At 35.5% G+C, this 71682-nt stretch overlaps 6 protein-coding genes and 1 pseudogene across 12 annotated transcripts in view; 3 read left to right on the top strand and 4 right to left on the bottom strand.

Moving 5' to 3' along the window:
* The first annotated feature begins 6208 nt into the window (after positions 1 to 6208).
* Positions 6209 to 7402, top strand: LOC147409583 (F-box protein AUF2 pseudogene; annotated as a pseudogene).
* A 5350-nt stretch (positions 7403 to 12752) lies between these two features.
* Positions 12753 to 25600, top strand: EMB2765 (P-loop containing nucleoside triphosphate hydrolases superfamily protein). The gene is made up of 14 exons (XM_086430365.1): positions 12753 to 13394; positions 13490 to 13582; positions 14235 to 14297; positions 14652 to 14738; positions 14841 to 14993; positions 15122 to 15282; positions 16200 to 16434; positions 16578 to 16688; positions 19004 to 20062; positions 20345 to 20599; positions 21269 to 21454; positions 22609 to 23763; positions 24206 to 24556; positions 24644 to 25600. Exons 1-14 carry the CDS (start codon positions 12993 to 12995, stop codon positions 25091 to 25093), a joined length of 4761 nt encoding a protein of 1586 aa, XP_086286491.1. The 5' UTR covers positions 12753 to 12992; the 3' UTR covers positions 25094 to 25600.
* Positions 25601 to 28740: 3140 nt separating this feature from the next.
* On the bottom strand, positions 28741 to 30417 carry LOC147409581 (uncharacterized). Its single transcript, XM_086430363.1, has one exon. The coding sequence runs from the start codon at positions 30149 to 30151 to the stop codon at positions 29009 to 29011; it is 1143 nt and encodes a 380-aa protein (XP_086286489.1). The 5' UTR covers positions 30152 to 30417; the 3' UTR covers positions 28741 to 29008.
* Positions 30418 to 38313: 7896 nt separating this feature from the next.
* Positions 38314 to 43044, bottom strand: LOC147409580 (putative splicing factor 3A subunit 1). 5 transcript variants are annotated; one of them, XM_086430337.1, is made up of 4 exons: positions 42846 to 43043; positions 40469 to 42660; positions 40080 to 40371; positions 38314 to 38697 (listed from the first exon to the last, which is right to left on the bottom strand). In XM_086430337.1, the coding sequence occupies exons 2-3, from the start codon at positions 42644 to 42646 to the stop codon at positions 40102 to 40104; spliced, it is 2448 nt and encodes an 815-aa protein (XP_086286463.1). In that variant the 5' UTR covers positions 42647 to 42660; positions 42846 to 43043; the 3' UTR covers positions 38314 to 38697; positions 40080 to 40101. The 5 variants fall into 5 exon arrangements, with proteins under 5 accessions (XP_086286463.1, XP_086286480.1, XP_086286460.1 ...); XM_086430354.1 differs by lacking the exon at positions 38314 to 38697 and adding an exon at positions 38711 to 38990; XM_086430334.1 differs by lacking the exon at positions 38314 to 38697 and adding an exon at positions 39627 to 39889.
* Positions 43045 to 51458: 8414 nt separating this feature from the next.
* On the top strand, positions 51459 to 52241 carry LOC147409579 (uncharacterized). Its single transcript, XM_086418120.1, has one exon. The coding sequence runs from the start codon at positions 51459 to 51461 to the stop codon at positions 52239 to 52241; it is 783 nt and encodes a 260-aa protein (XP_086274246.1).
* A 4811-nt stretch (positions 52242 to 57052) lies between these two features.
* LOC147409578 (inactive TPR repeat-containing thioredoxin TTL3-like) lies at positions 57053 to 63711 on the bottom strand. The gene is made up of 7 exons (XM_086430322.1): positions 62325 to 63711; positions 60872 to 61067; positions 60589 to 60761; positions 59654 to 59987; positions 59333 to 59537; positions 58979 to 59079; positions 57053 to 57526 (listed from the first exon to the last, which is right to left on the bottom strand). The coding sequence occupies exons 1-7, from the start codon at positions 63248 to 63250 to the stop codon at positions 57374 to 57376; spliced, it is 2088 nt and encodes a 695-aa protein (XP_086286448.1). The 5' UTR covers positions 63251 to 63711; the 3' UTR covers positions 57053 to 57373.
* Positions 63712 to 68614: 4903 nt separating this feature from the next.
* The window catches only part of HCC2 (Thioredoxin superfamily protein), a 14042-nt gene continuing 10974 nt past the window's right edge, over positions 68615 to 71682 (bottom strand). The window contains exons 4-8 of one of the 3 annotated variants that reach the window (XM_086430312.1): positions 70776 to 70976; positions 70546 to 70635; positions 70310 to 70442; positions 70054 to 70195; positions 68615 to 68989 (exon numbers count right to left, since the gene is read on the bottom strand). In XM_086430312.1, coding sequence (XP_086286438.1) covers positions 70087 to 70195; positions 70310 to 70442; positions 70546 to 70635; positions 70776 to 70976 — 533 coding nt within the window. In that variant the 3' untranslated portion in view covers positions 68615 to 68989; positions 70054 to 70086. Of the gene's footprint in view, positions 68990 to 69905; positions 70196 to 70309; positions 70443 to 70545; positions 70636 to 70775; positions 70977 to 71682 lie in introns of those variants that run through there. The other 2 variants (XM_086430315.1, XM_086430308.1) reach the window with 2 other exon arrangements.

Genomic DNA, 71682 nt, shown 5'->3' with positions numbered 1-71682 from the left:
ACTTCCCTTCTTTATTTTTTAGAGCTGCTATTGCCACACCAACTTTTGCTAACGCCACCCCCAACAGTGTGCAATTCTTTGATGATTTAAAACGAATTGGCCATTTATCATTCCATTATTCCATTTATTTATTTATTTATTATGAAGCTAAAAAAGTCAAACAATTGGGTGATCATGACCACTCAACTTGCCTTATTTAATCTCCCACTCCTTCACCAATATCTTGATCAGGTTGTCAAGGGAATTCAATCTGACCCAATTTTCTTTGCAGATTGGGTCTGCCATGATATAATAATAAAATTGAAAAAAAAAATTATTATTAACATTAACTATAAATATATATATATATTGTGGGGTCGGATTTGATTGAATCCATAATTCTTGTTATGGTGTGGTTTTGGCAGCTAAATACCAATCCTACAGAATAACACATGTTTTCCCACATTAGCATCTCCACGTACAAATTTAGTCTAATTATACCTCGCCCCATCACATATTTTTTTCTTTAATTTTTCTAAATTTAATGCATAAAATTCATAAGAGAAAAGCATAGTATATATGAAGGCATGAGCGTGACGGGGACAAGGCCACCATCTCACGACCATATGAAAGCGAGAGCGATTTTGGAGACCTGCAATTTAGAGTCCCCCATCTCACGACCATATGAAAGCGAGAGCGATTTTGGAGACCTGCAATTTAGAGACCCCACTCCTCAATTGATCCATTTGGCAAATTAATCCCCACGATTTGTCACTCACACATGATTTTTTATTTTGAGTCATTATAAAATAATGCATTAAAATTGACGCGGTATGTATGTGGTAGACGTGACAAATGCACAAAACAATAGATTTTTTTCTACATAATACACAAGAAAAAGATCTACAATTCTATGCACTTGTCACATCAACCAAATACAGACCGCATTAATTTTAATGCATCATTTTATCATTAGTTTTTTATTTAGTTTTTGAGTCGTGTTAGAGTGACCTCAAGATTAGACCTCATCTCACACATCTATGTCGAGAGAAAGCATCTATGGTTCCCATACACTTGCACTTACACATTAGGTTGTGTGATGTGAGGTTCAATCTTGAGATCACTTCAGCATTATTCTTACCTTTTTTACTAAAATTAATCCTCAATCCATTAAGAGTCGTGTTAGAGTGACCTCAAGCTTGAATCTCATATCTCACATCTTGACGTGAAAGTGAATAGGAATCATAGATGCTTTTGCACGCATATCTCAAGGAAAAGCATCTATAGTTCCTATACACTTTCACGTCAGGATGTGCGATCTCCTTACCCCTCCACACTTTTATAAATATTTAAGTTATCCCTTTATATTTTAATTGATCCAATGCCGCTTATCTTTCTTTTCTAATAGATTAATGACCCAAATACCCTTATCTTTAAACTATGAAAAATAATCTTGATTTTCTTTTAAAAATCTGTCAAGTGAAATAAAAAATCACCCAAAGATTGAGGTGTGAGTAGTTTGAAAAAGTATTATAATGTTGAGATAATAATTTGAGGTTTGGGCCAAACCTCTGTAACGTTTCAATGGTATGTTTTAATCTTTACTTGGGGTGTGATAAATAATTTAAGAAATTGAGGTGTGAGTAGATTTTGGTGTGCCAATAGTAGCTCTAAAAAATAAAGAAAAAAAAACAAGGTGATTTAGCTCCCCTCATTTTGTATCGATATTAGAGAGACCTTCGTGTTTTTCAAAATGATGACATGCATCCTAGGCCTCGATCTTCTCGTATTCGTACCATACTACCAAAAAAGAATTGAACCTATTCAAAATTTTGTAAACTTCTCTAAATTAGAGATTAACCCATTAAATTGACGAATCAATGAATTACTCCATGATTTTCAATTAATCATTAAATATGTTAAAAAATTTACCCTTCACCCTCAAAATTTTATTTTCTTCGACATTCAAATTTAAAATAAAAAAATTAATTTGAGGGACGTTGAAGATCATGTTTCCTATTAAGAAATCTGAAAACACCATTTGCATATTTTTCAAAAAGTCTCCCATTTTTAAACAAAAATTTTCTGAACTTATCCTAATTAACCAAATTGAATCACTAAAGAATAATTACCAAATCTGAATTTTTTTATAAGGACTCATGGAAAATGACATAAGGACCCTCACTTTCAACTTTTATCCAATTTTTTAGGGGTGAAAATTGATTATTTAAACCCTCACGTTTTGATCAATATTGGAGATAAGCCTATGTTTGCATCCCTCACAAGAACTTTAAAAAAAAAAATGGTGATTTAGCCCCCCACATTTTGATGGATATTAGAGATATCCCATGTGTTATTCAAATTGATGGCATGCATCCATAGGCCTTGCTCTCCCCAAACTAATGCAATGACTTAAGAACCCTCACCTTCAACCGATATTCACTCTCAAGAAAAATAGTAACAATGTTCGAATTTTTTAATTATTCAAAGGATATTCAATTCGGATAAATTCGAGAAAAAAATTTGTAAAAAAGTTGGATAAACTTTGGGGAATATAAAAATGATGTTTTTGAGTTTCTTGCCAAAATCTATCATCTTCGATTTTCTAAAAAAAATTCTTATACTTGGGACTTTAATGTTGAAGAAAATAAAATTTTGAATATTTATAAATTTAATGTATTTTTAGTTGAGTTGATTCGTTAGTAGTTGGTTTGACTTTACTTGATGATCATATAAGTCAAGTTTGAAAACTATAATTTCTTTTATTTTGGAATTGGGGCAAGTGACTGAGAATAACATTTGCAGGTGGGATGAGGATCCATTTTCTATCTAGTACAAGATGAAAATTGAATTCCAAGGAAAATATATAAAACTTGTATTTTTCAAGGAAAATTATTTTTCTTAATTTTCATGTGGGAAAGCATTTTTTTAAAGGTTCTAGTAGATAGAATCTAGTTTAATAGTAAGGTTGATTTATTTTTATTTGTTTTTTTCACTTTGACAGATTTTGGGGGAAAAAAAAAAAAACAAATTTTTTCCATAGTTTAAAGATAAGTGCATTTAGGTCATTAATCAATTAGAGAAGAAAGATAAGGGGCATTTGATCTGTAAAAATGTACAAAGGTAAGTTAAATATTTATAAAAGTGTAGAGAGGTATGGAAATAAACTTTAAAACTAAATTAAAACAATTTGGACACGTATAGAGTTACTGTATATTGTTATTAATTAGGGATCAATTAGTTGCACCCCACTAGTTGTTGGTTGCACTCTAATATTAAAAATGGGGAAGAAGAAGAAGAAAAGGAGTGCAATATTTTGCTATTATTTTTTAAGTGGAATCATCCAAATGAAGTGCAAAGGGGAATTTGTAAGTGAGAGTGCAATTTGTACTGCTTGGTGTGCAACTAGCCGGTCTCTATTAATTATTAATATTAATTAATTAAGGGTTAATTTTGAAAACAAGGCCTGTGAGAGAGAAGTTGTGGGAATTAATTTACCATGTGGTCCAATTAGAGAATGGGATCTCTAAAGTACGAGTCTCCAAGATCGCATTCAATGTCCCTATAAGAATTTTCAAAATCTTAAGGATTTATGAACTAGTGCAACGGATAACAGTAATGGATAAAAGCAATCCGTCACTATTGCCCCCTCGAAGATTGCACTCAATGCCCCTACAAGAATTTTTAAAATCTTAAGGATTTATGAGTCATTGTGACGGATAATAACGACATATTAAAAAAATCCGTCACTATTGCCTACACATATATACAACAATAACAACAAAAAGAATTGTGCTAGACCGACCTCAGTGGGGAACACATGAGGGACTTTTTGATGTAATGGTGCACGTATGTCGATAGATATGTTTTACTCGTATCTTAGAGAAATCGCATCTACGAGCATACGCATGCCACCACGTCAAGATGTCTCTCACTGAGGTCACTCCAGCATTAATCCAATAAAAATCACTCTTACTTACCGCCCCCCCTAAAATAAATAAAATTTACTCTTAACAACCCCCATGTGTGGGCAAAATCCTGGCTCCCCATTGACTACATCAAAGATTATTCGGACACTCCAAAATGTTGGAATTTTAGAAACGTATTTGAATTTATTTGTAAGAGATAAGTACAATTCCTATGATAGCATTAAATATATGTATAGCGTGCCATCTTCTAAATAATTTAACATAATAATATATATATATATATATATATATATATATTTGTCTCATAAAATTTATAGAAGTCAAGCTTTTAAACTACTCAGGAGGAGAAACAAAAACAAAATAACCAAACCGCGTCATAGATTCAAATAGGTTGTTGCCCCGAAACTCTTGTATGTGGCCCACCAAATCAAACATTAAATCCATATGTTAGTGGTGGTGGGGCCTCCCTTATAAGCATACTTAGTTTTGCCTGATATGGCAAAGCAGCTATTTAGTTATAACGTCAATTTAAGCTAAGTACAACTTGGGCAACACGTCTCCTTCATTTTCCTTCTTGGTTCGTAGAAGAGTCGTGCACTTGTGCTCGAGTTACATTAAAATTGACATTGAATTTCACATTGCTGATGTGGAGGTGCAACGTAGCCATAGATGCTTTTCACTTGTATCTCGATGAAAGCATTTATGGTTATGTACATACATCTTTGTTGATAACGTGAGAATTGATGTCAATTTTAATATTACTTCAACATTTTTCTTTTAATATCTTCATTCACATTCTTTGATGTCTTCCTCTCGTTTTTTTAGAACCTTCAACTTCAATTTGTTTACTAACTAAACTTGTAATTGATCTTTAATGAACATTCTTAAATCATCTATAATATGTCAAAATTGCTTTGTACATCTTTATTGACCTAATAAGACATAATCCTTGGTTAGTATCCGTCATGTTTCCCCTCTAGATTTTAAAGGTTACTCATGTGAAGCCCTTTTATACAAAACTAAAATCCAAACTCTACTAAACAATTTAAGTATCTTTCTAAAATGGAGAAATAATCGGCAAAATTGTAAATTGTATCGACTTTACAATATATTATAAAATAGCATAGTTTGAGAAGTGGTCCTCGAGGCCACCCAAGAGGGCGTACCCTCACTTATTTAGTGCGTGTGATGTGTGGGCATTGCACGTGCTTGGGGGAGGGACAGATATGCCTTGGTCGAGACCTTAGCTCACCCGATTCCACTAGTCGAATAACAAAAAAAAAAAGTATGAGAGACTAGGTCGAGAGATCATTTTTTTTATTCTTATTGGGTGATCTAGACATACCCCCTCCACATTTTAGTAAATATTTGAGATACCCTTTTCAAACTGACCATCTCTTTAGATTTATCTTATATGCAAGTAAATGACCCGAATGCTCTCATTTCAACCTCTAGTAAATAACTCTTGATTTTCCTTCCGAAGACCAATATCATCAAACTCTACAATTGTCTCCAACCTTAAGATTCGATCTCTTATATCCTTCAAAGAGCATATAGAATTTTGGATAATAAAAAAAACAAGGGTTTTTATTTTTATTTTTGTTAATAAACCTATTTTTAATGGGATCAATAACTTAGTGATGACAGGAAGTCGATGGAACCATCACACATAGACTTACCAACTAAGCTAGTTAGCACCTTAAAAAAGGTCCAGGGGTTTTAAGTCAATTCATACAAGTAAAGAAAAAGGATTCAATGGTTTTCTAAGAGAAGAAGAAAAATGGAGTGCAATAGTGAAAAAATAAAAAAAATGATAAGTTACATTTTATGTAAAATCATTTAATTTGATACAATTATTATATTATAAGTAAAAGTTGGTGTGCAAATAAAAGTTATATCTTAAATGAAACCCTGGCCGAAACCGGATCTCTCGTTTGTCCTGTTGCTTTCTTTGAAAAACGTCCAGTCCACGTTGGACACTTTTATCTTTCCTATAACATATTAGACGGCTAAGATTGGACAAATTTGCGATCACAGGCACAACAATCCTTGAGATGATACTTAGATTTCCAGAAAAATACTAATCAACTCAAATCTAGAGGAAAATAATCTACAGACTAACTTGAAGACTATAAACCTGTTTATTCAAATATTTTTGAACCGCCCAATAAAATTTGAGCCGGAATTTGAGAACGCGTGATTCGGTTCGCTTCGGTTTGGTTCGGCTTTTTCCTGTCAACGGTCAAAATCAGCCTTAAAAGTTTCTTTCTTTAACATATCTTCTCTCCTCCTTAATTCCGCTAAATTTAGCAGAGCTTCTATACGATTTTCCAAATTTAGTGGCGAAATATGCATCAAATTCACGAGGCAGACGCCTTCGATCGGATCCCAGACCCTCTCGTACTCATCATTTTCAACCAATTATCTGACATCAAAACCCTAGCTCGCTGCCGAGCCGTGTCAAAGCGATTCAACGCGCTCGTTCCACAAGCCGATAACCTACTCGTGAAAGTCGACTGCGTGATCTCCACCGAAACTGGAGATTGGTTTCTACTACATCTCCTCAGATCGATACTTCAATCTTTACAAGATCTCATTTCTCCGAAACGATTCTCGATCCATCCTCGAATTCGCAACTCACCAACCGAAATCCTTCGTGGATTCGAGAAGATCAGACGGCTAGAAATCGAATTACCTTCAGGAGATCTAAGATTAGAAAAAGGAACGATTCTAAGATGGAGAGCTGAGTTCGGGAAAACTTTGAAGAGTTGTGTGATCCTCGTGATCCGTACAATCGAAGATGGAGATCAAGATGTTGGAGATGGAGATGAGATCGATTTCAATGGAGGTTTGAAATTGAGAGTTGTGTGGACGATAAGCGCTTTAATTGCTGCTTCAGCGAGGCATTATTTGTTAAAAGAAGTGATTCGAGAGCACAGAGAGATAGAGAATTTGATTCTTAGAGACAGAGAAGGTGAAGGTACAGTGGTGATGGATAAGGAGGAGTTGAGTGAGTTCAGAGAAGAAGATGGAGAGGCGCATGTTAGCACGGTGGGGTGGAAGAACAGGACAACAGTGCCAGCTGTACGGATGAGGATGAGACACGAACCACGGCTCGAACTTGGTGGTGATGGGGTTCGTGTGAATGGTGCGACCTTGGTTGTGGTTAGGCCCACAGATGATGGGCTCGAGACAGCGAGGACAGAGAGAGAGGAACAAATGGAGGACAAGGGTTTTGCTGTTGGGGCGTTTGGAGAGGGGTTTGGGGGAGTTGTCGAAGCTCTGCTGAAGAGACCGAGTTATCTTCTCGAGATGAACTCGTTCTAGCAACACAGTGGAATCGTGATCGTTCGGCTTACTTTAGTGTATCTGTAATTGGGTTTGCTATCGTGCGCCGTATGTCTCTTCTCCGTATAGAGTTGCATAATTTTCTTGTATTTTATATGGTTTGTTTGTTTTGGTAGATTTTTGAGCGGCTTTTGGATGTTTTGATCTGCAGTTTCTTCTAGTTGAGTTGAGTCAAGTGAGAATTCACGGTTTTAAAACTCGGTGGTCTGAGTCATCTTGAACGAGATAAACCATTTAAGCCGATTTAAAATTATTTTTAAAAAATTATAAGTTACAAACAGATTCTATTTTTTTTTTTTTAATGATTTAAAACACTTGACAGTCAGACGACTTAGGATTTTAGAAGATAATGGGCAATTCAATTCACAATCCAGCATTTTAGCTTATAAATGTTTTTTTTTTTTTTTAGTAATCAACTTTTTTGATAATTTTCTGAATTATTAATTAAAATATATAATTTGGTTCAAATAGATAAGGTAAATTTTAAGTTGCTCAATGACAAGATTATATATCTATTAGATAAATACAATAATGAAATTATTTTATGAAAAATATGAAAGTCTGGTCAAGTTTCATTAACTCATCCGATTCATCTCGAATCTCAGATGAGTTAAGTGTGAGGGAGAAATCACCTTGATTTTCTTGCTACCACAACATGAACGATGCTGCGGCCATTTTCAAATTCATGAGTGCATTTTCAAAATCTCGAGTGAGATGCTTTATCTGATAATTTGTATTGCTGCACCAACTTTTATTTAAGGCTAATGAATTTTTGACTCGAGCATATTCAATCCGTCGATGTGGCAAGGGCACAGAATTGTTGATTTTTTTCTTGTGTATCCCGAAGACTCCCGAAGAAAATGATCAACGGTTCTGTGCCTTTATCACGTCAAACCGAGTGAAAATACTCTGATTTAGAAAATCACGATTATTTATTTAAAGATAATAACCTAAACAAGGAAGACATTAATTCTTTTACGTATTCTTTTTTTCTTTATGTTTTTTGAGGAATCTTCGTGATCAAGGAGGGCCCTTCGAATTATTGTAGACCTAAGAGTAATTTAGACAAGAATTTGCTTACTTTTTCTTAATGGGTGTTGGTAACTTGTGCCCTTACACATTAAAAAGCATTAAATACACCTAAAATACCTCCAAAACAATTTCATACCAAAAATACCCTCAAATGCTTATTTCCAATGTGTTTTAAATGCATCTTAACAAGTGCCCCTAGGGCACACATTAACCGAACCATTTCTTTAACTAACTACTTCCAAGGACTTGATTTTGTGGGATTCATGATCATGTGCTTATAAGGGATTAAGGCGAAATAGAAGATGTTGGATTGAAGCTAAGGTTTAAGTAGTAGCTGAAAAGCTTGAATGTGATTGATTTTTGATAAAGAAAAAAAAAAAAAAAAAAATCAAAGGTTCTTAGTGACATAGCAGAGCTAAGTTGAGAGTGGTTTTTTTTTTTTATCTTTGAGAAACGGGGGGCAGGGGGGGGGGGGGGTTAACTTTTAAAATCATATTTATATGAGATTGTCCCCCTCCCCCGCGTGCCCGCTAAGCATGAAATTGCGTTAAAGACATCTTAATTATAATACCAACTTTTATTTGTAAAGAATACACCAAATAATGGTATATTCCTCTCTTCTTTCTCTTAGAGGAACCCCATGATCAAAGGATCTAAAAGTAATATTGCTAAGAATTGATTGCACACATTTTTCTTAAATAACTACTTAAAAGGGATTCATTGAGTGCCTATTATATGTGGCTGACATTATCATCTTAAGCAATTAGAATATTGAATTTTCCTTATCTATCATTTAATTTTCAAACGGTCGACAATTTTGACCCATTATTGTACCTTTGAACACAAAGAACAAACTATTTATTGTTAATTTATTCGAGTACATATAGTTAGAGAACCATTTATAGACCACACAACATACTAAACCATATAGGCAAACTCTCTCTCTCTCTCTCTCTCTCTCTCTCCTTGTTGCAGAGAAATAGTGCCTACAACAAGTTTGTGGTGATTAGGGGGGAAACAAAACTTATATCCCCATTGTCGATGCACTATTTTGACTAAGTACATAGTTGATCAAATGTGTATGTGTGTTATATAATGTTTTCATTTTAGTCTCGTAGGACAACATGTGGATGCTATGCCTCCCAAATTAGTGTAAATGTGCATATTGAAAATTAGATGTGTTGTAAAGTTTATGCATTTAAATATTCAACATGACATTCATTGTCCCAATAGAAATTAATTAATGCATATTTATGTTAAATTAAAACAGGGTATGATTACTTATCTTATGCCATCGTAATTTAATCTTTGATTCAATGTGTTAGAGGTGCGTACTTTAATCCATCCTGATGAAATTTGTTCTTTTATTGCTAGACTCACCTTCCCTATTCTCTCTATATGAATCGGCTAGTGATTGATGGTTATCACTTATCTTATTTTGTTGTTCTCCACAAATTGTTATGTATTCCACATTTCAACATGGGTAACCGATTCTTTTTATAAGCGAAGGTTAAGGGCCTAGAATCATTCTTTTAATAGGTTTCATATCCATTAAGGTCTCCTACTAATCTTTAAAAAATATATAATTCTAATTATATTGCATTTTTATTATTATTGATATTCTTAAATATCATAGAATCTTTGTGCGATTTAGAAATCAAAATCGTAAAGATCAACTTAACCAAGGTCAATGAGACCACACATTACAGAGTTTCTAACAAGATGACCATGTGCTCGTAATGTGAGCATCACCACACCTTTAGGGAGTGCCCTCAAATTTCATACAACATTTTTGTTCCACTAGTCATAAGACATTTCCAATTCTTTTCGGGAAAAGTTTTTCATAATGAGATAAAAAAATTCTTGGGAGAATATGAGGTAAATTGCAACGTGATGCAATATGTTTCTTAATTCCCTTCTTGATGAGATTTGGTGACCTTATGTTGGAAATATTGGTCTAGAATATTAAAATTACTTAAAAAAAACACTCAGAGAAGTTGAATTTGAGATACATGATGACTACCCTTAAGGTGATATTTGATCTCTACCTAAGTATCACGAGCTCAAGTTTGCAAGACAATATATGGATTAGATTCGAGGATATCATCGTTAACATCGAAGACTCAGACTACAACAAATCCTTTATGATTGCTTGGGGATTCCAAGCTTAATTCTCCTATTCTAGACGAGTTTTCTATACTTGCCCAAACTTCTGTTGGGCATGTTCACCATAAAACATTGATGGTGCTCTCACTGCATTGAGAGGAGGCTATGGAGCCATCATTTGAGACTTTAAGGGTAATATGAAGGCTGCCCTAGCGGGATGTGACACTTCAAGATCAATTTTACATCATGAATTACAGTATGTCCTCAAAGGGACTAGGCTAGTTGTAACTTTCGACTTCTCGAGAATCTCTATTCAATCTGACTCTTTAGTTGTGGTGAACATTCTCAATGACATTTGGACCAGCCCTTGGCATGTTGATCTTCTTGATTAAAAGTCTCTTGCTGAGATGCCAAGAGGTCTCTTTCACCCACATTTTCAAAGAATCAAATAGAGTTGTTGATTTGCTAGCATCGTTGAACGATAATTTAGGCTGCTATGTTATGGATTGTACTTTACTTCCTAGTTATCTTTTGTTTATTCTTGTTCAGGGTAGGAGGGGTATGCATTATCTGAGGTTGTAACTGGTTTGGGTTTGTCTTAATTCAAATAATCTTTCAAAAAGAAAAAAAGAAGTTTGCAGTAAGATTGTAACATACAAATCCAATCACTTTATTACAATTCATCGTCTCGTAAGTGGTGAGTACGAAGGATTGTCAAATATAATTTGCTACTTTTAAAGTATGAGAAAAATTGTTAGCAAGAAGATATAATTGTAATCTTTATATGCTTGTAAATAAGTCAAATTTGTTGTTTTGATCCATGCCTAAGAATTCAATTCATATATTCGAATGTGTTTATTCGAACATTGACCATTGAAGCCAGATGAATGATCCAAATTGTTCAATTGAAATACCCAGAACTACTAACCTCAACCAACATTTGAGGATCTTTTTCGGATAGACGATTGAGATGGGAGGGTACTTTCAAGGATTCCCAAAGAAATAAATTATTAAAATGTTTGTACTAATCCACAAAAGACCACCACCACCGATCTCAAGGAAATTTGAGCTTCCTAGGAGTGTTACTAGGTATTTGAAAAAAAAAAAAAAAAACCATATATTATCCAAAAAAATTCGGATTCAAATGCTTTATATATTCGAATCCTTATCAGATACTAATTCAGATATTAACATTTCAAATATGATAATATCCAATTCTAAATAATATATAATATATATTATTTGATTTGATTTGATTTGATTTATTTTTTATATAAATAATATAATATATATTATTTTATTTGATTTATTTATTATATATAGTATAATATATAATAATATTTTTAATAATGAAAAATCAATTGGATTAGGAAAAATTATGTTTTTTTAATATATAAATTATTTGAATTCTAATAAGATATTATCCGATATCTGATAGGATAATCGGATTCGAATTTGGATAGAGTTTTAGATAATCTATCGGATTCAAATTTGAATTCGAATATCAGATAAAAATTTCGGATTCAGATTTGGATATTACTGTATTCGAATCAATAAACATCCGTTGACAACTCTATTCCTTCTATCGTTTTCGTTATAAGTAAATCTTTTTCTCCTTCATCTTCAACCTTCACCAAAAACATCTATTCCACCTTGTCATACCAACTTTTACTTAAAAGCACCCAAAACTTGGTTAATTCTTGAGAGCAGCTATTGGCATCCTAACTTTTACTTCTTCAAGTTATATGGGGTTTCAACTTGCTTGCCAAAATCAGTCAATGACGTCTTCATTGGTTGGTCTTCAATTGGTTACTCGTTTAACAGTCCAAAGAGGACGTTGTGGAGTATTACACCCTTTGCGATTTGTTGGGGGGTGTGGCTTGAAAGAAACAGGCGTACCTTCGAGGGGAAACAAAAAGACTGTTCAGATACGATTATGTTTGTCTTGGGTCTTATCTTTTGTTGGTCCAAAGTTTTTAAGGAGTTTAGGGGATTGTATTTTGAGGACTTTTTGTATAGATGGGATGGGATTTGTTGCTCTATGCGTGAGTAGTTCTACCTTGTAAGGCCTCACCAAGTTGATCATCTCGACTGACTTGGCTTCCTCATGAATACAATGCTACTTATCAAAAAAAAAAAAAAAAAAAAAAAAAAAATTGAGGGTGACAAGTAATTTGAGAGATTGGGGTGTAATAAGTAAAATCTGGAGTGCCAATAGCAGCTCTCTTTCATTATGGGTTAAAGTCTTAAAGATGGGGGCATTGAGGTCATTTTCTATGGTATCACTATCAGTCAATCAAATGCGAATATGCGATTCGAGTAAAATTTGAGTTCTATAATCCTTCATCTTCTATAATCCTTCATCTTCTTTCCTTCTGTAACTTTCGTACGCTCTTCTAAATCCCAGCGTTTTTGGCTAGGAACGCTGACAGTGGGAGCGGAAGCGGGAGCTCTCTTCGTTTACGTGTCTAAACCCCATTAGTTGTTTGACCGTTACTCGTGCAACTACTGTGACCTAATTAGGATAGAACATAGTTAGGGACTTTAGGGTTTATTAGAAGAGAAAGTAACCTAAAACCCTAGAACTCTGAATCAAGAATGACGAAGGTGTACGGTACAGGGGCTTACGATTTCAAGCGACATAGAGTTGCAGAGTATCCAGTTGAAACGCCAGACAAACCTCCAGAGCAGAAATCTGGAACCAATTTGTCGAATTCGATCACACTTGTGGAGATTCAAAGAGACAGAATAACGAAGATTGCCGTCGCAAATTGGGCGAAAACTGGTGATTCAAAGCTCGCACCTTTCAATCCTGAACTCGTTAAGGAGATCTATGAAACAGAGCTTTTGGTGAAAAGTGGTCACAAACCTGTTCCTTTGCAGAGGGTTATGATTTTGGAGGTTAGTCAGTACTTGGAGAATTATCTTTGGCCCAATTTCGATCCGGAAAATGCGACATTTGAGCATGTTATGTCTATGATACTTATGATCAATGAGAAGGTATGGTTTCTCCCAAAATTTAATTAGTTTTTGATGGACATTAAATTATGTATTAATGCATGTGAGTGTTTTTTTTTTTTTTTCGAAATTTTCAGTTTCGAGAGAATGTTGCAGCGTGGGTGTGTTTTTATGATAGAAAAGATGTGTTCAAGGGATTCCTAGAGAGGGTTCTTCGGCTAAAGGAGCAGGTTTGGCTTCTATTAATCTTTTTGCAAGTTTTTCCACTTAATTTGAAGTGGAATTAAGGCAAAATCAATGAAAGTACAATGTTTTTAAAATTTTTTGCACGCACACACACATATTTTGTTAAGTTCAAATTTATTAAAGAAAAAAGGGGAGATTACCCCTAAGGTACAAGTTTTGTTCATGATTTTAATACTCAGCCGCTACCAAGACGACCTCTAAGAGCTGAGTTTTTGTGATCCATATAAAATAAGGTTTTATGGTTGAGCATCTATTAATACACTTTATAACATTAAAAAAAATATTATCTTCAATATATGTACACATATATTTATTTAGTAAAATCTTTCTGAATTGGGTTGGAATCGTTTAACTCATCTAGGACGAGACGAGGAACTTGATTAAACCATGATTTCACTTTAATTTAAGTGAATAAGCATTCTATTCGCCTTTCTTAATGACTTTCTACGTATGTTCAATTGATTGTTAATTTGTTGATCATTTTGTTTTTGTTTTTTAAATAATACGTATGAAGTATTCATTTCTTCTTCTCGTGTAATGGCCTTAAAAATATTTATTTAACAGCTTATTGTTGTTTGTCATAACCATAAATATTTGTTCATATCTTATTGTAATTTTGATATATTGTGGTTGTAGGGAAGAACTTTAAATATAGCAGAGAAGACCAATTACTTGCTTTTCATGATTAATGCCTTTCAGGTATGCTTTTATCTTTTATACTACATGTGTGTCTAGATTATTTCGTTGTTTGTTTGCCAAGTCAATTATTAAAATTTTCTGAGCTGAAGAAACCACTTTAAAATCCTGATAAAGTGCCATTTCTTTTACTTGTCATTCAACTGAGGTGGCTGTAGACCTGGAAAAATATCTGCAACTATTTCAAGTGAATTATAGCTGTCAATCGTCTAATCTCCCAAGGATACCACTGCCCTAGTTCTTTGGAGTCTAAATGGATTTTGTTTGATTTTTTTTTTCTTGGTCGCTAGTATTTTGGTTCATGTACCTCTTAGTTTGGCATTTAATACTTAATCCATGCTTAATGCCTGGTGACAGAGTTTGGAAGATGAGTTTGTTAGTCAGACTGTCTTGAAGCTTGTAAATTTGCAATTGTGGCATTGCCTGTCATTTGGTCGATTTCAGGTAAGATCCATTATTTTCAGAAAGCTGAAAGTTGTTTGCATCTAAAAGAGTAAAACTATCCATGTGCGTAATGGTTGGTCTTTTATGTTTTTTTTTTTATAGATGGAACTGTGCCTTAATCCAAATCTAATCAAGAAGTGGAAAAAAATGACTAAAAAAGAAGCTAAGGAAGCTAAGCAACGAGGAGAGCATTTTGACCCCTCAAGTATGCTTGAAGTGAAATTCTTGAGAAATCTAATTGAAGAATTTCTAGAGGTATCTTTTTGATATCTAAACTAACTTATGTAATTTCTAATTGAAGAATTTCAAACTTATCCATGTTTTTTAATTATAAAAAAATAAGACAAAGAAGCTCATCCAAGTTTGTTGCTTATGGGTGCCAGATACTAGATTCTGAGGTTTTCTCCCAAAATCAGAGTGATCATGGAGATGATCAACTTAATGATTCGTTTGGTGTTAAACAAGTCAACGATGCTTGTCTCTTGTATTGTGAAAGGTTTATGGAATTTCTTATTGATCTGTTAAGCCAACTGCCAACGAGGAGGTATACTTTTTAAACTGCATCTTATTCTGTATTTTCTTCTTTGTTCTCTGAGGTCCAACCCTTAGCTATCTGGTGATTTATGTGGTGGTATTGTTGACTGCTTGAGTTTTCTGTTTCCAATTGTTAATTTCAAATTTCAAATGGGATAAGAGACCGTTTATGATCTTCTTAGAATTAGTATTTTACTTTCAGTCAATGGAAAAAGGTTGGGTTCTGTATTATTCAATCTGATCAATAATGATATTAAGGTTGGACTTATAAAACCGAAACAAAGGAATTTCACGGTCGAACTACCAGAATGGCCTAGAAATCCGAGTCCTAACTTAAGTGATTCATTTTGGATTGATAAGCCAGTACTTCATGGCTTATGGTCCTAATTCATTGAAATTCCATCCAGTAAAACAGAAGAATTATAGATCTCTGAAATTAGAATTACCTTTACTTCTATACTTGAAAGATTGGTGGTTTGGAAGTTCCTTCATCTTTCGCTGCACTTGATAATATTATTTAATGCTAAATAAACAACTATGAGTAATTAACTCTTATTTCTAGGAGTGTTCTATGCTATCACATTACTTGGATACACATGATTTTAGTTTCTGTTTATAAAACACCAGCTTCATAGGATTGCTCTTTTTGCTTTCTACGGCCTACTTGTTGGAAAATTGGTTACTTCTGTTGGTTTGCTCTCTCTTATTGATCTTTCGGGTTGAGCAGTTACTCATCTTGAAATGTTGTACATTTTTCTTATCCTTTTGAAATGTTGATTATTCTATAGATTTCTATATTTCTATCCCGTGTTGCGGTCATCTGTGTTCTTTTAAGCACAAAAGTTTGTCTGAATAAGAATTAGATGTAAACAACGTGCACCTTTGGTTTCATTGACTTTATTTGAATTGTCATCATTTATTGGGCAGGTTTCTGAGGCCTGTTGTTGCTGATGTCGCCGTTGTTTCTAAATGTCACTTAAGTGCACTTTATTCTCATGAAAGGGGACGTCTTTTTGCACAATTGGTTGACCTGCTACAGTTTTATGAAGGTTTTGAGATTGATGATCATGTTGGGACTCAGCTGAGTGATGATAATGTGCTTCTTTCACATTATTATCGCTTCCAGGCTTTCCAATTGTTGGCATTTAAGAAAATTCCCAAGGTCTGTTCACAAGTAATCATGCTTGTACATGTAATCTGAGAACACCTGTTTCTTAGAAAGTAAATGTTTATTGATTTTCACAGTTATTTATTCTTTTGATCTACATATTTACATATATATTTTTTTGTTTTTGGAAATTGTAGTTGGTAGATCTTGCATTGACTAATATCGGTTCAATTCACAAACGTGCTGATCTCTCGAAGAAACTGTCTGTTCTTTCTCCTGAAGATCTACAGGACTTGGTTTGCAATAAGGTCTGCATATTACACTGGTGCATGTCCTCTAATATATATATATATTTTAAATTTCCTCGTCTTCTTGCTTATGCTGTTTTAAGTGCATCTTTGAATCAAGATTCGTAAGTATTACCCAGCCTTGCTATTTGATAATTTCTATCTATGTATGCACCCTATGATCTACATGTTGAATTTGGCGCCTACTAGCACACATGCAGCTGCAGTATTTTTTTTATTAGTCCATGTCATATGAATTGTTACCTTCTTTACATTCTAAACCTGAGCTGTCGCTGTTCTGTTGAAATATTTTATTGTTGGAATTGTTCGATTCGGGTAGCCCTTTAGAATCAAGCACCCTTGTCAGAAAATTTCATGAGCATGGTTTCTCTGTTGGCAAGACTTGAAATGTTGATCATTTGCAAACTTGTAACAATGTTAGAAGTGGATAGTTTTGCATTAATAGTAATGGTCTATATGTGCAATATATAATCTCATTTATGTATCACATAAATATTTGCAACTGCATTGAGTACACTATAAAAGGGTCCAATGAATTTGTATATGTGTTTGAACAGCTTGCCATGGAAAATTTCAATAGTACCCTATAAAAACAAGTCTTAAGAGCAAGGCCTGTCCTATCCGACAACCCATCCCCCCTCAATTGCCATTTTTGGCCGTGAAATTGAAAATAGAGGTTTCCAACGCGCGACCTATTCCACTACCCAAATGGGTAGCTCCACACAGCTTCTCCATTTTTTAGAGGGAAAAATTTCTGACAGTTGGCTAGGGTAGTAGCTCCATGAATGTTGGCTGTAGAGGTAGCTTTTAGACCGTTGGCCTCTCCTTACCCTTTAAAAACCCTAGAAAGTACCTTTCGAACCTCCTTTTGAAAGCAAATCGAGCTTCAAGGAGATTAATGGCGTCTCAGGTCTCTCTCTCTCTTTGTTTTAATGGTTTCTGGTTTTAGGGTTTCAGGTGTATGAGGACGAAGAGAAGAGGGTTCCTCGACCCTTCATTTTTCGTGGCTGCGATTGGCACCCCAACTTTTATTGAGGACTGAATTAAAAAAATATTAAAGTATTTAGGGATAGCCCTTTTGGGTAGCACGGTTGGAGTGCATACCCCATGAGTATCCATAAGCCCATGGTTACCCGTATATGGGTATGGAGAGGGGTATCCCCATTGGAGTTGCTCTAAGTTCATTATTGGTGATTGTCTGGTGCTTAATTGTCAATTAGTCGAATGAGTCATCAACATTCTCTGATAACTAGTTTTTAGACTTGTTTAGGGGTTGGGTTGATAAGTGTTTGGAACCTTACTTTTTGTCTTATGCGGGTTGGTGGAGGCTAAGATTTTGGGCAGTGTTTCCAGGGGTCTGCTGAAGATCTTATATAATGAAGGTGCCACCTCGGTGAGGTGGTAAAGTCTGCATTTGGTAATACTACATATCTGGGATCAAAACCCGGCTGTCACACTCAAACAGAAAGATCTCGTGTAGTGGTTTTATGCATGTGTTGTGGAGAGGTATGCTCCTTTGATGGCTACAATGAGATTTTTTATTTATTGAAAGCGTAGGAAATGATTAAAAATGACAAAAAACACAATTATTGGTCATCAAATTATTGTAACAAGTGTGTGTGTGGGTGCTTTTATGAATGCGTTAATATGCTCAGAATAATCAAAATAAGATGATATACACGTATGTAACTAATAATAATTTATTTCTTCTCATGAATAAATATTTTAATTTACAAGTCCTTTCTACAAGTAATTTACATTTTTTGTTAATTTTATAGATTTATATTTATTTTTTCATGAAATAATATTTTGGTCAAGTTTTACTGTTCATTGAAACATTTCCACCGAAGTCTTGCATTTGTGTACATGATATATGATTGAAATTTACTGTTCACTGAAATATTTTTTGAAATGGGTAGTTATTTCCACTGAAATATATTTAAAAGGAAATTATTGGTTAAACTTCATGTCAAGCCTTATGGAAATGGAAATACTAGTATTTGTGGAAATATGTTGAAATTCAAAACTACGTTTGTGAAATTTTTTGGTTTCGCCTACTCATGAATGTTGTCACTTCATCTGTATTTACATGTTCATGGATTCTTAAATATCAGTATATTGTTTAAATGCATTTGAATTGTGAGTAGTGTACGTATTATAAAATTGGGTATACAATACATTTTTTATTCAAGTACTTATTGTGTGTTTATATTTTGGTAACAAGTCTAGGAGATTGTGTGTCTCTAATGTAATGTTCTTGCTTCTATCAATTGATTTCTATCTTTGCTTTGCTAACACTGTCTTTCCCCTTACAGCTTAAATTGGTATCTAACCATGATCCTTGGGCTAAAAGGGTTGATTTTCTTATTGAAGTTATGGTTTCCTTTTTTGAGAAACGTCAATCACAAAAGGAAGCTATAAATGCTCTTCCATTATACCCAAATGAGCAGATAATGTGGGATGAAAGTGTTGTACCAAGCATCAATTACTCCGGGGAAGGGTGCCTAGCCCTCCCAAAGCTTAATCTTCAATTTCTAACCCTTCATGATTACCTCTTGAGAAATTTCAATCTTTTCCGTCTTGAATCAACTTATGAAATTCGTGAGGATATTCAAGAGGCTGTTCCTCACCTTCTTGCTTACATTAATAATGAGGGAGAAACTGCTTTCCGTGGCTGGTCAAGGATGGCCGTGCCAATCAAGGTATTTAAGATTGCTGAGGTAAAGCAACCAAACATTGGAGAAGTCAAACCATCATCTGTAACAGCAGAGGTTACATTCAGTATTTCAAGCTACAAGGCACAAATAAGATCTGAATGGAATTCCCTTAAAGAGCACGACGTTCTTTTTTTACTTTCAATTCGCCCTTCTTTTGAGCCTCTCAGTGCAGAAGAAGCTGCTAAATCAAGCGTGCCAGAAAGGCTTGGCCTTCAATACGTGCGCGGATGTGAAGTTATCGAGATCCGTGATGAAGAGGGAACTCTTATGAATGACTTCACTGGGAGAATTAAAAGAGATGAGTGGAAACCTCCGAAGGGTGAACTACGAACAGTAACTGTTGCATTGGATACGGCACAATACTACATGGATGTTAGTGACATTGCAGAGAAAGGTGCGGATGATGTTTATGGGACATTCAATATATTGATGAGGAGGAAACCCAAGGAAAATAATTTCAAAGCAATTTTAGAGTCCATAAGAGACCTTATGAATGAATCTTGTATCGTTCCTGACTGGCTGCACAACATATTTTTGGGTTATGGGAATCCTTCTGCCGCGCAATGGACAAACATGCCTGATCTTCTTGATACAGTAGACTTCAAAGACACCTTTCTTGATGCAGATCATTTGAGATTGAGCTTTCCAGATTATCAGGTAGTTCTTTTCTGCCTTTGATTTTTGATATTGTAAAATGGGTTTTGTTAACATGTGCCCTAAAGGCTCACATTTAAGTGCATAAAATACACCTTTGAAATAAGTATTTGTGGGTATTTTTGTTTAAAAAAATTCTTTTGAGGGTATTTTTGGTAGGAAATTCAATTTCCAACAAATCCCTTGTAAAATTAACGGCTTTATGCATCTCTTGTTTATGGTTGTCATGCATTAACATTTGAAAAATAAGAGAAATGTAGCTTATTTGTTCCAACAATCTTTTAGGTTTGCTTTCTGAGCCCGGATGGTACAGAGACCTTGCATCCAGAACCCCCTTTTCGGATAAAGCTCCCTAAGGCTCTAAAAGATAACACTCGCGCACTTCCAGGAAATAAGAAGTCAACTTCAGCTACAATTGATGAGGTGGACACAGTTTCTGAGCGTGAAAAGCTTCTTGTTGAGGCATATGTCCCTCCAAATCCTGGTCCATATCCTCAAGATCAGCCAAAGCAGAATTCTGTTAGATTTACTTCCACACAGGTATTGCGGCTATGGGTTACTTATTAGAAGTCTTCCATTATCTTGGGAATTTTTTCCTCTTTTATTTTTCATATTGGTTGTTTGTGTATTTCCCTTGCATTATTTATAATATTGAGTAGGGTGTTTGAATTCAAAATAACTTTATCAATTGACAGAGTGGGATTTCAATTTTTTTTGTTTTGTTTTGTTTTATAAACTTTTATATTAAAACAATGAGATAAATTTTAAAGCCATTTAGATTGAGACACGACATGAACGTAGAGTGTTAAACTTCAGAAGTAGTTGCTTTCTACCTTCTCTAATTCATATCAATATGTAAATGCCAGTGTGCTGCTTTCTTCATTCTTCATTTCTAACAGAATATTTCTCTGCCTCTTCCACAATTTTTTCCCCTGACATGAATACAGTAATGCTGAAAATTCGGCAAATGATTTTAAGCCACTTGAAAACTCTCGTTACGGAAATTTTCCATCTTTCTTAATCTCATGTATGGTTTATGGGCACTTAATAAGTTAACCTCTCTTTGTGGCTGTTTTATTGAGTTTTGATGCAAATACTGAACAGATAAAAAGTAGAACCTATTTTGCATGAAAGTTGAATCACAGTCATTTGAATATTTTGATCATTTTTTATTCTTTTCCTGATTTCTTTGTCTTTTCCATCTTTTAGGTTGGAGCAATCATTTCGGGTATTCAGCCGGGGCTGACAATGGTTGTGGGTCCACCTGGTACCGGAAAGACCGATACAGCCGTGCAGATCTTGAATGTTCTTTATCATAATTGTCCTTCTCAGCGAACATTAATAATCACTCACTCAAATCAAGCCTTGAACGATCTTTTTGAGAAGATAATGCAGGTATTGAGTTATGATTTCATTAAATGGACATGTTCCTTCTGTTATTAGTATGATCCTCTTTTACTGTTCAAAAAACAGAAAGTTGTAGTTTTACTTCTTGCTTGTTCAATATGAATATTAAGAATTGGTGGTTGAGAAACAACTCATTTGTGTCTTCCATCTCTCTTTTTTTCCCCTTTGGATTTTTCTTTGGCTATAATAGCCTTAAAATTTCAAAATTGGTGCATGTATATCCTCTAAAAGTAGTTTAATATAATTATTTTTCCATTGCTTTTTTTTTTTGGTGACTTTGAAATTATTATTTTCTAAATTGAAGATTAGTTCAAGTTCAGGGACATTTTACCGTGAAAGTAAAAACAGATAGTTTTGCACTTGATTTTCTTATTTTGGTTTCAAAAAAGTATTTTACATTAATAAAGAGTCAGAAGTCCAGGAAATATACCGTAAATAACAGAAAGTAGGCGAAAGACGGCAGCAGACCCTCACAAAGTGAGTGAAATATGTATGAGTAACTTATTAGTGAATTTTTTAGATTATTAAGATGTGGAGTGTAATTTTTAAGGTTTTCGTGAAGTTTCAAATGCCCTGATGTGTCAATTTAAGTTTGTTTAATGCACAATACTAGTGAGCTAAAGTTTCTCTTGATTTCAAGATATTTTATCTAGGCAGCAATATTTCTGTTACAAAGATGAAATATTCTGGTTGTTTCATATGAGAAAAGCTTGTCTTCAAGTTCGTTACCGAGTAACCTTTTTATTTGAGAGGTGCTATTGGCACCCCGACTTTTATTTGTTTCACCCCATTTAAAAATAAAGAAAACAAGTAGAGGGTTGAGAATAAGTAAAAGTCTCTCTCTCTATTGCTAGATTTCTATTTTTTGGGTTTAGGATTTTATATGAGCCTAATCATAATTGTAAAGAACTACTGAAATTTTTGAACAATTTTTATAATGTTTTCTTATGTTGAGATAATAATTTGAGTCAAACCATTGTAATGCAAACATTTGTAATGCTTGAATGGTGTTTTAATCTTTAATTGGGGGGTGATACATTTTTTAAAGACATTGGACTATTATAAGTAAAAGTTGGGGTGCCAATAGCAGCTCTCTTTTATTTTGATTACTTTATAATGCCTGCTATTGTCATTAAAAACAGAGGGATGTCCCCGCTCGGTACCTGCTTCGTTTGGGTCAAGGAGAACAAGAATTAGCTACTGATCTTGATTTCAGCCGCCAAGGCCGTGTAAATGCAATGCTTGTGCGACGGTTGGAACTACTTCAAGAAGTAGAGAGGCTTGCAAGATCTCTCCATTTGCCCGAGGACGTAGGCTACACTTGCGAAACTGCTGGATACTTTTGGTTACTACACGTCTACTCACGTTGGGAGCAATTCATCGCTGCGTGCACTCAGAATCAAGATAAACCAACATTTGTTAAAGACCGGTTTCCCTTTAATGAGTTCTTCTCCAACACCCCTCACCCAATTTTCACAGGCGAGTCTTTTGAAAAAGACATGCGGGCTGCCAAAGGATGCTTCCGTCATCTCAAAACAATGTTTCAAGAACTTGAAGAGTGTAGGGCTTTTGAATTGCTTAAGTCAACGGCTGATAGAGCAAATTACCTAATGACCAAGCAGGCAAAGATTGTGGCCATGACTTGCACTCATGCTGCTCTCAAGAGGAAGGATTTCCTTCAACTGGGGTTTAAGTATGACAACTTGTTGATGGAAGAAAGTGCTCAAATATTGGAGATTGAGACCTTTATCCCTATGTTGCTGCAAAGGCAGGAAGATGGCTATGCAAGGCTCAAGCGTTGCATATTGATTGGTGACCATCATCAGTTGCCCCCTGTTGTGAAGAACATGGCTTTCCAGAAGTATAGCCACATGGATCAGAGCCTCTTTACAAGGTTTGTTCGTTTAGGTATCCCTTACATTGAGCTCAATGCCCAAGGTAGAGCTAGGCCAAGTATAGCCAAGCTTTACAACTGGAGGTACAGAGATCTGGGTGACCTTCCATATGTACGGGAGGGCGATATCTTCCTTAAAGCTAATTCTGGATTCTCTTATGAGTATCAGTTGGTGGATGTTCAGGACTACCATGGGAGGGGTGAAAGTGCTCCTTCTCCTTGGTTTTATCAAAATGAAGGAGAGGCCGAGTATATTGTTAGTGTTTATATATACATGCGTTTGTTGGGGTACCCTGCAAGTAAGATTTCCATCTTAACCACTTATAATGGACAGAAACTTCTGATACGTGATGTCATCAGTAGGCGCTGCGTGCCATATGACTTCATTGGTCCACCTAGCAAGGTACGTTGTTAAAGAGGAGCTTTATTCAGTTTTACCTTTAAATTTTTAGCAGTTTCACATCCTTTTTGGAGGTCCACTTGTCTAATCCTGACCCATGTACGCCCCGTATCAGGGTTAAGGAGGCATAAGAGGAAAGACAATAAAGTTGTAGGGGCATTATTGGAAAAGGGGTAGAAAAGGCAATAATAAATTTGGAGGGGCATTATTAGAAAAGTGGTACAAGAGGAAAGGCAAATACAGTTGAGGGGTATTATTTGAAAGAGTGGACAGAAAAGGACATAAAGATGAAATTGTTTATCAAGATTAATGAGGAGATTAAATCCCAACCCCTACTTATGGTGGGAACAAACATTGGGATGGGAACCGTTGTGTTTTATAATAATATATAGTTTATGTTGTGTTGTTATTAACGACCCTGACATTTACTCTTATCTTTTGACAGGTTACCACTGTAGACAAGTTTCAAGGTCAGCAAAATGACTTTATATTACTCTCCCTTGTTCGTACGCGTTTCGTGGGTCATCTTCGTGATGTGAGAAGATTGGTTGTTGCTATGTCTCGAGCCCGACTTGGGTTGTATGTATTTTGCCGTCGGTCACTGTTTGAACAGTGTTATGAATTACAACCTACATTCCAACTTCTACTTCAGAGACCTGACCACCTTGCCCTAAACCTTGATGAGGTTACTCCATTTACACACCGTCTTGTTGGAGACAACGGTAGGATCCATTTCATGAGTGGGGTTGAGGAGATGGCTACTCTCGTTAATTTTAAAATGCATCAGGTCTATCAGGTATGCAACTTCTCTCTCTCTGTCTCAAACAAAGAAACAAACAAACAAACAATTTTGCCCATGATGTCCTCTTCATCTTTGTACCAGGCACGGGTCATGAGCCATCAATATAATCAGTATTCTGCTCAAGAAGCTCCTGCCTTTGATACACACAAGGAGCTAGATAAGCACCATGCAGAGGACACTGACATAACTTTACATGCAAAGAGGGGTTTGCCGCATGAAAGCAGTTCAAATGATGAAACTCCAATGAATGGTCTTGAAAATGCTGAGAATGGGGATATGCCACTCGAAGGTGGTTCAAATGTTGACACTCACATGGAGAATATTTCAACTGTTGAAAGTGGTGATATCCCGGTTGAAAGCAGTTCAAAAGATGAATCTCTAATGACTGGTCTTGAAAATGCTGAGAATGGGGATTTGCCACTCGAAGGTGGTTCAAATGTTGACACTCACATGGAGAATATTTCAACTGTTGAAACTGGAGATACCCCGGTTGAAAGCAGTTCAAAAGATGACATGAAGACAGAGGAGTGAATTGAATTCAATCAGGTGCCTTAAACTAATTAAAACAGATCAGGTAGGTCCAGTGACGGGGAGGATCCTTGTATGCTTCTATCAACTGGTGCCTGTTGAGAGAAGGATGTATCCCAAACTTTTGAAATCCATGACTAGCAGTAGTGGCATCCTTTTGAGGTCTTCCTTTCTTGTGAGTACTAACCCCATGCATTAGCAACTTCAAAGTTTGTTTTGGGTGGGCATAGAAAAGCAAAGAAGAAATTTTATATCATTTCTCAACCGACTACGGTATCAGTGTCAGTTGTATGTAAAATTATGTAATCTTTGAATTGTTGAAAGAACATTTCCTGTGAGTCTTGACATCTGAATTGATTCACTGGATAAGATGGATCAGAAACTGTGATGAAAGAATCCCCACCTTATTATGTCTCTTATTTAGTTGGAACACTCTGCATTACAGTTGTAGCTCATAAAGAAAAGCATGATGATGCTTTATGCAAATCAAATACCCAAAGCTTTGATCCATGAGTTGCAGCCTTTTTTATTTTTATATTTAAAATCATGAATGAAACTTGGTACCAACATGAATGTTACCCTTCATTTTTTTTTTTATCCTGACCCACATGTACCAGGTAATTTCTGCGATAAATTCCTGAAGGGGGAATCAAACTCAAGACCTCCACTTCCTGAGCTGTGTTCTTGGTCACCATCTCACAAGATCTTGGTGGTTTAGCCTTCATTTTATTCAGTGATTACAAAGAAAGTTGAATGTTGGAGTGACAATATTTTGAAGTAAGGCTTTTTTTTTTCCCCGACAATGATGACAGCGAGGTTGCACTGGGAACTTTGGAAAAACCTCAAGAGGAAACAAAATCTATTTAAGAAGCATAAAAGGTAGTACCAACGAAATTGAATAGAAATGGTTATTTAGGAATCTAGCTTTCCGAATGTTTATTCGAGTTTGGGTTGAAGTGACCTGGGGATCCTTTCAAACAGTCCAAGATAATCTTTACTCCAATGGAAACTCACAATGAGAAGCAACTACAGATTGATTCCATACTAAGGGTCTAGTCTCTGTAAACTTTCTTACTTAACATTATTAGCATAATAACAATTTCTAAAAAAAAAAAAAAAAAGAAAAAGAATATTGCTGAAGTAACCTCAAGATTGGACCTCACATTGCACACCCTGACATGAAAGTGCATGGGAATCATATATGCTTTTCATCGAGATACGAGTGAAAAAGCATCTATGGTTCCTATCCACTTGCACGTCAAGATGTGCAATATGAGGTCCAATCTTGAGGTCACTCCAGCACGACTCAAAGAAAAATTGATGTAGATAGCTCAATCGATAAAATGGCTTTGAGGGATCATCTACTTAAAACTTTCCATATGTTTGCTATCCAATCAACACAATGTAGAACTTTGCTTCACTTATTCTGGGTTAATAAATGAAACCACTTAATAGTGAACCATGCCCATTTTCCATTTCTTTCCAGAAAATTGAATGGTTCGTGAGTGACCTTTTTTCCATTCCATTACTATTATTTTCTTCCTTATTCTTGACATCTTTGTATCAACTAGTAAGAAACATAATAGTTGGACCAAATGGATGTAATTTGTATATGGTTGAGATGAACTGGTCATGAGTTGCAGTTCAACTCAGTACTAATCTTATTCAGCATTTCATTTATAAGTTGTATGTTATTGCTTATGTAGGTTTAAACATGAAGGTGTTAGCTACTTGGCTTGCTAAGTTGGTTAAAGTCTGGATGCCTTCACCTACTAATTACTAATCACTAATCTCTCTTGCTTGCCAAAAATAAAAAAAAATTGTAGGTTTAATATCCTCACACTACAAGTATGAACTACAGTTAGGACATTGTAATGAAAACATGTTTAATCTCCCACACTGCCGTTCTCCCAAATATAAACCTCTTAAACAGCTAACCAACATTGGACTTACGTCAATACGAAGACAACATGCCATTTTCATTAATGTTAAATTTGAAGACACTCGTGCTACTTTGCATTCTGTAAACCATTTTTTTTTTTTATGCCAAGAGGCATATTCTTTGATTACACAGTTCATAGCCCTGGACTGTAGGACCTGTGATCATAAATCATAATAAGACAGCTCATAAACAATTCATTTCTTCATCAATCTTGGATATTAAGTAATTGCAATTTTTTTATTAAAGAAAATTTTATTAGGAAATAAAGGATGTACAAAGACGCCGAGGTGGTTGAGGATATCTATTTTCTAAAGGGTTAAAACACATATGTAACAAGAAACACGAAGAAAAAAAAAAGTAGCAGCTAACCCATGACAACAAGGTCGAATCAAACAAAGGATATACAGTTATTCAGCCAGTGATTTGGTTATCATTTACTTGAAATTTGGAAGTGAAAATACATCATGAGCTAAAGATGAGACCATCTAGAAGGCAATCATTAGTTACTGGAAGTGCCATGAATCGGTCTATGTTGGGTGTGACAGTATCATAAAAAAATAAAGAATAAATTAAAGCATTTTATGACCAAGGCATGAGAAGCATAGTAGCATACTAAGAAGAAGATTCCTGCTACTACGAGAGGCAGTGATCCACGTCAGAAGGATTGATGTCGCCAATACAAACATTAGCAGTTGAAATATGGAAGACTGCCCTTGTGATTTACTAGTCCAATAATGGCATCACAACACAGGTCATTGTGAGAAAAGGCCATTGCTTGAGAAGTAGCAAGAAGATGGCTTATATGCAACTTAAAGAGACCAATGAAAGATGATGGTTTCCTTGACAATCTTGTGGCATATCCTACATATTATTCTGATTCTTCTTTCCAAGTATCTTGGCATGAAAGCTAGCATAACCTCACACTCAATGATTAGAGAAACGTGTGCCGATAATAGCCTCTCACACTTGCCAGACTCATAAGCAGAAAAAAAGTAGGTTTTTCAACACTCACCCACAAACTCTTAACCAAGATTCTTGCATTGGAGACAATTGAGGGTGTTGAATCTTCAAAGATGAAAAGAGGCAGAGATCATTTGTTAAGTCCCCGCCACAACGTTACTAGTTGGACGTGGTAAGGGCTGCGGAGAGCACATGAGGTCAAAGTGGAGCCACCACATTACAGGTTGGAATAGAAGAGAGGAGTGTGATTTCTCACATTGGGCAGGAGAATGTTCAGAACCTAAGCTATAAGGACAAATCAGACCCGACATGGTACAACATGTTTTAAAGTTGTGTGGGATTTGGTTCAAAACGGACAATATCGTACTATTGTGGATCTGGGGCATTACATCATTCACTAAGCTCTCTGAATAATCTCTCCTTGGAGCAGATGTACCAACGTTTCTCTTGTTTACCATGCAACTTTCCATCAATAACTAAGGTACAGATTCAACTACCAAAGACCTAGAGGAAGTGAACAATGAATGAACCCAACTAAGGTGCTAAACAATGGGTCTGGTAAGGTTAAAGAAGGAAGACATACAGAATGTTAGTAATTCAATAACACAAGAAGATGACAAGAGAACAACACCTCGATGAGAACAGATCTGTAACAAGCACTATGTGCCACTAGTCAAGCTAAGCAATATCACTGGAGTTATGTAAAGCAACACAAGGTATAGCAATAACGGAAACATACTAGATAAAATACCTAAATGTTGATCTTAATAATTTCTAATATGAGGGTCAAAATTTAATCAAGGAAATTTGAAACTTGCTAACGAAGGCAAACAAAAAGATACAAGAGAAAAAAAATATAAACAATCAATAAGAAAAGATACTGAAAATGGCAGATACAACTCATTTTCTTGCACTTTGATTCGTTATCATCTTCGACATCCAAAAACAAATCCCATGATAAATCAAAACACTGAGAGCACATTAAGTCCACTTCAAGACCAATCAACCAAAAAGTATTACACAGGGCTCTGAATGTTTGCAATGACAAGACTTCCAGCTTCATTTTGATATGGAAACACGTATTTCTCAAAGAACTTCTTATCAGTCATCGAGATGATCGGCCGCAAACCATAACTTCTAAAAATGAGATTCTTTCTCTCCAGAATCTCCAGAATTTGGGTCCTGGGTTTGATCCTTCCTTCTAAGCTGTAGATAAGTAATTCTGGATGGAGAGCTAAATAAGCAACGTCACACTTCTTTGTGCCTAGCAGAAAATCCGTTATTTCCCTAATTTTCTTTTCTGAGACGGCAAACACATTGGGTATCCTCCTAAACATGAACAAAATTTCATCTTCCGACAACCCTAGACTTCGAAAGAGATGCAATTTAAGTTCCCAATTCTCTCTAGTCATAGAGCTCAAGACTCGAGTCGCATAAAGGAACATATTTGAATTCCGATCAAAACCTAATTCATCTACTCTCTCGACCAAAGCTTTGATTCTATCTGGTTTGATAATAAAGAATCTTGGAAAAGTGAGTACAAATTTGGTAATCTGGGACCTTTTAATTCCACAACTCATTAAAAATTCTATATTTGGGATCATAGTTTTCTTTAAATCATTATCAAGGAGCCACCCCGAAAGCTTGAGAACCTTGGAGACATTTATGCTTGTACCAAGAACATTCTTCAACATTACAATTGACGGGTAAAGTCGATTATCTCCGCTTCGTTTCAGAAGCCATGGATGGGATGCAATTATGTCAACCAGATCATTTTGGGAGAACCCCAAATCCTGGAATAACTTGATTTTGGGCTTTATGGTCTTGTCAAGATTGGAGAAGAGAACATTGGGAAAAAGCTGGATAATTTTCTCGAGATGGGTCTTTGAGAAACCACTTTGACTGAGGAAGTTAAGAACAGAATCAGAATTTTCAGGATCTTTTATACAGGTTTTGTGAGCAGAGGCCTTTAAAGCAGTTTCTGGAGAGAACCCATGTCGATTGATCAGGAAATCGAAGACTAAAACAGATCCTGGTCTTCTGGGTTGGGAGGAGAAGAAGATGAAGGAGAGGGAGAAGGAAAAAAGGGATTTGTTGGAGAGATGTGGAGAATTCCTGAGAGAGAGTGAGATGAGATTTTTGCAGAAAGACAGATTCATGATGGTGAGTTTTAGTTTTATAAACTATAACTAAATCAATCAAAACAAACACATAGAACAGAATGAGAGAGAGAGAGAGAGAGATGGGTTTGGGAAACTTGCCTCTAAAATGGTGGGTTCTGACTTCTGAAGCATAAACCAAATGACTCTACTCTGAAGCTCTGTCGAATGATGACTGCTGAGTGTAATATTTTCTAACAAGAATTTTGAATTTTAGGGTTTGGAAAGGGATATTAAACAGTCTTAATTTTGGAGAGCTGTTATTGGCACCCCAACTTTTACTTATTACACCCTAATTTCTTAAATTATTGACCCCCTAAAAATTAAAACACCACTTTTATAATATATACGTGTACACACATGGGTCCGTTCAACACCAAACATTTTGCCCAACCATTTTTGTCCTACATGGGTTAGAAGTTTTGGAATTGGCTGATTTTTGGTGATGATGATTTCATCGTCCATTTCAAAATTTCTAACCCCATGTTTACAAGTTGAAAAATCGTGAACCATCCATTTTTTATAAACCATTTTTGATGGGGTTAGAAGTTTTAGAATGGGCTGATTTTTGGTGATGATGATCTCCTCACCGTAGAGATCATCCTCACCAAAAATTAGTCAAATCCAAAACTTCTAACCCATGTATGACAAAAATGGTTGGGCAAAATGTTTGGTGCCGAACATTTTCCATACACACATATCTACTCATATATCTACAACCTGTTTTGTCCTATGTGGGCCAAATTTTTTGGATTGAATTGATTTTTGTTTTGGATGATCTCTATGACGAGGATATCATCCTCATCAAAAATCAGCTAATTTCAAAACTTTTAACCCCATATTTATGAGTTGAAGAATCGTTGCCTAAGTGGTAATGGCGAGCACGTGAAGTGTGGGTTAAGCGCACGTCACGGGTTCGATTCCCCTCTTGGGTTTTTCTCATGATTTAACTGGGGGACCATGGTGGTGGGTTGCTATGGTAGTCTTTTCCGAGATTAGTTGTGGTGCGCGCAAGCTGACCCGGACACTCGGTTAGTAAAAAAAAAGAAGAATCGTGGACTGTCATTTTTTTGTAAATCACTTTTGATGAGGTTAAAATTTTTGGATTGAACTGATTTTTGGTGAGTATGATCTCCTCATCATAGAGATCATCCTTACCAAAAATCAGCTCAATATGAAATTTTTTGCCACATATGACCAAATACGTTGTAGATATATGAGTACATGGATGCGTTCCATGTACAAACATTTCGACTCACATCTCTACAAATTATATTTGTTGTCGAATTAAACACAAAAGTGTCGTCTAGATCGATTGTAAACTTACAATCGTTACTTAAAGAAATAAAATTTCTTTAATTATGTTTACCACCCCGCAAGTTCTCTTCCTCTTCTTCTTATCTCTGCTAGAAACGAAGATGAAGACATACCTTCTTCCTCATCTCTCTCTCTCTCTCTCTCTAACTCGCATTCCCTCTCTCTCGACAATAGACGATGACTCACTGACGATTTGTGACGGCGACTCACTTGAGTACGCACTACAACTTGAGGAGAGCATGGAGAGCGGTGAAGCACACATCGACATGGACCCCATTCAGTGGTGGTGAATATGGAGGGAAGAAAAAAGAAAATGCAATGTGAATCTCGATGATTATCAACAATCTGGGCTTGGAGAGGGATGGCAGCTATTAGGGACAATGGATAGCATGACACACTTGATTTTTATTCATTTATCTTTCATTTCAGTCATTCATGGAGGTTTAATCTAGTGTTTAAGATAAGTTTCCCTATTAATTCAAATTTTTTTTTTTGCTAAGGAAGTAGAATTTTATTAATGGTCAAAATTACATAGGGAATTTCTCTAGTCTACAAATCTAATTTGAGGTAATTCCAGTGAGTCCCCAATGCTATTCTTTCTTACAGACAAGGGAAGGGAAGACATACTTCCAAAAATTCTTGAAGAATTTGACATCACAACTAACTTGGCAAAGTGCATCAACAACCAAATTGGCTTTTCTCCAGATATGATTTATTCTCCACTGAGTTCTCCTCAACAAATGCTTGATTGATTGCATCAATGATTCTAATCTCCATGGAAAAATTGAACCTCTCAGACCCTTGACGACTTACGAAGAGTCCATCTCGATGATAATGCTTAAATTCTTCTAATGCTGCAGCAAGGGCCTTACATTCGGTTTGGTTGCTCATGGCCTCACCAAAAAACCAGCATACAACTGCTATAAAGTTTCCACCATTAACGTTTAGCTTCAACCAACTCAATGGTGGTTTCGGCCAACGAACCAACATTGTCTTTTTTGGGGGTACAAATATAGGATCACCTCCTTTGTTGAAGGGCGCTTCTTAACAGTAACACAACGATCAAATTCCTTCAACCAATGATAAACTTCGTCGTCGCAAATCGTCAGTGAGTCGCAATCTGTTATCGAGAGAGAGAAGGAATGCGAGTTAGAGAGAGAGAGAGAGAGAGAGAGAGAGAGAGAGATGAGGAAGAAGCTCTATTACCAATATTTCCAAGTAACAATAAAAGATTTTGAATGAGTTTCTACAAATATTTCCAACTGAAAATATGTATTTTTTAAGAAAAAAATTGAGATTTAGTTTTTGGGTAAATTCTCAAATAATTACGAAAGTTTTCGCTTATTATTGAAGTGTTACAAGTGTTGTTATATTACCAAAATATTATAGTACTTTATTGTCTACAACCAAAATGTCCTCAAAAATAGGTTGACATAAAACCAATGGATTGATTCATGTCAATCTACCTAATAGTTGGTGATGATACGGACTACTCTCAAAAGTCAATTTTGTCTTCCACTACAAGTTTTTTCCTCTTCTTTATCCATTTATCACCAACTTCTTCTTCCACTTCCTTCTTTATCCTTTATCATCTTCTTTTCTGTATGGGAAGGGGAAAAAAAAGATCATTTTGATTTTCATTTCCTTCACTCTTTACATTTACCTTCTTTTACAAGCAGTTGAGGAAGGGATTAAAAAAAAGTGACGAATTTTTTTCATCCATCCAAAGAAGTGAAGTAAAACTCCATTTCATTCATCTATTAAATATTTTATATTGAAAAAACTTCCCTTCATGTCATCTGTATTTGTAATTGTAGGGGACATTAAAAGGTTAAAAGATGAAATATAATAAAGTTAGAGGGGTATTATTTAAAAAAATGGGAAAAAAAGAAAAAAGAAAAAAGAAAAAAGAAAAGACAATACAGTCGAAAGAAAAGAAGAGGAAAATCAATAAAGTGAGACCCACAAAATTGTAACTAATGGGGCGTTTGTCCCACACAAAACTGTAATGGATGAGACGTTTATTACCCACACAACTGGCCATCTCACAATCCTTAGATGGTAGCAACTATAGATTGACTTAATAAATAATGACCATTATTTAAAAAAATAAAAGTAAGAAAAGTAATTATTCCGATTTTCAAAATCATTTGTTAAATGTAAGAATCTTTAGAATATTCCAATTGAAATCAGTGAGTAGGTGTTGATAGCTCAATTGATCGTATGGCTTTGATCGATATTCCTCCTAAACTTTCCATTTGTCCCACCACATTCCTTTTGGAGCTGCAGCTACCCAAATCAATCCAAGAGATCTTCCTTGGCCCGTTCTAGGTTAGTGAATTTGCCATGTCGTTGGTTTGCAGTATTATGGATCATAATAAGGCAGCTCATAAACTATTCAATTATATTTAATCAATCTTATATAAGTAATTCAACTTGTGAGGATATTTCAGGGTTTCTTTTTTCCTGATAAACTGAATTTTATTAAGAAATATTAAAGTTTGTACATAGAAGCCTAGGAAGTTGAGATCCTAAAGGATAGAACACATATATAACAAAGGGTGGTATACAGTTATTCAACCAGTAATTTGGTTATTATTCACATTCGAAATTTGAAAGTGAATTTGCATAAGCTAAAGATATGATCATCATATCTAAGATGCAATGGCAGTCACAGAAACTAGAGTGGCATGTTAGGCAGAAGATGGCTTATATGTAATGCTCGAGATGTTACCTAGACAACACCCTAGGGGCTGTGGCATATGCTTCTATATTTTCTTTTAGAAGGAAAGCTGAGATAACCTTGAACTCAATGCTAAGAGACACAAGTACATATAATAGCTCACATATCAAATCCATAGGACAGCTTATCACGACTTGGTTATGGATGTCAATGTCAAGCGTTGCAGCTCTTTCAAAGAGCTTATCATACTAGCCAATCTCACAAGCAGAACAAAAGCAGGTTTTTAACATTAGTTGCATTGGAGACATTTAATTGAGAGTCAAGTCTTCACAGATGAGAGGACATTCACTAAGCTCTCTGATTAATCTCTCCTTGTAGTAGTTGTACCAATGTTTCTCTTGTTACCTATGAACTTTTCATCAATAACTGACGTACAGGTTCGACAGCCAAAAATATATATCAAATAATAAACATGGAAAAGTCAACAATGAACAGACCCAACTGAGGTGCTCCAGAATGGGGTTGATCTTAACAATTTCTAATACGAGGGTCAAGATTTAGGCTTTTGTTAAGGGTGCCCATATATTTAGATGGGGCACCCATGATTTATTTCTGACTTATTACGTTTAGCAGGGGCACTCACAATCACACAGGTACCATTGATAAAAGTAAAAAAAAAAAAAAAAAATTAGTCAGTGTCAACATGATCCTGTCGACACCATTAAGGTCATGTCGATGCTAGCAAATCTTTATTTTTTAAAACCTCCTATGTCCACAGGGTCTAGTCGACATGGCATCAGAAGGTTTTTTTTAGGAAGTGTCGATAGGATCCTGTCAACACTAGCCATTTTTGAAAAAAAAAAAGTGTGGGTGCCCAAATCTGACCCCCACTTAAGCAAAAACTTCAGTTTTTCAAAAATAACACGCCCAAGCAAACAAATATCTAATCTGTAAACAAGAAATTTTGAAACTTGTTCAGGAAGGCAAACACAAAGATGCAGGAGAAAAATATGAACAAACACTAAGAAAAGATAATGAAAATGAAAGATAAAACTCATTTCCCCGCACTTCCATTCATTATCATCTTCGACATCCCATAACAAATATCATTATAAACTAAAGCACTGAGAGCTCATCAAGTCTAATTCAAGAAATACAAATGGTGATTGGTATGGCAATCTATTTCATGCAAAATAACTAATCAACCAAAAAGTATTACGGGGGGCTCTAAGTGTTGCAACATTGTATCAATTATTAGTCTTTTTTTGCAGAGTCCAAACTTCCAATTTCATTTTTATACGGAGACACGTACTTCTCAAAGAACTTCTTATCGGTGAATGAGAGGATCGTCGCCAAACTGTAACCCCTAGAAACAACATTCTTTGTTTCCAGAATCTCCAAAATCTGGATCCTGGGTTTGGTCCTGCCTTCTAAGCTGTAGAGAAGAATTTCTGGATATCGAGCAATAAAAGAAACATCGCACTTACTTGTGCTTAGCAGAAAATCAGTTACTTCCCTAAATTTCTTCTCTGAGACAGCAAACACATTGGGTATCCTCCTAAACATGAACAAAATTTGATCTTCCGACAATCCTAGACTTCGAAAGAGATGCAATTTAAGTTCCCAATTCTCTCTAGTCATAGAGCTCAAGACTCGAATGGCATAAAGGAACATATTCGAATTCCGATCCAATCCTAATTCATCTACTCTCCTGACCAAAGCTTTGATTTTATCTGGTTTGATGACAAAGAATCTTGGGAAAGTGAGCAGCAATTTGGTAATCTGTGACATTTTAATTTCACAACTCGTTAAAAATTTTATATTTGGGATCATAGTTTTCTCTAAATCTTTATCAAGAAACCACCCACCAGAAAGCTTGAGAATCTTGGAGACATTAAAGCTTGTACCAAGAACATTCTTCAACGCGACAATGGAGGGGAAAAGCCGCTTGTCCCCGCTTCGTTTCAGAAGCGATGGATGGGATGCAATTATGTCAACCAGATCATTTTGGGAGAAACCCAAATCTTGGAATAACTTGATTTTGGGCTTTATGGTCTTGTCAAGATTGGAGGAGAGAACACTGGGGACATATTGAACAATTTTCTCGAGATGGATCTTTGAGAAACCGCTTTGATCGAGGAAATTGAGCACTGAATCTGATTTTTCAGGATTCCGGATGGAGATTATGCGAGCCGAGGCCTTGGAAGCCGTTTCTGGAGAGAACCCATGTCGATTGATTAGATAATCGGATACAGATTCTGATTTTGTGGGTTGGGAGGAGAAGAAGATAAAGGAGAGTAGTGAGAAGGAGAAATGGGATTTGTTGGAGAGATGTGGAGTGGTTTTGGCAGAGAGTGCGATGAGATTTCTGCACAGAGAGTGATTCATGATGGTGGGTTGAGTTTCACTCTTAAGTGTGTCTCAGTATCAGTCTATCAGATCGTTCTACAAATTAAAATTCAAAAACTAAATAAATAAAAACAAATACATAGAGAGTAAGTTGTGGGTTTTGGAAACTTGCCTAAAAAAATGGTGGGTTTTGAAGGATAAACCAAATGAAACTACTCTGAAGCTCTGTTCCAATGGAAATGGTGTGATTCCTCTCCGTGTGAGTTATGTCCAGTAACAGGAACTGGCGAGTGGAGACTGGACTCTGGAGTCTGGTCTGAAGATGGGCAATTTGTTTTCAATTTTAAGAACCCGATTCTGAACTGAGTCCTCGAGTCCGATTTGAACAGCCAATCCGATCCAACTCGATCAAGCAAAACTCTCCTCTACTTACATTAGTGGTGGAGAGATTCTATTGCCACACCAACTTTTGCTAATGCCACCAAAATTCACGTGTAAATCATCCAAGAATTAGCCCACTTCTTGGGGTGGCAATAGAATCTCTCTAATAAGTGTTGAGAGAGAGGGGGGGAAAAAGGAAAAAAGAGGAGGGGGAGGGGATTTTTCCCAAGATATGTGCCATGTCTTTCCAAATTCTGGTTTCGGTGCACTGTTCATTGTAATTCTCAGAACATGCATTTCGTGTGAATTCATCGATGAATTTGCTGGTATATCTATGAATTCGTAAATATTAAAAGTGACGAACTCACGAGTTTGCAGATTATAAAAATGATGAATGCACATTTTGAGAATTAAAATGAACAATGTACAAAACTCGAAATTTCGTCATATTCAACATACGAAATGGAGATTCACCTAAAATAAATAAATAAAGAATATTCCAATGATTTTATTAATATAGAAAAACCAATGATAGATTCTTCAAAGAATAAATTTGGTGGATATTTAAATGAAAAAAAAACGAAAAAAAAAAAAAACAGAGAATTCCTGATGAATCTACTGATGTTTTTAAGAATATACATATCAAAGTTTAAACTAGTGTTGAAATAAGTGACTGTGAGATAAGGAAATTTGAATGAAAATAAATTGAAATCAAGATGTAATTTAATATATATTTTTCTTTAGTTAGAGATAAATTAAGTACTTAACTCTTAGAGAGATCCTCAATTGAGATTGTTTTGGACACATTCAACGTACATTACAACCTCAATTAATCCTGAAGGATGCAAGTTAGAACTAACTGATGAGAGTTGGTAGGTCGTAAGTTCAATAACCAATATGAGCATTAATTCCTCTAGGCCACCTCTGAGGACACATCCTCACTTACCTGGTACGTGTGATGTGCAGGCATTGCAATGCCCTAAAACTAATCTTTGGATAAGGCCATGGTCTATGAACTGGGCAAAACCCAAATTCGGGCCGGTCCACTGTCTACAGGGACACCCGGTTATAAATAATAAAAAAATTACATCCTAAATTAGAAGGCATATACAAGTTGAAAAACCTAAAAGAGAAAAAGAAAACCCAAAAGGATGAGAATGGAGTTATTAAGGCGGAAAACTTTTAATAACATAAGATATGACTCTTGGACAAAATTGAATGGACGGATAGGGGGTGGTACATGATTTGTCGTTGTTGGAACTTAAATGAATGTAAATGGGGACGTGAACTCATTTTCTAATGTTCTAATCCAATTTTTAATGAAAAAAATGTTCCTAAATCTCTTAAATCATATTTCTCTGTTCTGATTAAAAGAGCACAATGAAAGAAGAATGACAATAGAAGTGAACAAATTAAAGGGATTACTTGTCAATTAATTCAAGCGCTCAGTATAATCCATTTCTCTTATTCTCAAAAAGTTCTGCTTTAAAAGTTCAAATTATGAAACATTGGCTGCAAAAGTCCAATAAATCCTTTTCATCCCTACACACACCCCACACCCCCCCCCCCCCCCCCCAACCAAAACTCCAAGTAACGTCTAGAAGGGGCTTTCAACTCGAATCCCGATATTTTCGGAATCAAACTTTGAAGTACAAACCTTGATAACAGACTAAATGCTCCTGCTGCCAATCTTAGCTCCTTTTTACATCCAGCTCCAGACCAGCAAGAAGAGGATGATTTGTCCTTCCCAACAAACCTAACCTTCTAGTTTCAAACCATGTAATATGGCACTGAGACAAAGCTGCAAAGTCGGTCACTAACGGACCGAAAACATGAAAAATGATGGAATCAAGTACTGCCGTCAACCTCAATATGAACAATCTTACTGAGTAGAAGACCAAGGAAACTGTATATAAAATAACCATCTGTATGTAGAATACCTCCATTGCATGTCAAGAAAAAATAGATACAGCTGTTAATGAGGAACCCAAAGTGCCCAACTAAAGTAAACCAACACAGAAGCAAGCTCTACTAATAATGTATTCCAATAGAAAATCCAATATTACCTGCTGCTGCTAAAAGAGGACGACTTTACCAAGCATCCAGGGCCTGTGTTAAAGGCACCCCAATTCTTAGTAAGGGCGACAATCTTAAGTAAGGACACCCTTTTATCATATTTTTATGATTTTAGCACCCCACCTTTTTTTATGTTGACATGAACCGAAAAATCTTCTGGAGGCATGTAGACATGCCATAGTGTCAACATGCCTCCTTCCATGTCGACAGCCATGGTAACACGTAAGTAAAAACTTAAGTTATCAATAGTTCGTGGGTGCCGTTATTAATACGGTGGGCACTCTTTAACATAGCCCCTTCCATATTACATGTATAATGGTATTAAGAGAACTAAATTTCCTTTTCTCTGAATGCTAGTTAAAGACTAAAAAAACTGGAAGATAAAATAGTAGCCGAAGATATATATATATATATATAACCATCACAACAAGTCATATAAACTTGATCAGATGGTCCTAACCATCTGAACTTTTTCCTCGATGGGTGCAACCTAAGTATGACTCATGCCCAGAAGAGGTATGAAGGATGTATTTATCCAATCATCATGTCCTGGGACATGAGAATTAGGATCATCATGTCGTGGGAAATGAGAATTTCCCTAAAAAAAGGAAGTCAAGGTGCATATAATCATTCAGGATAGATCTTCTAATAACTACTACATCAGAAAAAGAAACCTGAAGGTCATAAAGTAGGTAAGAAACAGCAATAATAAACAAAGATCATTTTTCAGCAACCATACTTTTAAGCATTTTAAATTCTAAGCATGAATATGGCACATCGATTTTCAATAAAGGAAAAAAAAACTATAAATAGAGAAGAAAGCAGTAGTTCTTCGTATAAAGAAAATCAGACACTATTGACTTGCTCCCAATAAGCATAAGGACGTTGTGTCTTTGTAATTTCCCCCAAGAGATAATCGCCTAGTGCCACATCTGTAGTATACACCACATCACCATCAGTTCAAAACAAAATAATGGTGTCTTAACAATAGAACCTAAAAATACAAGACGAGTTTAACTGCCAACAGAGCCTCAGCAAATTAGAATCGATATAGTCTCAATTTTTTTCTACTGGAAAGCTTCAACGGAGTAAAGAGAAAGTTGCGCATCAACCTTTCAATACCTGATAATAATATTAAAATGGTTCATCTCTTCCTGCCACCACGTTCCCTTAAAGCAAGAGTTAGTGTTTCTCCTGATCCAATGTTGTAATATGCAAGTGATAGATTATCCTTGAGGAAACCAGCTCGTCCACTCAGTTTCTGTTTGTTGGCAGGAAGCTGAACTTCCCCTGCAATCTTCTCTTTCAGACTTCCAACAGTCTCAGATAAAGACTGTATTTTGATCTCCAAAATCTGCCCTTTCAGGTTTCCTTCATCAACATTAGGAACAGATACAGTAATGCAAACAGGCCCCTAGCACAAAAACAAACACAAACATAGTTTAATCAGGCACAATGACAACAAGAAAGAACAATAAATGAAAAAAATAAGTTGGTACGAAGTTAAATACCGGATGTTGAGCCAAGAACTGGTCCTCAGGGATAAGAAGAGAATCATCAACCCTCTGCCTCTTTGGCTCTGGTTCCTCGGGCAGCGGAGGAGGAGCTTCCTCGGGTGGTGGTGGTGGGGGCATTCCTTGAGGCAATGGAGGCGGTGGAAGTATAGGCATACCGGGCGGTGGCATCGGAAGTGGAACAAAAGGCCGACCTAAAGGCGTGAACTGGGATCCAGGCGGAGGTGGTATAGGTATACTGGGTGGGGGTGGGTTCATCGAAATAGATGGTGGAAGTGGTGGTGGTCGGTTCATCATATGGGGTTGTTGTTGAGCAGAGTTTATTGGAATTGGAGGTGGTGGCGGCCTAACCGATGGAACAAGTGAGATCATAGGAGGCCTTGGCGGGGGAGGCATGAGGAGACCACTACTAGTTGGAGCGGAGTATTGCATTGTGTTTGGGGGCATTCGAGGAATATTCAGGGCAAGTCCGGGTGGCGGAGGGAGAGGACGAACCGATGGCACACCCGGCCTTGGAGGAGGGGCAGCGGGCCCAGGTAGACCCCTTACCTCATTATTGGCAGATTCAATTAGATCCTCCCCAAGATTCTGAGACAATGCTTGAGTTGCAGTTCTGCCTATGCTTCCAGTGTGGCCATCCCATATAACCTGTTTTGGTTGCTCGTCTTTCTTTTTCTCTATCTCCGCCTTAACAGCATTGGAAACCTCTTCTTCCGTAGTTCCAAAGATATCAGGACGGGTCCGTGCAAGTCCCACAATATTCCTTGAGATCTCATCATCCTGAGCAAGAGTTGTCTCACGAATCTTTGCCATCATCCTCTCTTTTTGCTCCTTGTACTTAGGATCAATGAGAGAAATCCTCATGTGCTCCGCCATCTCATTTATAGGAATCAACTCCCCGGTGATCGGGGAAACAACAAATTTTGTTGGGTCTTTTTCTGCAGGTATCCTATCTTCAGGTCTCTTCCAATTCTTCACAATTCTCATCGGCGCTTCTGGCTCTTCAGGCACTGTAGGCCTTGTCTCACTCATCTTCTCATCATCATTCTCTTCAAGACTAGCCGCTTTCATGCCCTCTTCAACAAGCTGCACCTCTTCTTCATCCATCTCCATATCTGCCTCCTTTCCACGCTCCACCGCCTCCTCTTCTTCCCCTTCTTCCATATTCGATGTCTTACTCCTCCTGATAACCTCTTCTAAGGTCATTGGAGGTGGTAAGTCCTCATCCTCATCATCTGCAAACTCGATCATTTCCACCACAACAAAATCATGCCAATCAATCATCGCCATTTGCATCCTTTCCTGTTCAATCTCATCTTCAGCCTTTTGCCTAGCTTGCTCTTGCGACCTTTCCCACTCTAATCGGTGCAAGCACCGTTCAAGAACAGTAGTCATATCAGTCACACTCTTTCCCAATTTCTCCGTCAACCCCTTCGGAGGCATCAAAACTTTCGAGTACGCATCAGCAAGTGCAGTAAAGAACATAAACATACTATGGGTCGGCTTCAGAAAATGAAATTGGGGATTGTTTATTTCTCTACTCGTCAACCCCGTCAAAAAAGATTTCCCATTTCGAGCAACAAACTGTGCCGTAAGCTTAATTATATCCAATTCCTCACCTGTAATCCCCTCCGGAAGCCGAACCGTATATTGCTCAGCCTCCGGGGGTTCCAGAACTTTACGAACCGGTTTAAACTGAGCCGACGGATCAGGCTTAGTTGTTGCCATGGATTCACCGCCATCGGACGTTGGGGTAGAATCTTGGGCTGATTCAGGGGCGGCAGAATCGGTGGGTTGCGAACCAGGAGGTTGTTGGATTTGGGTTCGAAACTCGGAGAGACGGTGTTGATAATAGGCATGATAGGGATCGGACCCATTCAAGAAATTGAATTTTGCGTTCCCAGCATTATTTGCGATAATTCTTTTTTCGAATTCAGGACCATTTTTAGCAACAAATTGTGCAGTTTTATCGACTATGGTTCGAATGTCGGGTGGGGGGTGTATAATACCGATCGTTCTTGTGTGGGTAGTGACTGATGGGGCTGGAGCCGAACTCAACTGGTTCGGCTCTTCGTTGGGTGGTTGGTTATCGGTAACTTGGGAGAGAGGGAGAGGGCCGAGGTCTCCATCAGAGGGAGGTGCTGGGAGAGGCAAAATTGGCAATGAGCCAAGCATTTTTTCTAGGGTTTCTGCACAAATAGGACTAAAAATAAGTTCTGTAGAACTAGGGTTTTTGCAAAAACAAAAAACAAAAAACCAAAAACAAAAAACAAAAAAACGATGAAGATCAAGATTGATAAGCTCTAAAGAAAGAAAAAAAAAAAAGAAATTTAATGCGAAACTGAATCGAGAAATGAAGAACAGAACTACTTACCTTATTCTTCTTTTGATGATGAGATGCCAGATTTGAATCTGAGGATTAGGGTTTTAGAAGTTGTTTTTGGATCAAATTTAGGGTTTTGCCGAGGAAGAAATGAGGGTTTTTGAAAGATAAAAACTAGGGTTCCCAAAGAAACTGAGGGTGATGGAGTGAAAAAACCTTCACGTTCGATCTAAGATTCTAAGGTTCTACTATATCAATCGAAATAAAAAAGATAAATCGAAGATGTTAATCAATAATATCTATTCCTTGTCTTTGTGACCCCATCTATTGCCAAATTTAACGTGGCACTCTCTTTTGGCTAGATACTTACGAATCTGTGGTCTACCCTTTGACACTTGGCTTGATTTGTAATTTTTAGCCATAGATCCCAATAGTTTAAACAAATATTAGGATTTTGACATAACCTCCAAGTTTTTGTTAATATTTCAGATACCCCTTGACATTGGTCTTCTCTAAGGGACACATGGTAAACGACCTCGGCACCTGTAACATAAAATCCCTCGATTGTTTTCCCAATATAACCTTGTTTTCCATCTTATGATTCTGTAACTTTCAACTAGGGCTGTTTTTGGCGCGATCTGGACTGCCATGGACAGGGTTTGGGTTTAGTAATTTAGTCTATTTAGTTATTGGGTCAGGCCAAGCCCGTTTTATTATAGGACTGGGTTTGGGTTTTGAATGTAGGCCTGTTGGACAGCCCTGCCTGCTATACTATATTAAAATATATTACATAATATATATATTTTTTTATAAATTAATAATGGTGGGCATAGTTGTCCGGCCATCATACTATGCTCATAGTATGAACAGTTTTTTAGAATTGTCAATATAATATAATGGTATGACTAGATCTGAAAAAACTTTCCGTCTTTCATGATTCCATAGAATTTTTTGACTCTTCATGCATGAACCATTTTATATTTGAATTTGAATTTTATATTCTATTTAATAGAATTTAAAGAATAAATAAAAATATTATAATGAAGGGAAGTATAGGATCCCTTCAGGGACAAAGGGTCGCGATCCCGCGAGGGTGAGCTAACCCCAAAAACCCGTCCTCAGTTCGGATTGCAGGCTGCAACTCGCCTGCATGAAGCCGGAATCGCTAGTAATCGCCGGTCAGCCATACGGCGGTGAATTCGTTCCCGGGCCTTGTACACACCGCCCGTCACACTATGGGAGCGGGCCATGCCCGAAGTCGTTACCTTAACCGCAAGGAGGGGGATGCCGAAGGCAGGGCTAGTGACTGGCCATAAAATATTATTATATAGATTGTAATTAATTTTGTCAAATCTAATAATAAAATTTTATTTTGATCAATAAAAAAGGGTTAAAAACAGGTTTACCCAACCAGCAAATGACTTAAATATATGTGGACGTGGTATAGGTGGATTGGGCTTGGACTATAATGTTTTATTTCTGAAGCCTTCACAGATATTTAGATGCATTGGGTTTAGGCCAAGTTTTTCAATCTTAAAAGCCCGACCCAGTCCGATACATGGACAGCCCTACCTTCAACCCTGAAGAATAAGATAGGTTTAGGGTTATCTTCAAAAGTTTAAATGGATTGTGTGTGTGTGGATGTTTGACCATTGGTAATCAATCCCAGTATAGATTGATCTGCATGTTGACGTCGAAATAATTTCTCATCTTCTTGTCGTGCCAACTCCACTCCATCGCATCAACTAAGGAGGAGGTGGGTAAAATCTTTGAAGAAACGTTCCCATTAAAGCTTCATCAAACCAACTTCGTACCAATATTTCAAACTCCTCCGGAAATACAACTACAGTCATGGAGCCTTGATGCAATTTTGAGAGCATTCCATGTAAGTTGTTTGCTTCAGCGTCCATCCAAATCGTTTCAGCAATGTTGTAGTCACCTCTCGTCATGTTGGGTTAGGATATGTTTGACTATACAATAGATACCAAATAAATGTTGGGTGCACTCGTGCTCCGCAAGTAAGATGATAACTAAAGAACTGATCAGCTTAATAGATAGATAAAATCTAGAGGTTTTTGACCTCGACAAAGTTCAGAAAATTAATGTCTACAAAACGAGGTTGAACATAAAATCTAGAGGTTTTTGCCCTCGACAAAGTTTGGAAAATTAATGTCTACAAAACAAGGTTGAACTTGTCCTGCTTCTTGCGCTTCAAGGCACTAATAATGGTTACAAACACTAGAAGCGCCGTCTTCACTTCCATCATCTCGTTTTAAGGGTTTATTATTCAAAGGTGATGATATTAGCATAGAGACACGCTCAATTGATTGTTGAACATTCGCCATCATAGCTTGTAGATTTTTATTTATAGAACTTTCACTTTTGGCCATACTCTCCACCATAGTGGAGATTTGTTGTTGTTTTCTTTTTTATTTTATTTTCAAGGGGTATATGTCTAAGGAGGAACTTTGATACTAATGGTTATGAACCTCATTCCCAACGTGCCCATACAAACGAGAGAAAGTGCTATATCGATGGCTCAACAACAAAGATAGGATAAAAAAAAAAATTCTCTGTCAATTATTAAATAAGTAGTCTTAATCCTAAATAATAATTAAAATAGAGTCTTAACAATACCCAAATAAAATAGAATCCTAACAGAATAATTTATCATAGTGATTGTGGGGTTGAAATTGATAATGTTTCAAAAAGAGAAATCAAGCGAAAAGGCTAGAGGTTGAAGATGTGGGCATTCAGCTTATTTTCCATTACTTTTTTTTTTAAGAGAAGATCACGGTTAAGGGGACACATCGCGGTTAAAATAGGTAAGTCTTTTCATGAAGATATGAGAAATGCTAGCACCACACTCTTTTAGCTTAAATTTCTTAGGCTCTTGGAGTTTCTCTACTCCATCCCCTTTTTTCCCCCATTGCACCCTCTTTAGCTCATTGGCCAGTGTTAGGGTTAGACTAGGATTAGACCTGCAACTATGGAGGTATCACGAACCCAAATCCACCCATGGATAATCCTAAAACACGGAGGTATCTCAAATATTCACTCAAAGTGGATGGGCATGTTTAAGGCGGTGTTTGTTTGCGCTATTTTTCAGTGCTTATTGCTGAAAAAAATTAAATTTAGCACTTTTGTCAAAATAGCGCGTTTGTTTACTCGTGCTTATTGCTGAAAATAAGTGAAAAAAATTCAGCACTATTTTGATGCTGAAAAAAAGTGCTGAAGCGGTAAGCACTTCGTTTTTTTCAACACGGACAAGTATGCCCTTATTCTTAAAAGGATATTACCTCTTATATCCCATGGATAAGTATATAAACACCCCACAAATTAATAAACCCACACCATAGCTAAATTATTTTATCTTATATGGGTTAAAAGTTTTGGAATGAGTTGATTTTTGGTGAGGATGATCTCTACAATGAGGAGATCATCCTCACAAAAAATCAGCACATTTTGAAACTTCTAACCCTATCAAAACTAGTTCAAGAACCGTAAATTGTCCATTTTTTTTTTTTGAAAACTATTTTTAATGAGTTAGAAGTTTCAAAATAGACTGATTTTTGGTGAGGATGATCTCTAGACCATATAGATTATCCTCACTAAAAATTTGCTCATTCCAAAAACTTTAACCCATATAAAACAAAATAAAAAATGGCTATAGTGTGGGTTGCCCTTATTAATTCATAGGGTGCTTTTATAATTACATATCCTTCATTTCCATTGAAAATTATTCATCCAAAATTAAGTTCTTTTAAAGTTGATTTCAAATTTTGGTGACTTGTATGACATTATTATTTTTAATTTGAAATTTGTGGGTTTTTATAAATAGAAATTATTATTTATAAATTGAAGATTTGAGTATTATTTATTATTTAAAAATAAATTGTATTTTAATTTTATAAGAAATAATATATTTTATTGTGTTTGATAATAAATAAGCATTTGAAACATGTAAACAATGTATAATATGATTGTAAGGGTAACAAAGACAATTTATCAATTTTAGTAATGTGTAACAAATATGATTCAACATCTAAACAAACAACTTTTTTAGCACTTAAATTCAGCGCTTATAAGTTTCAGTGCTTAATGATATTCAGCACTTATTTTTTTCAGTTTAACAAACAGCACCTAAATCAACCTTAAAAAGAAATCGAGGACGAACATAAAGAGACTAAAATAACCCTCTTGCACATTTTATTACTTGTCAAAAAAGTTCAAAAATAAAAATATTAACAAATCTATCCAAGGATAATTAAATAAAATGTTGATTTCCATCGACAATGCTTTCTCTTCTCTCATTATAATAGTAAAGATGTTCCAGCCCAACAACTCAAACTATTCCATCAAATTCATTTTCAAGGTGATTTTGGCTTATACCCTTTTTTGGGTATATATATATATATATTATAATACCTCGATATATTATTTTTTGATCATGGTTGTATTAAGGATTGAAAGCTTGATATCATCGGTAAAGTTGAATTCCATGTAGGATTTACTTATATTAAAAATGTAGGAAATGGGAATTCCGCCTCGGATAATTTGCTCAAATGCACTTCTCAATTTCTGTTTCCAATGTTCTATGGTACTGAGAAATGACTTATATTTACTAAAAATTGAAACAGCAAAGTCGTTATCAGATCATTGTGTACTCAAATATTTTAATATAAACGCTCAAACCAATAGTCCGAATCGACATTTAATCTTAAAGCATTTTCGCTGAATATGAAAAGCAGAATCTGCATGTGAATGCTAATACAAAAGAAAAACGTTGAGAAGCTAGAAGCTAGATCCACCATTGGGTTGGGAGAGGGGGAAAAGTTTTATTGGGCCTAGCCTAAGAAAACATATTTAGATTGGGCTTACCTCAACTATGATGGGCTTTGGCTTTTCTTATAACAGTTCACATGTTGGTATGTTGGGTCTTGACCTAATCTTATAAGATCTAATGAGCTAATGAATTTTAAGAAAAAGTGTTCACCATTATGTCCGTGGGCAGATTATAAACTAAAGCTTGGCTTAAACAAGGCTAAGCACTAGAGGTGTCAATGGGTACCTATTTACCCGGAACCGAAAACCCTGGTTCCGGTTCCGGTTCCCTTTTTATTGGAACCAGTTAGAGTCGGGTTAATATGGAACCGAACCGATAGGAACTGGAACCATTTAGTTCTATCCGATGGGTACCCACAGGTACTCGGAACCGATTTATTTTGTCATTTATTTTTACATTATACATGATTCAAGGTAATCCTATATTTTTGAAATTACCATATATGATATAAAATTCTTCAAATTTCATATAAACTAAATATTTGAGTTTAAGATGAGTCATTTCTTTTTAAATTTATTACTTGTAAAGGAAATACATTTTAATATTTGAATATAAAAGTCATTAAATCATCATTTTAGTGGAACAAATTATTATTAAGTTGATACTTTATAAATAATATGTTATTTTTTAGAAGAAATTTTTTATTATAATGATTTTTAAATAATTTTTCTCATTCGATTATTGAGAATCGGAACCGACAGGTGCTCATGATTTCTAATGGTTTCTGTTCTGGTTCCACTTACTTTAAAATCGGAACCGGAACCAATAAAATATAAAGGTAATAATTCCAAATATCATAGGAACCGAACTAGAACCGACCCATTGACACCCCTACTAAGCACATGTGGTGTTGATGACATAAGCAATAAAGGAAAAAAATTTCTCTCTCCTACTATAGTGAAAAAATGAAAAAACGAAATTTCCATTATTACTTTTTGGTATTCAAAAACATGATCCAATACCATAGTGCCGTAGAGGATGAAATTCTATGAATTTAAAATAAGTTATTTTTTGCCATTTAATTTTAATTTTAAATTTGGGTAGCCATTCATTTTCAAAACCTTTGATAAGCTCGATTTTTTTTTACTGTGTGTTGTTCGTGAAATCTAGAAGGTTGTAATGTTCGATTGTTAGTATGATAATCCATGTGGATCCCACAATACTTTTTAAGATTTGAAATATAAAATTTAAGATTTCTTTGTAGTAGATGTGCGGGTTGGAGAGAAAATTTCTCTCTTATTACTAGCGTCATCAACACCACATGTCAAGCTGGTGTTGGGCTGTGAGGAAACAATTACTCATATAAAGATTGATAGTAGGATAAAGAATATCCATAGTGGACAAGTAGCAAACTCCCCCACATGACTTGTTTACTTATAGACGTTAGACATTTGCTATAATGATCAAAATGTCCACAAAATATCTCTTATTATTGTTGGATGTAAGCATAAATCTTCCAAATCAATTTCAACTATCATTTTAAAAAAATTGAAATTATTTTACCGTTTCACAATTATCTAACACTTCCAAGGAAGAATTATTAATCTTCGTCATCAAAGCATTTTCTAAGTATTTGGGGTAGGTTAAACGAATCATGTTCCTCCATTCTATTATGTCTAGAGTCACTTATTATACTATTGAAAGTGTGTGTATCTCTACTTTCACAATCTCAATTTACGTTATTTAATTTTGAGTTTTCCTCTCATTCTCTTAAAACCTTCAATTTGTACATTCCTTCTAACTAGGGTTATTATCAATCTTTGTTGAACATGTCGAAAACATCTCAAGCCACTTTTTTATCTCCTAATTTTCTCGATTTTTTTTTTTTCTGGTTTTTCTACTAATCGATGTGTTAGCATTTTCATCTTTGATACATTCATTTTAAGGAAGCAACATTAACAAATATCTTAAATGAACATCGGAAGGAGATGACACTAACAATTTTTTAAAGAGAGCTTCTATTGTCACACCAACTTTTACTTAGAGCACGTCAATTCATCTATGCTCCAATCCGATCAATGCATAGATGCAAATAAGATCATTTGTCGCTATACAATATTATTTCATTATCCACCATTGTAGTGAATTTTGGAGCTTACTGTTGTTAACATTGAAAAGCATTGACCAAAGTCAAATTGGGAGAGATTTTTTGAAAACCAAGATGATGGAACTCTTCCTCACACTGGACCACCTTGTGCATGCATCAACCTATATAAGTTTTATATTAATCCAACTTTGGTTAGACCCACACATCTTTTGGAGTCTTTCTTAGACCAACACTTTCCATTTGTCTTCCTTATGAAGAAATGTGTAGGGATGCCAAAGTCAATAAGTGATTAAAAAGCCTATGCTTTTGCTTCCTTCCACAATGAAATCTAAAGTATATATTGTCTCCATTAACTTTCTATTTAGGTTTTTTTTATTAAGTTTAAGTCAAATTCACCACAAAACATGGGTGTGAGTGGGTCCCACCTTTCCAATCTCTCCATTGCCCTTCATTATGCGTTCTTGCTTTAATCAAACTTTGGAGATGCTTTTACCCTACTTTTTTTAAAACTAAAATTGGGGAATATTATTACATCTATAGTTTCTTCTAAAGTAACATTCATGATCAATGTTTAATGATCTCTAAATTTAAATCTAAGATACCCTAACAGTGTTATTCCTCTCAACCCACTTGAGGGTACTTGAAGGATGGGAAAGGATTGGATCAGATTTCAAATCCTATCCAATCCTAGGATTTGGGATCTATAAGGACCCGACCCGACCCGACCGACCGTTAAGGTAAGGAGATTTGGATCCTTGATTATTAATTCTCTGAAATTGAGCAATCTTGACCATCTAAAGCATCAGACCTCTCTTTGGCACGTATCACACCAATGTCTGAAGGTGAAGAACACAAGCAACTTAAATCAAAACACAACTAACCAATTGGTGATCTTAAGGTATTTGTGATTGTAGAAAAAATCACACTACAATACATATTTTAATTTTCTTATTTGTACAATAAATCAATCCCGATTTAATCGGATTGGATCCAAATTACCCAAATCTTATAATTGATTGCTTCGAAATAGACCCATATTCAATCCCAAAGGGGATAATTAAACTTTATGGTTTCTAAGAAAACTGAGGGCATAACATAACAAAAAGGACTTTTCAAAGGTCACTCCTCCAACACCAATAATACAATAAGGGATTATTGGTTTAGGTTCTAATGTTTCTTGGATACACATGACATAAGTTTATTGTTGTAGAATGCTTTTTCTTGTCCAACATCGATATACACTATAATTATCTTATCATTTCTTCATTTTGTTATTTAACTTTAAAAGTAGAGTATGATTTAATCATGAAACAAGGTTGATGGGTTAACAGTTCTCTTTGTTTTTCTCACTTTAATCATGAAACAAGGTTCATGGGTTAATAGTGCACTTTTTTCTTTATTTTGATCTTTCTCTCTCTAAATTAACAAAGAAAAGAAAAGGAGAAGAAGAAGAAGAAGAAAGAAAGAAAAGCTGCCAATGTCTCCTTCCTTTGAAAAAACAAAGCAAATGCAGCAGAAGGCACAAAAGCTGAAAGAGACAAAGAGTGATAAGTTCACCATGAAAGCAAGAGAAGGCAAAGGAGCTCCTCCAGCAGATCTCTTAGTATGTTTTCCTTCTCGAGCCCATCTAACTCGGCCCATTTGCAGCCCAGCTCGGCCCACAGACCTTACCAAGCGTCACCACCACCACCACCACCACCACCACCATCACCACCACCACCAACTCAGATCAGGCCAAGCCAGTCCTCTTTTATGGGCCAAAACCAAAGCCATGGGTCGAGAAATGGCCGAACCCACTTCACCAAAAGTAAGTTGCGCCGGTCAGATCAAAGCCAGGCCCAAGACAAAGCCCAAGACCAGTTCCAGCAAGAACTGGCAATCAGTAATGGAGGAGATAGAGAGGCTTCACAACAACAGAAAACATAACAAGAGACCCACTTGGGTTGACACACATGGGTTTAAGAAAGATATGATGCAATTCTTGACTAGTTTACGAAGCCATCGATTCAACTTTCAATGCTTTGGATATTTTCATGGGTCTGATGTGAATTCTGTTGGTGAAGATGTAGAAGTTGATCAAGAAAATCAAGTGGGTTTGGTTGATGGTGATGGTAGTAGTAGTAGTAGTGCCGCTTCAAGGGCTATTTTCTCTAAGTGGTTCATGGTCTTACAAGAAAATAAGATTAATGAGTTGAATACTAAAGAAGGATCACAATATGATCAAGTAGAAAGAGAAGTGAGAGATGGGTCTTGTGATGAAGGATGTGTTCCTCCTTCAAATGCTCTCTTACTCATGCGTTGTAGGTCGGCACCTTCAAAAAATTGGTTCGATGAGAAACTAAAACAACAAGAACAAGAGAAGGAAAAAGAAGAAGAAGAAGAAGCAAAGAAAGCAAAGTTAGTGTTAGAAGAAGAGAAGAAGAGTGAGAGCTTGATTTTGAAATGCTATGCTCCTGATTTCTTTAAGGTTTCTTCTACTGATATTGCTAATGAGGCTTGGGTTGTTGCTGGAATGAAAGATCCTTTATCAAGAAGTAGAAGTTGGAAGAGGTGATCATCATGTTAAATTTTAATATTATCTTTTGTATTCATTTTTGAAATTTTCTTGCTATTTTATTTTATGTTTTGGATATGTGGATATGTTCTTGTTTGGATTTTTGGAGAATCCAAACTAACATTTTTATCTTATTTTTGTGTTTCTTGCTTGATTTGAATATGGTTTCCATTTGTACAGCTTTCTCATTTCTTTTTTTCTTTAATTAAAAAAAAAAGTGGTTTATGGGATGTACATTTGTGAAATTTGGATCTATTCTTATTGGTTCATTCTACATTTCTTCCGATCTTCGCGACTAAAAATTTGATTTTGGGTGTGAAATCATATCAAGTTGGTAAAGTAATTGCATTTTAATTCAACTCAAGAAGAATCCAATCAGAGTCTTTAGTATATCGATCGTAGGAGATCTAGTGGACATTATTACGATCACAAGAAATCATAATTTTTCAAGATTTGTATTCCATCCTTCCTTGATTGACCCATGTGCAATTGGACTAGCTGTTAGGAATGTGAATGAATACTTCATTAATTGATTATTTGACAGACTTGAACTTGATAATTAGTAGTTTATGAGCTCATTTTTTTTTCCGGATATTAATTAAAGGACGTTTTACGGAATTGGATACAAGTTTTCTAAAAATTTCTAATATATCTAGATATATTTTGAAAATATTTACAGAAACATCAATATATCCATTTTTTTTTTGTTGTTGTTGTAAACTAATGGATTAAATTAGGGCCAAGTTCAGCCTACCCATTTAAATACTAGCATCCCAACCTTAATAAGATCTTATATACGAAATAACATTAAAAAATATGACTGTACATACAAAATAATAAAAACAAAACAAATTAAAATAGAACCTAAAGTCCAAACTAATCTAATTGCTCCTTTCCATACCCAATATGAGCAATATTTCCTCGAAGCCACCCACGAGAGCATTCCCTCACTTACCTAGTGCGTGTGATGTGCGGGCATTGCACTTACCAGCGGGTGAGTCCCATATGCCTTGGTTCAAGCCCTGACTCATCCAGTCCCCTTAGTCGGACTTAAGTCTGGATACAATCCCATTATCAAAAGAAATTGTGACTGTACATCCAAATGATTAATGATCATTTGGAAAAATAGATTAAGCATCAATTATCATTAATGATTATATATTTTTTATTTAAAAATATATATCAGGGACTGTCCAATGATTGGTGACTGTATATCATTTATCAATGATCATTTAGTAAAAATGATCAACAATTAGTGAATATATATATATATATATATTTAAAAGAAAATTTTAACCAGAGCAACCACCATTCAATGAACATTTTGTAAAATTTGCTAATGAACCATACTACACTGACATCCTACAACACTGTTTGTTTAGAGAACCGTCGATTTTTCTTGAGTGAACAAAGCAGGTATCTCGAGGAGAAGTATTTATGGTTCTATGCACACCACCACGTCAGTGCAGTGTCATGGGAAGTCAGTTTAACAATTTTCACTCTTAACTCTATTCTAACAATTAGTATCATGGATCAGTAAAAATTCGAATGTCGTAATAAACAATCATATGAGCCAACCCATAAAGAGACTTCATCAGCCTATGGGCCTCACCTCATTAATCATTCATTGTATGGGCCCACACAAAATTACCTTAACTTTTCCTTTGGAAATACCCTATTTCCACTCCATAGTGAGCATAGTCCTGTTTTTTGTCATCAATCATCAAGTGTGTTCACACTACTAACCTAAACTTTATTCAAATACACCAAATAAAGAAAATCTATCTTTGGTAATTCTAAACATGAAAAGAACAAGAAGTGATTCCTAAAAAAAACTGGTCGAACTAGATCATTTATACCACTGTTTGACATGTGGCACAAATGACATCAGCAATAGAGAGAAAATCTCTCTCCTGTCTCACGTCCTGCCCACAAATTTTAATTTTAAGATTTCAAATCTTAAAATGAGTTATTGAGCACACATGGATTATGCCATTGGCAATCTAACACCATAGCCTTCTAAATTTTATGAAATATATATATATATATATATATATATATATATCATATTAAAAAAAAAAAAGAAAAAAAAAGACTTTTCGAGCTTGATCTAAGGAATTGAAAAATGGCCACTACTGAGCACCCAAATTAAAAAATTAAAATTCAATGGTAAAAAGTAATTGTTTTTTCAATTTTTTATAATTTAATAGAATATCTTGCTCTACAATCCCGTGGGATCGGATAATGTTTTTGAATTCCCCAAGGTGATCCGATCAGGAAATTTCCATTTTCCACTGTGGACAGGAGAGAAATATTCACTCTGATTGCTTATATGTTATCTGAGCCATATGTCAAATGGATGTTGGGCTGTGAGCAAGAATTCACTCATTTATACCATAGTGGTGCTGTTGACAAATGATAACAACTAGAATTTTGGGGCTTCTTTTAGATAAATTTGGGCCCAATAGTGTGTGGGCCAAAACATTACACTAAGTAAGCCCAGCTTACAAAGCCTGTGAACAAGCCCAGGTACAAACCAAAGAGTGAGCTTTTGGAAGATGGGATTGGAGTGGGAGTATAGGCAAGAATTGTCAAATGAATTCCAATGTTTTTGTCCTTGGGACATAGGTGAAGGTGCCAACTTAGCTAAGTTGATTAAGGCGTGTGGAGAATTGATCCCACAACCTATGGTCAAATCCCATTGAACCCACTTTCACGTTGACAACATAGAAGTCTGCATCGATCACCAAAGCGTGGCATCTAGAATATAGTTGGCTTGGGCCAAGTGTGTGGTTTGGGCAGTTGGGGAAGGTCCCTTGGTGGCATGTGCATGAGTGAGAGTGAAGTCGGAGATGTGGTGTCGTAACTCCGACCCTTATTGTTGGAGTTCAACACGTCGGATTTGGGAGTTGGGGTTGGGGTAAGGTTTTACAATTCAATTTGGATTCATTATCTGTAATATTTTTGTATGGTTTTATTATTTGTTAGTGTGGCCCAAATATTATGTGCTACTTGTAGGTAACCTCGATATTCGTCTATTAAATGGATCATTTTAATCTCATTTTGAACAAAATTATTGCAAAAATTTCACACACAAAAATCTGTATTTTTTATAGTAATTTTATCATAATTTACAAATAACTATTAAAATAACCACATTTAAAAAATTATTTTCAGATGATCTTCTATGACATCAGGGGAAAATATTTTTTCACACAAATTTCCTATTCTACTCAAACATCAACAAATAATTTACTTGGAGAGAAAAATATTTTTCATGCAATCAAACACACTCTTCAATAAACACGGTGGTGGATTACGACTGAATTGGAGCCCGTTTGGATACACATAAAAAAATAACATTTTAACTTTATGAAAGTTAAAATACTATAAAGTCAGTATGGATTCATTTTAGAAAATTACTTTTAAAAAGTAAAAAATTACTTCCTTTTTAGTTACTTTCTACTTTCTACCTTTTATCCAAACGTGTTCTTGAAGATTTACTCTCAAACTAAGAAAATACAAAATCTGGTGATTAGGTCCAAACTCCAAACCAACTTACCCAACTAACAAAACTCCTGTTATTTTCTAGTGAACTTCTTCACCAATGGCACGGCAAACAAATCCATATTTTTTAATGTTTTATTAAATAAGTAAGAAATTTTTATTAGTAAGATCCACTACTATAATCTAAAGAATGGTTCTTTTCGTTAATCATGACTTTGTTTAGATAACCCCAACAAGAATAATAAATATAAGAACAATATAATGTCCAATCTCCTTTTTCTTCCCAAGTGCAAGATTAGTTAGAATAATGCTTTACTAATCTCCATTTTTTTTTTAAATTAATCTTAAAATAACACCCCACCTACCGTGGTTGGGCTGTGAAGCATTCTAATTCGTGTCATTAGTAGGACCTGTTCACCCATTCTAATAATGATTTTTTTGATTATTAAACTGACAAGTATTGAGTGTTTGTTTAAGTGCACCCCATTAAGAGATGGTACCCAATACTTAAACAAAGAAAGAAAAAAAGATAATCGTTGGAGAGACTAATTAATAAAGAAATAAATGGGGTTGATAGCATAAAAGAACAATATTATTTTGAGGGTAGTTATAGTGTTTCTTTCTTCAAGAAATTCAGACCAAATCCTTCCAAAATATGCGAACATTCACTTATTTATGGTTATTAATGATGTAAGATAGGTTGTAGAAGACTTCATCAAGCATCTTTATTTATTTATTTTATTTTTGTGCTTATCGTGAGTATCCCCACCCTGCGGGTGAGACTAGTCACACACATTGTCCCCTCGAAAATTCTTACATCAAACCCTGGAGGGTGGCCCAGGGAAGTCATTACTTCGTGGGGTTTTGATCACTTGACCACTTGGCCACTTGACCAACCCTTCTTGAGGAACTTATCAAGGCCCGACTTGCCACTAAGCCAACCTTAACTTTGTGAGCAAATAATGTACACCTTAACTTACGTAAGGAGTAACTTTGTGAGCCATTACCATTGTTACAAGAAATCTCCTTATTACATTAAATCCCAAACATTAGGGAAAGAGGCCAGTTCATAGATCAAATTTCAGTTTAAATTTGAAGTTCACTATTTTTAGAAATTTTCTATCTTGTTATTTCTAACCAAACTAACGTTTCAAGAGTTGAATTGAACTTGGAGTCTATTACGAATATGTGAGACGTATTGATTAGTATTTAGAGACTTTCAATTGAATTTCAAATCTTTTAGAGAATTTCTTTAACTGTTTTTCCTTTTGGAATCAAAATTTTAATTTTCTCCACACTTCAACTGCATCAATCATCTCAAATTCAACTACACAAATCCATGTTCATGCATAGACACACACTAAAAATAATACAAAATATCACAATCTCTCCTCTTTGTCAAATTTTTTGCTTCTTTTAAAAATCAACACCTCCACTTCAATGGGTAATCTTTTAATCTCTGCTCCGAATGCAATTTCGTCCTATAATCTGTTCTTCAACATCAATGAGCTTTCTTTTTTCTATAATGTTTCACTTTATTTTTGTTCTTCCTCAGTCTCTTGATGTGTTGTGGGTAGAGAGAACCCAAACTTTTAATTTGAACAGGTTTTTGGAGTCATATATTTCTAAGTGCTGTAGAATTTGATTGAGCTTTCTAACAATTCATGGTTGATCCCTAGAATGTCTTTGACCCTTGACCCATTCTTGTATATCTTGAAGGCTGGTACTGATGTCACCTTCTCTGACTTAGCTAGATAGGGATGCTCTTCATACTCCACCTGAAATTAATGCATAAATATAATCAAATATACAAATAAACTTAGGTCTTTGAATGATTGAGTGATAGAGCATCGTAAGATGTGGGCCCAGCAGATGTAAATGAGTCCCATACCATCCTCTTTATTTAGGTCTCAACATGGTGCATGACCAGTTCAAAATTAAAGGGTCAAAACCTTTCCAATGGTCCTATTGGGTTATGCATTTTATTCTTGATATATGAAGAGTTGTTGTGAATTGAATCTGAATTTTTTGATGATCCGTTAGCGCCCGTAAAATATTGGACTCATTTGGTTTGGACTTGAATCCTTTGTAACCCTAAGTATATAAAAGGTAAGAGATGAAATCTTAAAGGGAAGGAAGAGATATATGAGAGGCAGAGAAATTGTAATCCTGTTCTTCTTTGATTATCATAGTGAAATCATTATTTTTGCCCATGGACGTAGGTCGATGTTTTAACTGAATCACATATATCTTGTGTCTTATGATATTATTTGTGTTATTGTTGATTTATATTTCAGATCAGAGGATTTTTTTTCTAACATGTCCTATATTTGTAAAGCTAATAATTTTTTGACTCGATCTTTTTCACTCAGTCAATACTCGGTTGACGTGGCCAGGGCACAAAACCATAGATTGTTTCCCATGTGTATCTTGAAGAAAATAATCTATGATTTTGTGCCCTTCTCACGTCAATTGAGTATTGATTGAATTAAAAAAAATTGAGTTAGAAAATCAAGACTCTATTTAAAAAAAGAAAAAAAAAATTGATTTGGATATACCCCTTCACATTTTGGTGAATATTTGGCATATCCCATGTTTTCAAACTGACGACATGCCCTCCATAACCTAGATCTTATTTGTGTAGATTAATGAAAAATGACTTAAATAGTCTCATCTTCAATATTTGATAAAATAACACTTGACTTTTGTTCTAAGAACCAGTCATCTTCAAGCTCTTTAACCTATATGATTAATCTAATCAACCTCACCTAAATCCTTAGATAACCCTTCATTTTTCTACCCAAAATTCACTCGGATTCTACTTCTCATCTTGTTCTTGAGGTCTGTTTGTAACAGATAGATGCTTAATGTTGATGTTAATCAAGGGGGGTTAAAGACGACTAATTTTGAAAAGAAAATCTAAGCATTTTGGTTAAATGGTGAATACGATGTCATTTAAATAGTTTTTCATTGGTCTATCGTAGTAGACCGAGTCAAGGGGCATGTCATCAGTTTGAGTATCATGGGTATGTCAAATATTCACCAAAATGTGGAGGGTGGTGGAGGGGTATCCAACCACTTTATGTTTTTAAAAAGCCCCAAGTGTAATTTTATGATTGTTTGGTCCTTGAATGACAACATCGACATTTTTGCTAATGACGAGTTTACCCTCACCCATACCACTTACAAAAACGTTCTTGAAATCTAGAATGTCAAACAAACAAACAAACCTTAAGGAAGTTGACTGATGGATATCTCTTGCAAAGTTGTTCCATAAGATTCAATGCTTGCTTGTCGTTAGATTTTTTCGAGAAAAGCACCACGGACATGCCTGTTAATAAGTTTAAAAACAAGAGGGTTTTCTCATAATTCAATTCCATATAAAATTAATTGGAAAATTTCTCAAATAATTATCGAAATTTTCATAAATACAAAAAGTTTACATGTATTAAAAGAGCTAACACATATTTTTGACAAATCATTATCAAATTATCAACACCATGTCATAGCTTTATCAACACCTGTAAACTTTCGGAATAAACAAAAATGCCAGTAATTTAGAAAATTTTCTCAAATTAATTTACCAGGTGAAGTCACGAAATGCCTGAATCGCTCATTGTTGGAAATAAGCACTACGTCAGCACTGAATTTCATGTCGGTTACATCTTCCCCTCGTTGTTTCTTGAGTTGGACTTGGGCTTCAAACAAGGCCCGGCCCACCTCCTCGTCTCCCGGTGTTTCCCTTATCAACATCTCGTAATCATGTATCGAAGCCTCCCAACGTTCCAACTAATGAAAAATCAAACAAAAAAAATACAATTATAAGTTTATTTTTTTATTTTTTTTAATCTTCTCTCTTGCAATTTGTACGAGGCATAATACACCCTTAAGCGCAAGTTAGTCACCTTAGCATTACAATCAGCTCTTCTTAATCTGGCCTTGCTATAGGATGGGCGTACGTTAAGAGCATTGGTACAATCTTCGACAGCTTTCTCAAATTGGCCGAGTTTGAATCGGCAAGCGGCTCTGTTGCATAGAACAACTGAGTTGAGTGGGTCATGCTCGAGTCCCTCCCCATATGCTACACATGCCTCCGAGTACTTGGAGGCTTTGAAGAGATCATTGCCATTCGATCGAGCCATGGCCACTGCTCGAGCCCTCCTCAACACACTACTCACTTCCTTGTTGGTTGAGTCGATTCGAGCTGCTCGCTGAGCCCCCACCACTGCCTCCTCAAATCTGTCATTGAATAGCCAGGTGTATCCTTTTAGATGACCCAAAAATAAATAGATTAGTAGTACATGTGAAGGTCATTTTTCCAAGTTCACTAGATTTTTTCTTCTTTGACGGCCGCACATGCCATCCTATCGGCACGTGTACGACGTTAAATAGCCACATTTTGGTGGAAGGGCATATATAATTTCTGGAGAAAAAATCTAGTCAATCATACCAACTCAACTAACTTTTAGCACGACTTAAAATTATATTGTCTTTAGGAAAATCATTTCTTGAAAATAAAAAGAACCAAAATTTATTTTTTCAATATCAGTTCGATAGTTGAACCACCAAATTTTTATAATTAAGCCAGACCAGTTGGGTTCTGTCCGGTCCGGCCCGGTCAAGTTTTTTTGAAAAACTGATTCCCCTGTTTCCCTTTTATACAACATGCTTAGTTCCACACAACAAAAAAAAAAAAAAAACATTTCCTCTAAAATCACGTTTTTAGGCTTAAAAACCTGTAGCCCTGTTGTAGAAGCGTATAGCTATGGCGTAGTGTTGGGGGTGGGTGATATCACGCACCATGATTAAGTTATAAAATGGTCTCGCCCCAAATACTAACCTGCCTGCAGCCATATCAACCTGCGCCCGTATTAGTAAAAGCTGAGCACTCTTAGTGGGCCCAAAGAACTTGGTACAATCATCAACATCAAAAGCTGATGCTTTCGTCATTGTTGCGTCCGCATCTTGATGCCGATACAGCTTCAACAAGGCTTCGGCTTGTAAAGCGAGTATCTTTTAATAAGAAAAAAATATATATATCAAAGAAGAAGATTATTCACTTATGGAGGGGTGCACATTAAACTAAAGGCGCATTATAGATTAAGTAGTGCAAGTTATTTGACCTGTGGAGATGAATCTGCGCCGGAGGATATTGCGCACTGAGTCTCTTTTAGCATTGTTTTCCAGTCTTTTAGGTTCCTTGATTGGGTGCACTTGTGGAGATGAGATTGAAGAGTTTGAGCTTGAGAAACCTCGTTGGATTTTGCTTCTGCTCCTGACTGTTTAAAGTGATACAAGGCTTTCTCGGCTTCTCCCAATCTGTATCAAAACATTTATATGCAGACATTATAATTCTATTGTGGTTTATCTTATTTATCAGTTAAAAAAAAATGAGTTTTTGTCTTTTTTAGGTAGTGTTTGAGAGTGCATTTGAAAGCACTTCCCGCACTTCGTGATATTTGGTAAAGAGCTAAGAAGGAAAGCCAAAAAGGGAGCAACAGCCAGAAGCGAAGAAAGCAAGTTTGGATCCAATAATTATTGGGGAGGGGTTCGATTTATTTAATTTAGATAAGTTTAGGAAAAGAGAAATTATATTGACGCACAATAGAATTATAAGGGCCCTTAAATTTTTAGGGGCACCTATAAAATAAATAAAAAAATATTGTGGGCACTCCATGTCAAAGGGTACCCCTCTCATTTTAAAAGATTCCGACAACTTAGATGAGAAGGAGAAGAAAAACAGAGAGAATGAAAGAGATCAAGGGAGGAAGAGAAAAATAGAAAGAGGGAGAGAGATCAGAGAAGAAGAAAAAAAGAAAAAAAAAAAAAACAAACAAAGAGGGAGAGAGATTGGACGATAAGAAGAAGAAGAAAATCAGAGAGAGAGAGAGGAGGAGGAGGAGATTTTGACTTGTGGCTAGTTTCCTATGTTGGTTCACTGACTAGGGTTCCCTTACAACAAAAATTAAAGACCAAAAAGACAAAAATAAAAAACAACCTGACCCACCCTTAGAGATTGTGGCATGTCAATAAAATTTATCGTAGGAAAATTTCAAGGATTTTATAAATGATGTTTTTAGGGTTTATTTTAAATTCCATCATTTTCAACCTTTCTAAAAATCTTATCTCATTCTTGAGATTATGTACATTGTAAAATTGTTATCCTATTTAATGATTAATTGATAAATCACCAATTAATTCATTGATTGAATGATTTAAAATTTTGATCCTTAATTGATTAAATTTTTTTTTTTTGTCTATAGCAAAAAGTGGTTAAGAATCACTTTCCACTATTTAAATCTTCTAAAATTTAAAATTAATTTTTAGAATGCAAATGTGCCTTTACTTTTTCTAATTATTGATTAGAATTGTTTTAGAACATTTCAAAAGTACAAAATCCATGACAAATGAGTCTAATTTTTTTAAACGTAACTGAGAAGATATCCAAAAATAGAAAAAAGAAGAAGAATGTTTCCCAAAAATACGTTATTCTTATTCTTATTCCACTAGAAGTGTTGTCCTAGGGAGGTGTTTAGTTAGACACACTACATTCCCAAACGAACCCTTAAAAATTACCTGAGATACAATGTTGCCAAGCGATGATGAGCTCTATGATAAGAAGGCTCAATTCTAATGGCTTCTCTGCACTCAAAAACTGCCTCAAGAAACCGACCCAAACCCGTTAACGCAGCGCTCTTGTTGCTCCTATACGATGCCTTATTGGGATCGAGCACAATTGCTCGATCATACAAAACCAAAGCCTCGGCAAACCTTCCCTTCTTATACTCCTCATTACCCATCACCTTCAATTCTTCAGGATCCATTCTTTTAGATAGAGTTCTACATAAATACCCAAACTGTCCTTTGGTTTGATTTGTTTCCTTCTCATTACTACTCTTCCTTACTATATTACCCTTAACACTATTACCATTAAAATTACTTGGTTGCCTTAAGTTACCCAAGTTACTAAACAACATTACATTGCTCGAAGAAGCTCGAACAAGTGTATTACTTCCCTTCGATCTTTGATGATCCATAATCATGCTATCGAGCTCACCCGAAATTCTGATAGCCTCCTTAGGTACTTTCCTTCCTTGGACTAGACCTTGTGTTGGTGCCACCTTTGTCATGCTTGAAACATTTGATGACGAAGATGATGAACTTGTCGTTGTAGTACCATGGGACGGTTTTCGATTTTGATTTTGATAATTTTGGGGTGGTGGGGCTTTAAGATGGTTTATGTTAGGTAATTTGGTGATTGGTTTCTCTAGTACTTGTTTTGAAGGAGTTTCAGATATATTAGAGGTGTCAAGGAAGGAAGTTTCATCGGAGCCACCTCGTCTTCGCTTTGAATTGGTGATTTTGAGTCTAGGAATTGAGTTTGTAGAAACTGTTCTTCTATGCCAATTGAAGCTTCGACGACGAAAAACACCATTGTATAAGACTAGAATACCACAACCTGACCTCTTCTCATGTGTATAACTCGTCACTTCTGTAGACATGATTAATCTCTCCTTGTTTAAGAAATTTAGAACAAAATAGAGAAAAACATGGAGGGAATGAGATTGTAATTGGAAGTAGAAACAATTGAAATATAAGAGGAAGAAGGAGAAGAAGAGTCAAAGATGGGTTGTTGTGAATCAAAAACTATGGGTATGGGTGTCTCTATTTAAGAATATAAATTGTTGAAAACTAGAAACCAAGAATATAAACTCAATAAAGAATAAAAACTAAGAAAAATAATAGATTAAGAAGAAAGAAAGATTGCTTGAACAAGAAGAAGAGTAGTGAAGATAGGCCTACCCCAAGGAAGGTGTGTTTTTATCCTGATCTCACAACCCCCTGGAGTGGCTACCAAGAAACCAACTTTCTCTCTTTCTTTCTTTCTTTCTTTCTCTATGTTTTATTTTCTTTATTCTTGAGAAAGAGAAGGAGAGAAGGAAAAGTTGGAAAAAAAAAAATATGAAAAATGGGGGTTTTTCTTTTTTTTTAAAAAGAGGAATATTATTATTATTATTATTTTTTTTTTTTTTTGAATTTATGGTGGGGACACAGGTAGGAGGACCGGGAGACCCGGTCATTGGAGAAATATGGAATTATGGATCTCTCAATCGTTTGGAAGGACAGACAAAAAGGGAAGTCATTTCTTTACTGATTTTGGATTGGTTGTTACCGACCTTTTACAGCTAAGAGGGGAAAATAGTTTGCTCCACCAACTTAGTAGCAAATTAGATACACCACTATTCACCACCAATCCTCATAAAATTTCTTCCTAGGACTTTCCATAGTTCGGATCGGGTCAGAAATAAAACTGATCCAATAAGAATTGGATTTGACTCGTTCTTGTCGGATCAGAATTTATTGAATTTCAAAATTAAGATTCAAATCCAACCCAATGACAATTTCATATCCAATTTGATATATAGATCAGGGCCTTACTGGTTCGAGGCATGGTTGATCCATACACGATCAAATAGGTTATCAATTCAGATTCTTATCAGATCGTTATGAAATCCCAAATCCTTGATCTAGATTAAAATTTATCTAAATTGATTGGGTTTGATGCCGTCAAATGACAACCCTACTTCATTCCCCCCACATTTTTACATTTATTGTTTCAGGGGAGAATTTACACTAGTGGCAGTGAGTGGGCCCAAATAAGAAAGACACCTAACATTTGTAGGATATGGTCCATCAAACTTTGCTCCTCCACTAATGTAGCGAACATTTTTTCTACTAATGAGCAAAAGCCATGTGAGATGGTCACGTAGGTGAGTGAGAGCTTCCCACGTATTACATCCAGCTGGCGATGCGCGCTTTTGACCATTTCTTCGCTCAGTCTCTTCTTTTCTGTTCTTTTCCCTTTTTCTCCCCATTCTTACCTAACATTTTTTTCTTAAGCTAAGGGTTATTTTCGTCATTCCACAAGTTGAATCCAACTTAATTAATCTACCAAATGAGCTACTTAGATCCGACGGTCGTTGATTAGGGTCTTTCTTATTAATAATATCATATGAATAATCGTGACCGTCCGATCATTGCTAAATTTGGGTTTTAGATTAATCATGGTTGCATTTTCTAATCATCAATACCGTGAGATGCAGGATACACACCTAACTATCTAATCATATCCTCTAGATATCGATGTGATATTTGTCAAAAAATCTTTGAAATCAAACTTAGCTCTCTCTAGTTTTAGGTCACAAGAAATCACATAAAAACAATGTAAGAGATAAATACTTGGTATTTATTGGCTTCTCGATCTTAAGATTAGGAATTTGGACGAACTCACGATAATCCTTTATAAAGTACCATCTTGAGTCATGTCCGAGAAGTCGAGATGAGCACGTGACAGCTTTGCTTTTGAATTCCAAGACGTGACATTCAAAGCGGAACCATTAAGAAAATTGCCCCCACTCAAAATTTCTTTTTTTTTTTTCTTTTTTGCTCTTGTATTTATATTCTAATTTGAGATACCTCTATATTTTTAATTAATGACATATCCCATTTGCCCCCATTCCCTCAAAATTTTGCCCTCCCCCCTCTCAAATTTTTTTAAAGATGACATTTCCCTCTTGACTTTGGACCTTCTTTCATAAATTAAATGAAAATGACTTAAATAGACTTTTCTTCAACCTCTAATAAAAAAAATAAAAAATATACCTTTAAATTTTCTCTTATAATTATTCAATATCAAACTCTTCAATTGTACTATTAATTATAGTTTGCCCTCACTATAAGGATTTCCGCCCCTGATCACAGTGGACGGCTCTGATGTATTTTTGAATATTACTCACACTAACATCATTATGTTGGTTAGACTCCTATAAGCCATGGCCCATACACACAAAAGATGGTTCATTGTTTGATACTTTCAAAGAGCATATGAACATATATGTTACACAAAAAATCCTATCTCTAAAATAAAAACAAAAAAAATAAAAAAAAGTTGGGGAATATCTCTTAGCATGTGTAAGGCAATGAAAGTAAAAGCAAATAGTTGACCAAATAAGTTAAAGAGTAAAATTTTTGATAGATGTAGCAAAAGTAGTTAAAATTGGTAGATAAAAAAACCTCAAATGAAGTAACAAGAGATTATTGGAGTACAAGTCAAATAAGATGTGTAGTAGTAGGGGCAATCATTGATAGGATACGTGGAGCTAAAGATGTACCAGGTGGCATTATAGGATTCAATGGCCCTAGCTAGGGTTTTTGGCAGAGCAACATATGTCTCCTAACGAATTGTAATGTAAGGCCCCACCTATGATTTTTAGCCAAATGGTCAAAAGGAAAATCTAGCTGTGTAGGCCCCACCCTTTTTTAGGCTTATTTGTTGGGGGGGTTTGAAGTTCCTTCCCCAAGCAGCTAAGCTACTCGTTTGTTCTCCAAGTTGGCATACAGAGAGAGAGAGAGAGAGAGAGAGAGAGAGAGAGAGAGATTATTACAAGAAGTGTGGGTCCCGTTGCATGCTTGATACGCAAGGCTGAAGATGAAAAGGTGAGTGATACTGATACGTGAGGATGCAAAAGAGTAGCACGTGCTTTGTACGTAAAGTGGAACTTCACTCACACGATCCAAAGTCACCTTGAAATTTAAACCCTTCTCTCTTTCTCAAAGTTTAAACCGTGGCAATATGATTATTACAATCGACCCATTCACCTATATACAAAGCTTCCATGGTGAGCGATGGTAAGGTTTTATAATTTTACACTTCTTTCCTTTGTCATGACTTTATAATTAATGGGGGAGTAGAAATGATTCCATACCAAATTTTAAATCTCTCAAATGCCTCCCACTTTTACCTTTTTAAGTAAATATAATCAAAATCATTTTAATCAAAATTTAATAAAATTATAACATACAACCCTAGAGAAATAGGTAGGTTGAAGATGCCAACTTATAAGTGTTCCCATGTCTTAGGTTCAACTCTCTTAGAATCCAACTTCAAGATCACCTAAAAAAAAAAAAGAAATAATTTATTTAATTTTCAAAATTACAAATATCTTTTTTTTATTTTTATTGTGTAATATTTACAAATCCTTTTATCAAGTTTTAATTACATCTAAGTCCCTTTGGTGCATATGAGTTTGCACATGCCACCTTCAAGTTTAGTTAATTTGATATTATTCTAAGAATTTGCTGAGGTGACATCAAAATTTACATCGATTCACACAATGATGTGTATGGAGTCATAGGTGTTTTTCATCAAGATACAAGTGAAAAGCATCTATGATTCTAAATGCATCTCCATGTCAGCAATGTGTGAATCAATGTTGGTTTTAATGTCACTTCAGCACAACTCTTAATCTAATTCTAGGAAGAGTCCAAATCATATGCAACTGGACGATTCCCACACCCCAATACATGCCATCGTAAGTCATAATTCAAGGAAATTTTAAAAACGACATATTTTGGACATTAATGCATGCAACTGGAGGATTCCCACACCCAATACATGCCATTGTAAGCTACAACTCAAGGAAATTTTAAAAATGAAACATTTTGAACATTAATCCCTTGGATTATGACTTACCAGGCATGTATTGAGGTGTGACCATGATTGCATAAGATCCCGATTCTTCTTGTAGAACGTCTGTGGACGTGTAGAAAGTTGGTATTTATGTTCACAGTATTAGTTATGATGCATTCTTATAAGATCTAATGTGATACACCATATCATTCTTATTAAGACTAGGAAGTATAGGCCAGACAACAGTACAGAGGGGTCGGGTTACAGCTCAACGAAGCCTGGCCCAGACCCACCCATTGACAACGCTATTGTCTATGATAGGCCCTCGGTTCCTAAAAATGAATTAATTGTTGACTTTATTGTTAAGAAGATCAATTATCTTAATTAAACAAAAAATCCATTTCCATATTTCTAGATAATGAAAAATTGTTTCCAATTTGAAATATGGGTCAGGTTCAAGGGTAGGGCTGACATCGTAAGGCCTCTACCGATTGCACATCTGATTTGAAACACACATGCCCACACCCAACCCAAATTTTAGGTGGTTAACCATACCCGATTATTGGGTCACTCAAATTTTTTACCCACCTAATTTTTTTTATATACTTTAATAACAAAAATTATATGATAAAACCCTAATTATTTATATATAGAATATGAAATTATAATTTTGAACTCAGTTATATAGGTAGGATCTGACGTATATTCCTACCCAACCCTACAAAACTTTTGGATAAATGAGTATCTGGTAATATTACCCAAATTTTTAATCAAGTGAAAAATCCTTGCCCATATCCTATTTATTCGGGTCGGATGAGTCAGGTAGATGGATATTATCTGACCCATTGACTGCCCTATTCAAAGGCCATATACAAAATCAAATATTGTACCAAACATTTTTCAATATATGGGTTAGAAGTTTCAAAATGGAGTGATTTTTGACGAGGATGATCCCCTCACCATAGAGATCACCGTCACAAAAAATCAGTCCATTCTGAAACTTCTAATCCATATATTGAAAAATGTTTGACACAATATTTGGTTTTGTATATGGTCCTTGAATGTCCCCCTTGATATATATGTGATAGAGTAACGAATTTCTATTGCAACACGAAAACAAAATGAGTTATGGAAGGTGTTGTACATATTTACAGAACCATACAACATCTGGACCGAAGCCTCATTTGGCCATCTGGACCGAAGCCTCATTTGGCCATCTGGACTGCCACATTGGACCAAATGACAGTTCAGCCCTCTAGTATTCATGGCTTCGATTAGGTTAAAAAAATAATTCTGCATGGCCAGCCACAGGACTCTAATCTAAAACGCATTGAACAAAGATTAAAAACCAAAAAGCCCTATATTTATTATATATATATATATATATATATATATATATATAATTGTTTCTAGAGTCTTAACATCACATGTTCTACATCATAGAGTAATCCCAAGGATCAATAGGATTAATTTTGAATCAAACAATTGAAGCATTTGAGTTGTTTAGTTTAGTTATATTTTCCTATAGGTCGATTTTGTAGAAAACCAGTAATACAATTGGTGCGTGGGAGATTATGCTACAAGTGAAGACATTCAAAACCCATTGCAATGTTGCATGACAGGCCAATGCCATGACAGCACATCTACAGAGTTCAAGGCGAAATCCCAAGTACTTATACCATGAAGAAATTATCCTACAATTTTTGTCTCCACCAAGCCAATCACGCTCTCTATTTCAATAAATGTGGCGTTGTGCCATTGGCTCGTCAACCTGCACCAATTTTCCTTAACAGCAAAAATCTATACTCACAGAATCATTAGGTACAGTTGTCTAACCTAAACCTGTTGTCATCCTCATCATCTTATTCCAAAGATTTGGGGTTGGCAAAATGAATCTTGTTCCTCCATTCCACTGTCCAAAGCCATGTCTTTTGTTATTGGGTTAAAAGATCTTTCTAAACCCAAGTATTTGTAATCATCTGACTTAACCAACTTGGAAACTAGCCTCCAATTTGGTAAATTTATTGACCTTAGGAGAGACTACGGTTGCAAGTATGTCAAAGGTTATTTCTTCTAGAAGGCAAATTATAAGAGCTAACTTGGTGTTGCTGATAGACTGTTTTTAACTGGATCAGTAATTCTACGGCGAAAGTCAATAGAATCAGAACTTCAAAAATAAATATGGGATTGAACTCAAGACTTGTACCAAAACAATACTGTCCCTTGCATAAATTTGGTTTATAGATGAAATGGCCAATTACGTAAACTTTGGCCCATTAACTGTTTCTTTCTTGTTCTTCTTTCTTTTTTTCCAAATCATTCAAATTTCTATACACTGAAAGGTTACTTTATGCAAGTTCAATATTTTTTTTTTTATAAATCTCAAGTTGATCAAATAATCTCTCCAAAATACCAAAAAACTAATATTAACTTTTATCCAACGCATTTAAAAAAGGTATCAACCTAATTTTTTATGTTAATATAAATTATTTATATATGTTATACTATTTGTTTAAAAATTCCATGCATGTGAGGGTTACAACTTATTCTCCGAGGCATTGGCTCACCTCACGCCCATGTCTGAAAACATTGGCCGAGAGGGTTATTATAAGGTTTAAGATTCCTCTGAAATCATTATATTGCATTTCTATTTTTGCAGTGTTTTAACTGAATTGAATGCAAAAAAAAAAATCAATTCCTTACCCATCTAATTAAAAGGAAAAAAAAAATATTGTATTATCATGTGTGACCATTTGAAAAACAGCAAGGAACATCATCAAAATGTATAAATAAAGAAATTGTTAGTGAGTGCACTGAGGAATGAATGGGCCTTACCAAATGTCGTAAAACGACAAGTGTGTTTTTTTATTATTTGGACGTTCGGTTCATCTCCTTGACTATATCTTTCGAGAGTTGATCTGCATCGTACTCTATGCCAAAACATCTCACTATTTCCATGTTTGGGTTCAACAGGTACCTGTTTTTTGTTTTTTTATTATCAGGATGGCTTTTAATGATATGAATCGATCAAAGCAACAAACCTTGTTTAGGTTAAACCTCGAATAAAGTAAATAAATGAATAGGGTCTTACATGGTGTGGGAAGACTCAACAAGATAATCATCTCCATCTTCTTCAACCTTCCTAAAATAAACACGATACTCCTGAGCCATCTGTCTTATAGCAGTAATCGGTCCTGTTAATCCAACTATTCTTGGGTCAAATTCTGCAGTTTGAGACAAAAGATATCAATGGAGAGGGAGAGATTGAGGAAAATTCGCTGTTTGTAATATAGGGAGAATCTGGTACCTCACGAGGGAATCACTGACCTTTAAGGTAAGCCCGAAGTTGTGAAGGCGAATCCCGATGAGGATCAATGGTAACGAAAACTGGTACTATTTTCAGATTATATTTGGACTCTTGTTCCAAGGAAAGCAATAAAATAAAAAAAATCAGAACCTCTACTAGCATAAAAAATTAGCAGGAACAAAAAAATAAGAGAGATTCTGAATTTAAAGAATCTCAAAAATAAAAACCACAAAATGCAGATGCAGCAGACCTAGTATGTCAATGGCCTCGGCAATTTTCTGAACTTCCTCTGGACTGACATCGGGAGAAGAAGTATATCCAAAGTAGAGGAGTATCCAATTTCCTCGAATAACGCGTTCAGTAACCACACGATTTTCAGTATCAACAAGAGTGAACGGGCCTCCAATTTTGGGACCATTGAAGTTATTTTGTTCACGCTCAGTACCTTGGCCTGATCCAGCATAGCAAGACAAGAATTAAACACAACTCACTCTGAGAAACACCAAGCTTACAAATTGATTCACCTTCCATGCAATTGAAAATAGAAATGCTCAAGGGTGATAAGGAAAACATTCATCACTATGCACATCTACTTTAATAGATATCTTTTGGAAAAGGAGAGAATTTATGTATAACTTTTAAGTAATATATTCGTTGAGTTACTTGGATCTATCTTTTGAATTTAAAGAAGCTACATAGCAATGAAATGGCACTTTAAGGGTCTGTTTGCTTGCATGAAAATTCATATTCCAAGGAATTTGAAATCCACAGGAAAATGGTAGTGGAATTATCCATGACAACATTAGACACATCCAGACATGACAATCATGAAAAGCAGTATAACCCTTTATTTGAATTTTTTTTTTTCAAATATAAATTGAATTCTAAGAAAGCTGGTGTGTTCCATCATACACCAACTTAGGGAGTCAACAAAAACAAATATTAAAGTAGTTCAATATTATAAATAAATTTAAAGTAGTATTATTGGATAGCTTTATTGTCAACATCCCATCTTTTACCAAAGCTGTGCGGGGAGCATGTATGACAACGGTTGCGAAGCAACAGAAGTTGTTTGTTCTTATTCAAGTGAGAAGCTCCTTTGGGACCCAAACCGGGCACAGTCTAGCCTATTATAAATGAATTTATAATAATATAAT

Source organism: Akebia trifoliata, chromosome 2, assembly GCF_017979445.1.
Source record: "Akebia trifoliata isolate Shusen 1 chromosome 2, ASM1797944v1, whole genome shotgun sequence".
NCBI classification, from domain to species: Eukaryota; Viridiplantae; Streptophyta; class Magnoliopsida; order Ranunculales; family Lardizabalaceae; genus Akebia; species Akebia trifoliata.
Note: the sequence above shows the minus strand (reverse complement) of the source record. Positions and strands in the feature narration are given on the sequence as shown.

What these genes read in the sequence shown, in the direction of transcription:
- EMB2765 (XM_086430365.1), top strand. Translation starts at nt 12,993, where the DNA reads ATGACGAAGGTGTACGGTACAGGGGCTTACGATTTCAAGCGACATAGA. An exon ending in TACTTATGATCAATGAGAAG is followed by an intron (nt 13,395 to 13,489) that starts GTATGGTTTCTC and finishes CGAAATTTTCAG; the next exon opens with TTTCGAGAGAATGTTGCAGC. An exon ending in TGAGCTTTCCAGATTATCAG is followed by an intron (nt 20,063 to 20,344) that starts GTAGTTCTTTTC and finishes ACAATCTTTTAG; the next exon opens with GTTTGCTTTCTGAGCCCGGA.
- LOC147409581 (XM_086430363.1), bottom strand. Translation starts at nt 30,151, where the DNA reads ATGAATCTGTCTTTCTGCAAAAATCTCATCTCACTCTCTCTCAGGAAT.
- LOC147409579 (XM_086418120.1), top strand. Translation starts at nt 51,459, where the DNA reads ATGGGTCGAGAAATGGCCGAACCCACTTCACCAAAAGTAAGTTGCGCC.
- LOC147409580 (XM_086430347.1), bottom strand. Translation starts at nt 42,646, where the DNA reads ATGCTTGGCTCATTGCCAATTTTGCCTCTCCCAGCACCTCCCTCTGAT. An exon ending in AGTTCTTGGCTCAACATCCG is followed by an intron (nt 40,372 to 40,468) that starts GTATTTAACTTC and finishes TTTTTGTGCTAG; the next exon opens with GGGCCTGTTTGCATTACTGT.
- LOC147409578 (XM_086430322.1), bottom strand. Translation starts at nt 63,250, where the DNA reads ATGTCTACAGAAGTGACGAGTTATACACATGAGAAGAGGTCAGGTTGT. An exon ending in TTGGCAACATTGTATCTCAG is followed by an intron (nt 61,068 to 62,324) that starts GTAATTTTTAAG and finishes GTTTTGATACAG; the next exon opens with ATTGGGAGAAGCCGAGAAAG. An exon ending in CATCAGTCAACTTCCTTAAG is followed by an intron (nt 57,527 to 58,978) that starts GTTTGTTTGTTT and finishes CATTAATTTCAG; the next exon opens with GTGGAGTATGAAGAGCATCC.